At 35.8% G+C, this 72,089-nt stretch overlaps 2 protein-coding genes across 4 annotated transcripts; one reads left to right on the top strand and one right to left on the bottom strand.

Moving 5' to 3' along the window:
* Positions 1 to 15,653: 15,653 nt before the first annotated feature.
* Positions 15,654 to 58,423, bottom strand: LOC150076666 (Golgi apparatus membrane protein TVP23 homolog B-like). 3 transcript variants are annotated; one of them, XM_090386250.1, is made up of 6 exons: positions 58,372 to 58,423; positions 50,693 to 50,789; positions 34,514 to 34,748; positions 29,868 to 29,993; positions 17,035 to 17,160; positions 15,654 to 16,325 (listed from the first exon to the last, which is right to left on the bottom strand). In XM_090386250.1, the coding sequence occupies exons 2-6, from the start codon at positions 50,758 to 50,760 to the stop codon at positions 16,254 to 16,256; spliced, it is 627 nt and encodes a 208-aa protein (XP_090242376.1). In that variant the 5' UTR covers positions 50,761 to 50,789; positions 58,372 to 58,423; the 3' UTR covers positions 15,654 to 16,253. The 3 variants fall into 3 exon arrangements, with proteins under 3 accessions (XP_090242376.1, XP_090242374.1, XP_090242377.1); XM_090386248.1 differs by lacking the exon at positions 58,372 to 58,423 and adding an exon at positions 58,232 to 58,332 and having other exon boundaries at positions 50,693 to 50,822; XM_090386251.1 differs by lacking the exon at positions 58,372 to 58,423 and adding an exon at positions 58,232 to 58,266.
* A 125-nt stretch (positions 58,424 to 58,548) lies between these two features.
* On the top strand, positions 58,549 to 60,959 carry LOC150076665 (STE20-related kinase adapter protein alpha-like). The gene has a single exon (XM_090386988.1). It carries the CDS (start codon positions 58,877 to 58,879, stop codon positions 60,215 to 60,217), a length of 1,341 nt encoding a protein of 446 aa, XP_090243114.1. The 5' UTR covers positions 58,549 to 58,876; the 3' UTR covers positions 60,218 to 60,959.
* Positions 60,960 to 72,089: the final 11,130 nt, after the last annotated feature.

Genomic DNA, 72,089 nt, shown 5'->3' with positions numbered 1-72,089 from the left:
ACAAGACTTTCCCATGACAAACCCATGCTGTGTCTGAATTATTACTGCTGTCTTGTCTAGATGATCCTGCAATGCTTCTTTAACCAGTGACTCCATTATTTGCCCTGGAAGAGAAATCAAACTAACAGGTCTGTAATTACGCGTGTCACCCTTTGTTCCCCTTTGTGAATTGGAGATACGTTTGCACAACTCCAGTCCCTGGGGACTTCCCCCGAGTCCAAGGATGCTGTCATAATTATAGCTAAGGTTTTACTTCCTTTGCCACCTCCTCTAATATAACTGGATAGATCTCATCCACCCCAGGTGCCTTTCTTGTGTTCATCTTCAACAATTTCTCCTCCACTTTGTCTGTTCTTACAAAATCGCTTAGCTCCCTGCCAGAGTTTAATTCACCTTTGGCATTTCCCCTCCATGAATAACTCCTCATGTGTGAATGTAGATGCAATATACTCCTTTAGTTTGTTATCTACCTGAGCAGGATCATGAACAGATGGACCATCGATATCAAGTGCTCCAATCTGATTCTTCCCCTTCCTTCTAGAATTTACGTAAGTAAAGAACTCTTTGCTGTTTTTCTTTGCATCCATTTAAAATTTCTCGTAATCTTCCTTTTCCTGCATAAACTCCTTTGTGACTTGGTTTCAGACCTGCTTATATCTATCAACGCTTTCCGTGTCACCTGTTAATTTATATGTATCCCATGCATTTTTCTTCTCTGCTACATGTCTCATTAATCTCAGTAGTTTCCAAGATTAATTCTTTGAATGATTTCCATTTTGAATTTGCTGTTGGTAACATCATCAGTTGGTCCCATCGTTTAGAATTTACATACACTCTCAGACCACCATAGTCACCTTTACGAAAGCAGAAACCCTTCCCTTAACCCCCGGTGGTAGTTACCTCTTTGAGTAAATCCCACTTTAGCACCCTGTGCTCACTGCCACCTAGTGGCTCCTTTATCTGCAGATTCTTAATGCGTGAAAGGTCACTACTGGTAATCAGATCAAGAGTATTACTTCCTCTAGATTCCTCCTGAACATGCTGCTTTAGAAAACAATCATCCAATAAATCCACAAAAACCTTGCTAGTGTGTGAGTGACCAACCCACAAATTCCAGTCGATATCTAGGAAATTAAAATCTCCCATTATAAGATATTCTGATTTACTGGCCCACACTATTTCTCTGTACAGTTGTTTGTTGTACTCATCAGAGTCATTAGGCCTATAACGCACTCCGACTCTGAATTTTTCTTTCCATGTGCTTATGTCACAACAAACTGACTCGACACTGCACTGTTCAGCCATGTCGACTAGGTGTACCTCTTTGGATTTTGTTTCTTAACTAATAACATAACCCCTCCTCCTCCCTTCGTATCCTTCCTGTACACATTGTACTCCCCAAATTCCATTTCTGCATTCCTTATATTTTGTGACACAACGTCTCTGATATCCCAACAATATCTGCCTTTGGTGTTTTGACCAACATTTCAAATTCATCAAATTAATTTACTATACTCCTAGCATTGGTGTACATGCACCTGGTGTTACTCTCAGTTACCCTAACACAGCCCATGATTTACTTGTTCCGCAACGATTACCAGCAGTCTCTGAAATCCCCTGCATCTTGTTTTCTAGGCCGCTTCTCATTCCAATAGAAGCAGTGCAAGAATAATTTTCACCTCTGCTAGTGGCTACTGTTAATCTATTAGTCCGTGTATTCCACCAAGCCTGCAGTTTTCCAATCCACCTAACACTGCCTCGATAGCATCAGCAAATATTCTTGCACCGTTTCTGTTTAAGCATATCTCATCCCTGCAGAAGCAGTCTCTTCTGTTAACAAGCATAGACCAGTCTGAGAAAAATCTTCACCTTGAGCCTTGCACAATCTCTCTAGGGCCGAACTGATCAACACTCTCATCATATTCTCTCTCCTATCGTGCAGAGGGGAATCACCAAGAAATAGAATAACGATGATATCCAGTTCAGGACCCTGGGTGTGGCAATCCCATACTTACTAGATGTGACCCCCTGGGGTTACATTTTTTCTGGTAGTTGTAAAAAAGTGGCCTCAGGTTACGTGCGCTTAGTGTGAAGTTTCGTGTGCTGCATATTGTAATTTCTGAAGACATTTAACAACGTAGCACCTAGTCGCGAACGATGCAAGAAAACAAGTTCATACAAAATCAGTAAAAAAAAAAAAACACTTTTGTCATTTTCCTGTCCCATCTAATAGTTTTCCTAAACTACCAACACTCACAACGGCTACCGCTAGCTGACGGCAAACTTCCTCACATCCGGCTTGCAACTAACCCTTCTCAATTTGAATTTACACCCCTCACGTGCATTATTTGAGCAAGAGGTAGGATTCCATTAGCATTAAGCTTACTGAATCCATTTAAAAGCATATCCTTGAACACGCACTATCCTGCCATCTACCAGAAACATTTTGTTATTCGCTCTTGTGTTTGATAAGGCATAGTGCTCCAGACACTGAAAAAATTGTCAGAGGGTTTACAGAGACTAGTTTGAAGAAACAAATTTTAAAGTAGCACATGGGCATTAATAAAGAATGCCAAAAATTCGTGGCTGACTACTCGCGGCCTGGACAGCCGAGGCCCTTACCAGCAAATTGCAAAGGCTACAGATTCTTAATGAAGATGGGAAATCACTTAATCAGCTAGACAGCTTCAATTTGAAACAGTAGTTTCTGCGCCACGAATCTGTACTTGATGGATTCTACACCAGAAAAAATATATATAAAGTTGCCATCAGCGTATTTTTGAACACGCACTATCTGCCATCTACCAGAAACTTGACTGATTGTACGGTGGCACTGTCATTTCGCGAATTAAATGCGTACTTTATATTCCCATTGTATTGCGTCATACAAATTAACGTTTTATACCATTATATATTCTTGTCTATTCTCTCTATTCTGAAATCATGACTTCAACAAAATTTAGTCAATGTGTCAATATTGAATTAATATGTTAATTGTTCTTTGATTTTGATATTCCTATCTACTCTCTGGTGGCAAGTTGGAATATTAAAAGAATACCATCCTTATAACTTTAAAATGGGTGAATGTAAAACAAGATAATCAACGCAATATTGAATATTTCTTATTCAACATCGCATATTCAAATGCTCAATAATTTCGATTTCCAACACAATTTTAGAAATATTCTTGTGTAGATCCCTAAATTCGGGTGGCCTTGCACAATAACAGTTGATCTACACCATTACTCTGGGAGATCGAGTGGCACATCCCTTCTGTACGTGTATTGTTGTTGTTGGGTTTTAGGGATATAACTGATGTGCCTAAAACCGAAATTATTTTAAATTGCTCAGGCTATATTGTCAGTTTTTTTCAGGAGCATCAGCAATTAAGGCCATATTGCTCCATATACACTGTCTGTAAATTGAACGTTCTGTGATTGTTTTTGTTTGCTGGATAAAAAGCCCATTCCAGGTCGAAATAACAATGCTACCCTTGCCTGAGACAGACTAGCTCAGCCATGCTGGGAAAAATGCTCATAAAAATTCCTCGGGTCATCGACAAGACTTGAACTTGGGTCTTTTCCACCCAGTGTGAGGATAGCGATTCTACCAACTATGCTACCTATAAGGATGTGTCTATACAATTATAAGTTCATGGTATGCATGTTATATGGGCTGAAAATTCGGAATAACTGATGAGGAAAACCCTATTTTGTCCTCTTGAGATCGACTAACTACAGCCTTGATCGGAAGAACTTCAGAAATTCCTAGTTATAGATAGATATCGAACCCACACCTCTCCAAACGAATGACAAGTGGTCAAACCACTGTATTGTCAAGGAGGGGACGTTTCCCAAAACTAGGTAGGCCTATCTCCAACTTGTTAAACAGTAGATTATACACTAAGTGGGTAGAAATCATGGGACACCTACCTAGTAATGGATAGGCCCACCTTTCTCGCCAGGATAAGGGCAGTCACATGGTGAGGCATTGTCCAGTAGTTCACGAAAGTGTTCCACAGGTATTTCAATCAATGCTTGCTGGACTGCTGTCCACAGCTCGAATGGACATTCCCCAGCACACCAAAGATGCTCCTGAGTGTTCATTTCTGATGAACAGGGAGGCCATCCCATGGTGGTAAAATCTGCCGAATGCTCTTTGAACCATGTTCTAGTCACCACAGTTCTGTGAAGAGTTCATTGCCTTGTAAGTGCACGATGACCATAAAGGAAATGCGATAGTCTGCAAGGATGGACACGTACCCATGACTGTTCAGAGATGCATTTTGAGTCTAGACGTACCAGAGGCCTCATTGTGTATCAGTTGGAACATGCCCTAGACCAGTGGTGTCCAACCTATGGCCCGTGAATAATTTTTATAAGGCCACGTGGAAAGAGAAGTAAAACAGCATCGATCTCCACTGCATGTTCAGGCATGCAAGTGTCCAGTTCGACTTTATTAAACATGTACATGTGGTTCAGTGAAGTTATATGTACACTAAATACTGTTATGATATAGCTTGTTCATTGCATTGAATTAATTATTGATTTGTATTGTATTTAAAAAAATCATTCTTAAAAATGTTCCAAAAGGGAAAAATCGATTTGGAGTATCGTGTTTTTGATCCAGGGTGAACTGAATACTATTTCTTCATTGATTACCATGAAAAAGCAGTGTGTCTAGTGTGTCAGAAGACTGCGAGAGTTTTTAAAGAATATAACACTGATTCCAATCATAAATCTTATAATCAACGTAAAGGTGTGCTGCAAAAATAAAAGTGTTCAAAGTTACAAAACAAATTAAGAAAACAACAAAACATACTGAAAACGTATCGGTCAAGAAATTTATCTGCTGTACGTGCCAGTTATGAAGTTGCACATTTGATCGCTTTTGAAAGTAAACCGTTCAATGTTGGTGAATTTCTTAAGCATTGTTTGTTAAAAGTTGTGGAAGAAATTTTTCCGGAGAAACAAACAATGATACAAGACATTAGTTTGTCTCGACAAACAATTATGCGAAGAGTAGAAGATATTGGAAAGAATTTGTTCGAACAACTTTTGGAAAACATAAAACAAATGAAATATTTTAGTGGCACTGGATGACAGTACTGATGTAAATGACACAGCCCAATAACTCATCTTCATATGTTGAATTAATGATAATTTTGTACCAGTTGAAGATTTAGCTGATCTACATAGCATGCGTGAAAGTACACAGTACTCTAGGTGTGGCCTGACCATTGGCCTGTATAATGGGATAATCACCACCCTGTCCCTGCTAGCAAAATTCCTATACAACATTGACAAGACTCCATAACCTGCACTGCTCAGCAAACTTCATATTTGACTGCACAATTACCCCCAGGTCTTTTTCACTTTCCACTTCCCTGAGTGTAGTACCACACAGATGGTACGTTTCTCTTCGATTATTGCTACCCATATACAGTACTTTGCATTTGTCAATGTTAAACTTCAGTTTCCACTTCTCAGCCCATTTTCCCAACTTATCTAGATCCAGTTGGAGTAGCATACTGTCATTAACAACCCTGCCAGCCTTTGTATCATCTGCAAACTTGGACATTAAACCTGATATACCTTCATCAATATCATTGATAAATATACAAAACAACAATGGGCCCAACACTGAACCCTGGGGAACTCCACAAATAACATTTGTTCATGAAGAGCAGTGTCCATTGATTACCACTCTCTGTCATCTCCCACTCAATCATCCCTTTATCCATTGTAGCTACTTACCCTTAATGCCATACCTCTCCAATTTGTACAGCAGTCTTCGATGCAACAGTATCAAAAGCTTTCCTGAAATCCAAGTATATGATATCAAAATTATTTTTGGCATTCAGTTCCTTTGTGACCACATCATGGTATCCAATCAAATTGGTCAGACAAGACCTCCCTTGAATAAACCCATGCTGTGTCTTAACTATTATTGCAGTCATGTCTAGATGATACTGCAATGCTTCTTTAACCAGTGATTCCATTATTTTCCCCACAACACAAGTTAAACTAACAGGTCTGTAGTTATTTGTGTCACCTTTTGAACCCCATTTGTGAATTGGTGATACATTTGCACACTGGTGATACATTTGTCCATGGGTATTTGGTCACACCATGATTTCCTCTCCCTCATATGTGGAGACTCAGTTAATAGGATAAATAGGGTACCCCATTTGTAATCTTAATTCTGAGGCCACCTTCATTTTTAATCTATTACAGACACAACTGTGAAAAATCAATTTTTTATAGAAAAAAGAACATTTTAAATTATTTTTTTGAACGTAAACACCTCTTCAGTGATTTAAACGTTTTTTTTTATCTCTGTCATTTAGGAGTTTTGAATATTATCTCCCTTATTATCTTTCACAGACAGCGAGCAAACTGTCAACTGAAAAACCTGTGTGATTCAAAAATTGTATGCTAGCCACTCTTCTATGGCATAATACAAAGCCAATGAGCATAATGAGTGAATGCATTACCATAAAGCATAAAGAGTGCAATTTTCAGTAATTCGACATGAGACTCCAATTATAAATTTGTTTTTCAGGACTTGCCCATAATTACTGAGAATAGACTAAAAATTGGTCCTGCAATTTTACTGTTTGCACAATAATTAACAAACATTTCTAGAATTTCTATGGTAAAATCAAGGAAACACTTTTGTTGGAAGGTATTGAGAGTTTAGGCTATGTGGACTGAGTAGATAAAGAGGCCAAAATCACTGAAATCATTCAAGGTCTTAAAAAAACCCATGTGCTCAGCTCTAAGTTAATTGGTTTCCTTTTGTCCTTCCCTGCTTTTGAGGTTACATTAATGAACTTGCCTTTGACTCAGTAATTATTTGAAGGACACTTAGAAGGTAAGTCTCAATAATGAAGCCATAACTCAAGATTTTTAAAAATAGGTGTAGTTTGGTTGGTGCAGCGTAAGTTAACTTTAACAAAGATGAAAAATTAAGTCAAGTTGGGAAATTGAGATTAGAAGTTGGCAGGCCCAGAATTCAGGAGGCCTGCAGAAATTAAAGTTCTAAAGGGGGGGGGTATTCATATTTGGGCCATTTTCAGGAGGGGTGAGGGGTAAATTGGTATATACCAAAAAGATCGCATAAAGTGTAATAACAAATAATTTTGTGTTGTTCCAGCATAAGTGGACATATTTAAGCATTAGTAATGTCTACATATCATAGTGTGAAATCTGCCACATCAAAGAAGCCAAAGATAGACAATTTTATGTACTTCTGTTGCAATGCATCTACTAGTTCTGATGTGATAAAAACTAAAGGATTTCATTCTTCATTTACTGTGTTGGCTGAACTATTTCTAATTCATAACAGTCCTGCTGTTCAGGGTAAAAAGTAGTGTTTGGTGGGTACACCTATCTTTTCTTGACTATAATTTGCTGGCACTGCTTGCCAAGCAGCATGAGTGATTGATCCAACCCATGCCACAAGAATGAATCCCCCATCACCATAATTTCATCCTAAAAACTTGCACTAATATGGCATTAACAGTGCTTGGTGCTTACTCTTATTTGTTATTTTGTATCTAAGACAATTTCAAGCATGTTAACATAAGAAGCCTACCCTAATCTCCATCTTTCATCTAGTGGTTTTGAAAGTGGGTAGTTTGAATAATTTGGCAGGAATGGACAAATTAACTGTTTTGATTTGTGATGTATAAGCTATGCTACCTTGCATCATGTTACCAATACTAATACTGTATTATGTGTACCTGCAGTTAATAGTTCTTATTTTATGATTGTTTGAATTATATGTAGTTGCACTGGGTGACACCACCAACTGCTATTTTGCATATACATTAAGGGACAAAAACAACAAATGTGGTTTGCCCACAGTAATGGGAAAATGCTAGCAATTGTCATTCTAGAAAAAAAAAAAACACTTTTTGACCACATAATATACACTATGACAGAAAAATAAAATATTAATGTATTTTGAATACACCTCTTTATTATTTTACAAATTATATATATATATATCACGAAGAAGATATATATGTATATAATTTTTCTTTTAACAGATTCATACTGAATGCTAATTATAATTACTGGCATGTTACCAAAATTTAATGCAGTACATATAAAAACCTCTTTTCAGAAAACTTATGATCTCATTACTTACAAAAGTTGAAACCGTTCACACAATCCATTGTTCTTAGTATCACTAACCATTATATCACAATTACATTTATAATAATAATAATAAATAAAAGGAAAAATGAAGTAACAATGAAATATGTTTCACAGACTAGGGCCACCGGTGGTGAGAAAGAACCAAATCATGATGAACATAAGTTACAAGATAAAAGTAATAGGGGAACAGAAAAAGAGAGAAGAGATAAAGAAAGGGAATAAAATAATGAGAGAGTAGAGAAAGAGTAAAGAAACGAGAGGGGCTCACATGCACGCACGCACGCACGTGCACACACACACAAATACAAATAAAATAGGTAAGAATATTGTCATATAACGCATAATCCTGGTGTCTTTTTCAACAGTCACCCACTAACAATTATATTTGTATATACATAAAATACATTGTAATTATTTGACATTAAAAAAAATATGTTGTCTTTTTTTCCATCTATCAGCCCTTTATTCAAGCCTGCATGTATCCCATCCCAGCTCAGATCATCTATCACTTTAGTGTGCAAAAATAAAAATTATGACTGCTGTGTCAAATTTTACACACTTAGGCTAATATAAAGTATTTTTTTGAACAGTGAATGAATACAATTTCTATATATAATATTGTTTATAATATGGATGCTGCCTGACTAACTATTTAAATTAATGATCATAAACCCATTAATTCTAGGTATTTTTGTTATTACACAAGGCCATGTTGAATCATAGCTCTTGATATGGTTCAGATTTTCTATAACTTTGTTAATGATTGCTCAAGCAATTAATAACTGAAAATCAACAAGTGAAATACAACAAAGCCTTGATCAGTATGAATTTGAACAGTATGAAATTCGATTTAGTATGAATTATAAAATGATACCAGACCTTATTTAATATGAGTCAAAATTCTGCTAGTATGAGTTTTATTCCAAATGGCACTAAAAATTACACGTGGGTTATAAATGACTCACATTGTGTTGCACCACCAAACACTCACTCACTCAGTCTGCCTCTGCCTATTCTTGTGTGAAGACATGCTGCAGCTTGTTATCTGACTCATGCCATAGTGCACCACACTACCACCACCTTTGCCACCCCCCAACCAAACACTCACTGGTCAGTCTGCATATAGATATTGTCATGTGAAGACATGCTGCAGCTTGTTATCCTATATATGTGTACAGTACTGTATCAATATATTTTATATTTTGATAAACTCCCCCTAGCAAATATGGACAAACAGAAGAATACTTGCAGTGCAAATAATGCAAGTGCAAAAAAGAGGAGGCTTGTTATTAAATTAGAACAAAAATTTGTAGTAATAAAATGATATGCACATGGCAAAAGCAATTCTAAAATAGGCCAAGATGTTGGAATGCATGAATCTACAATACGTAATATTATAAAATACAGAGATGAAATAAAAGAAAAAGACAAAGTTGCATCAGCTTTTTGTGGCTTGTAAACCTACTACTAGGAATAGAAGCATTACAATGACAGAAATGGAGTGTCTCTTATCTGTGTGGGTGGAAGACTGCAACCAAAAACATATTCCTCTTAGCAAAGCAGCAATTCAAACAAGAATCTTTATGGGAGTGAAAGAGTTCATGTGGAAACTGAAGAAAACTTTTATTGCAAGCAATGGTTGGTTTGACCATTTTATAAATCGAATTCAATTGCATAATGTTAAAATTACTGGTGAGTCTACCAGTGCAGATAAAGAAGCTACAGCTAAATATCCCAATATTTTGAAGAAAATAGTGGAGGAAGGTGGATATGCAGACCAATAAATTTTTAATGTTGATGAAAGTGGATATTTTGGAAAAGAATGCCTTCCAGGACTTATTTTAAAAAAAGAAAAGAGTCAACCTGACAAAGTCACTTTTATTGGGAGGCGATGCAGAAGATTTCAAATTGAAACCAATGCTCGTTTATCATTCATCAAATCCTTGCACTCTTAAAGGCTACAATCAGAGATCGCTTCCAGATTTTTGGTGTTCAAATAAGAAAGCATGGGTGACCAAAGCTCTTTTTGAAGACTGGTTTTCAACATATTTTTTCCCAGCTGTTGAAAATTATTGCAAGAATAACAATGTTGCATTTGAAGCATTATTGATTTTAGATAATGCCCCTGGACATCCGGCTACAATTGGTACATTATGTGAGAATGTAATGTCATTTTTTTTACCAGCAAACTCAACATCTTGATTGCAGCCCAAGGACCAAGAAATAATTATAACATTTAAAACCTACTAGCTAAGAAGAGTTTTTGCACAAGGAACTGCTCAAACAACAGGCAACAATATAATTTCTTTAACTGACTTCTGGAAAAAATATAGCATCAAAGATGCAACTGAAAATATTTCCCATGCTTGGGAAGAATTAACTGCAAGCAATATGTGTGCAGTGTGGAAACACATTTTGCAGCATTGCACAAATAATTTTGATGGCTTTCCTCTCAAGTGCAAGCTGTTGTTGAAGAAATAACAGACATTGGAAAATTGGAAATTGGCTTGGTTTAGATGAACTAGACACTACATATGTCCGTGGCTTGAATCACATTCAGAAGAAATGACTGATGGAGACCTTAATTTAGATCAACAGTGTGTGTGTTTGAAGAAGCTGACAATGCGCAAATGAAGATGTTCACCATGAAAGAATACGAAAAAATATTTCAAACTTGGGCAGCTTTAAAATAACAAGGTATGGATGTTGAACCCAATGTAAACTGAAGCATTCAAGTCCACTGAGATATAGATAAAGTTTTCAACAACTACAAGTGCATGTATGAAGACTTAAAGAAAGAAAAGACAGTTCAGTTTAGCCTGCTAAAATATTTTAATAAAATGTAATAATGTTTTCTTTGCTTAGTTTATAATAAACTTGAATCAGAAATACATTTATATTATCCTTTGATAATATATACATTAATAAACAGATAAAAATCTTGTGCTTAATTTTATTGGCATATTTTTATTTGGGTGGGACCAATTATCATACTTTGTGTTATAATAGCTTCAAGTAGTACTAATTTGTTTAATATGATGGCTTTGCAGGATTCATTATTAGTACTAATCGAGACTTTGCTGTAAACATTATTTATCTATTTTCAAAGAAGGGTTTTATTTTAATATTACTATAGAATCTTGCCTGAAACTTGTCACAGGTAAAAATTGTTTGCTAAGGAAGTTAAATCCTTAATGACTACACAAATATTCAAATAACATGTCAGAAAATATCTAGCAAAGTCACCACAAGCATATTTTTCACAAACAATTAAATTACATGTATCTTTCTGCTATTGAAAACAGCAGATATTTTTTTTGCTGTTTTCAACAGAATGATTAAAATATGCATTCTACTGAGCATGCTAAGTTAAACTATACTATTTGAAAATAGAAAAATACAAATTTGCTCCACATAAGAAGAAATCTACTTTAAAATTGCAGAAAATTATGTTGCGCAAAACTGGCATGGAGAATTAGTCAAGTAATATGCCCACATCTACAGTTATGAGAACAGAGAATTTTCTTCTTTTATTAACCAACAGCCTTTCACAAGGGGCACATATGAAATATCCTTTGACATTAGGAAATTGTGCTTGTGCTGTAAGTTGCTGATTCTAGGTCAGCATGTTGAAATTAAGTTAAATAGAATCACTACACACAGTGGAACTGGTTCAGTTAATCTTGAAATAGACTGTGCATATATGGGATGTTCTCATCAGAATATGACATAAAAAGAAGTTGCTGTTACAACTGACTCAAAGTTTAGATTCAGAAATGGAGATGTTAATGAGTAACAGTTAAGCAACAGGTATTAGGGGCACAGAATCCCCTTCTACAAAATCAGATGGCTGAAACAGCAAGTGATATTGGTACTCATAAACAGTGTATGGTATGGAAACTCAGTAACACAGAAGCATTAAATGTAAAATAGTTAATGGCAGATCTGAAACCTTATGAAATTAATGGTTGTTGGTGACCCAGTATTAGTGGAACCAGTGCAGGTCAGACAGTACTGCACTCCAGAGGAACACATGTGGAACAACTCTACTCCACAAGTGGTTGTCACCATCCTGCAGAGCTGCAACAATAACATAAATAGATATCCAAGACTTAGGAATAGCCTTTTGAGAAGACAGCACCTGTGACACTTCATACGAGGCATATGAAGTGCACACAAGTGCTGTCTTCTCAAAACCTGCAAAGACATTAGTACATTAAAATACAAAGTACTTCTTTTTCAATAAATGAGGGGACAGCAGTTAAACAGGACTATGACAAGATTACTACTCACAAACATATGGACACAGATGCCATTCTTCATATGACCATTTCGGTGCTTTTTCTTGTCACTTCATCAGTGAAGAGATAGGTGACATTGAAAGCTCAAAGTAGTAAAGACTGTATTAATCAACTCCTTTTTATACGTGGTAAACTAAATCATTTTATTCCAAGTAAAATGGAAAAACTCTAGTGAAATTACAAAGATGCAGAATGAAAGAGACCTCAGTTGAAAACGTATAATATTCATACTAAAGAAATTAAGCCAATTTTCCTAAAAAATTATAAACCAAAAATCATCAAATCAAACCTAATAACATACAAATAAAATAACAATAATCCAAAATCATCTAAAATGAAAGACCAAAGAAATATCAAAATAGAAATACTGAAAGATAGAAAAATAAAAAAATATATAATAAAAATAGAAAAAAAAAGAAATAAAATACCAAAAACTGCTTTCATATGAAGCACATACAAAAGCTGTCATCTTGAAACTTGCCTAGAAATTAATACATTAAAATACTAAGTGTGAGACCTGCTGATAAACGAAGGGCCATAGTTAAAACAAACTATGAAAAAATTACTACTGACCAGCACATGGATACAAATGCCGCTCTTCAAACAACCATGACATTGCTTTCTTTTTTTTTTTTTTTTTATCACTTCAGTGAAGAGTTAGGCAATACTGAAAGATCTCTAAAGTAAATACTGTGTGTAAATAAGTAAACACTAACTCCTTTTTTAATTGGTGGCCACAAACATTTTATTCCAGGTAAAAATTAAAACTAGATTGACATTAACAAAGGGGGGGGGGACGGAATTGTTTGTTTTCTGTTTTGGCTAATTTTGGATTATTGTTATTTTATCTGTATTTTAGGTTTAATTTCAAGTATTTATGTGGTTTTTAATTTTTTTTAGAAATATAACTTCATTTCTTTGGTACTAGTATCTACCAGTACCAAAGAAATAGTACACAATATCATGAGAATTATTCATTACTGTCATAAACAAAATCCTGAAAAAGTCGATAGTTGGTCATGAGTTTTCCATTTTAATTGGAATAAAATGGTGTGATTCTCTTTTACTTGACTTCATCTGAACAACTCAGAGTAGCTAAGAGCACATCCAAAGCAATCAAGGCTCTGTGCATTTCATTTAAAGTAGCTAACTTCAACATCCAAATCTGTCTTATTTATTTTCCACCAACTACAATGAGGAAGACAGGATTGAACTGTCTGCTTGGATAATTCACAATTTATGCCCAGCGGGCCCAGAAATTATAACATACTGCAACCAAGTCATCATAAAGACAAAGTCTCGATGAAACTCTGGAAATTCTTGGGCTTTCTCAGGAGTGTACCCCACCAACATGAAGAGCAAACTCTCGATCTCTTATGCAGCAACATTCCTAGTCTCATCATCCTCCTCCAGAACTTCACGCTAACTTCTGATCTTGCAACCACTAAATTTCTTACTGATATTTAAAAAATCCTTCCATATTTGAATGTTGAAGAGTCTTCTCACCTAAAAGTTTATGAAGCCTGATATAATCATTCAGATTTAAGAGCAGGGAATTGGCAGAAAATGAAGGATCAATCCATTGAGGCAGTAACTCTCACTGCCTCAAATTTTTTAAAATTTGAGGCAGCTTTATTATGTTCATAATTCTTTATTATGAACTTTTTTTCAACGATTCAAAGCTAGCATAGATTATGACTTATACTGTAACTATGTTTGTAAAGTCATAACTACAGTAAACTACTATATGCAGATTACCACAATATGAGACTCGTGGTGGTCCTGGGTTAACATGGTATGTTACCTTAAGACCTGGCTTGCAAGATCAGGTACACTGCCACAAAAAATTCACTGCATGTTGCAAACTGTTGCAATGATTTACCTGCAACCAAACAGTTGAAATTAAGTTAAATGCCTCTAGCCATAAATGGAAATTGATATTATTTCAAAATATAATGTATTTTTTTCTGTGCATGTGTAGATCCTATAATCTGTACACAGGAAGAAAAAATTCATCATCATCATTATAATTGAATCAGAATATCATTGTTTCAAATTATTGTTATTAAAGCTTATTATGTTATTAAAGTACATAACTCCCCCCCCTCCCCAAATATCTACACATTTTCTGCAAATCACATGGATAACTTCGTTTGCAATTCTTATGATAATCTATCATATCATAGTTTAGAGCAGCTATATCTAGAAAGGTAATGGCTTAGACTAATTAGTATGTGGAAAGAGTTAACAGAAAAGAAATATAGGAATTAGAAAGATTAATAACATAGGTATCACATTCCATATCAAACAGGATGCAACCAATTTAAGTTGCTGTTCAGCTATCTTGGATGGTATATAAACATCATTCAGTAAATGTAGAATTATATCCCAAATTTCATATAAAAATAAGGAAAATGTTAAAGAAACTCTGTACTAATATTAACATAAAACACAACATGTAAATGGAATATTATTATAACTGTACTATTTCCAATATAACAGTATATACATGTGGACATAGTTCTATGCCAAAAATGATATTTTTATAAAGAAAAAAAAAATGATAGCATTCAGTAATTTGATTTTTTTAAATATATATTAAGCTTTAAATGAAAGTTGTATCCACTTCATATATATCTTCTTTAATATGTGCTCAATAGAATTTAATGAAATTAGGAGAGAAGTATCATTTAGATATCTGTATAATTTAAGAATACACATATTCTAATAAAACATAACTACAACAGTTACTGCCTTTTATTAGTCAACATTTTCATGTTTCTTTGTTGCCGTATTTAATGTAACTTGAAAAAAGCAGCTATTCACTGTACTTTCAAACAGGCAATACCAAGTAATTATGAATGTCACAAATTTTCTATTTAACCAGTAAGGTTCAATTAATTTCAAACATCACTTAATGATACTTTAAGAAATGCTATTAATATTATTATTCCATCAAATTAAGGATTATGATATTTTATGTGGGCTATGCATTAAACTGATTTGGCATAATAACATGCTACCTAACAGAATCAATGGAGCAGTTTCTATGACTAGATATAATAATTTTGCACACAGTTTGAATGATTATTTATTTTTTATATACCAAGTAAAGTCACAATCAGACCAGCCAATTATGACTATTTTTATAAACTTATTATAAAACACACACAACAGAGGTACTCTTTGTGGATTTCACTTCTGATAACCAGTTACAAACAAATTTAAAGAGAAAGGATACCAAACAATAATGCAATTACTCAAAAGATATAAAATCAAAAATAAGCATACCCAGTAAGCCTGAGGTGCAGTGCAATTCCAGGTAATCTCCTTTTAAGGTTATGATGATCTCCTTTTACAAGTTTCTTAATTAAGAAAATGGCATTAGTTCTCTTCAGTATTCTATCATGCCCCTCTCTCTCTCTCTCTCAAGAATAATTTGAAGTGGACTCAATACATTTTGGAATTATAGTACCAATCATAGTAAATGTAATAATGTATTTCTGAAGTAAATGGCTTTTGTGTAATTTACCCTGTCCATGAATAATAAAAAAAATTATCCACATCATGTAGATGCCAGTTAGAGCTAGCTATAATTGGCATTATAAGCCAATATTGTATTAACTCAATACCTGCAACCATTATGCTATTCAGATTATCAGTGCATGTGAGCTGACTGGAGAAACTACATTTGTGGAATACTTCTCTGATAGTGAAATTAACAAAATGATGATCACATTCCAAATGCTGAGTGTTCATATATGTGCACATGTATATATTACAGTTACACTGTGTAAAATGGCTGATTCTGTCTTGTTTGCAATTCCTGAGATCCTCTCCATAAAGAACCTAGGACCTGTGAAATTTAAAAAATAAAAGGAATGTTTAAAACTGAATATTTTTATTATTTCAAAGATTTTAGATATTGTTAAATTCCAACAATTTTAAACAATTGTTTATTACACAATTATATTCTGTAAATAAATATATTACACAACTGTATTCTGTAAATAAATCTAGTACACAACTGTATTCTGTAAATAAATCTAGTACACAATTGTATTCTGTAAATAAATCTAGTACACAATTGTATTCTGTAAATAAATCTAGTACACAATTGTATTCTGTAAATAAATCTATTTATGGAATACAATTTAATATGCTAATTAGGTCAATACAATGGCAAAATTTTTTCAAAATTTATCCATTCCCAGCAGCTCAAAATTCCCCTACAAGTACTTAGTTTGAAAAGTTTCCCCATCTTTATCAGCAAGACAATCAGAAAACAAAGATAATAACAAAGGAAGAAACAACACCAAAACATAATAATCAAATAAAGGAAACCATAAAAACTTTGAATGAGGAAATGAGATATGAATTGCATTCAAATTTTTAACAGTGACAGTCAATAAATTATTATAACAAAAGCCCAAAAATGATTAGGTCACATGATATAATGAAAATTGTTTAAATCCTTAATTTTTTTAAAGCCTGAAAGATGAAAAGCCAAAGAAAATTAACTTATGAAAAACATAAAATTAGAAACTGAAAGCATAATTACTTACATTTTTCCACATTTGTTGTCCCAAAAGTTTGTATGTAACCTCTTTGCTATTTACATTCCCTATTTTACAGCGTACATATCCATACAAATTGGCTGCATTTAGAATAAGACCTACACATGCAATAATCTAAAAAAAAAAAATTAAAAGGAAATTAATAAAACTGGCAATTTTTTTATATTTCACAGCTAAATATAATCACACTATCAAACTCTCCTCTGCCATGTAGTATGAGAAATGTCCATTGCAGTTAATGTGAGCATAATGGTGAGAAAGAACATTGCTTACGTTTAGATAATGTGGTTGTCAGAGATTTTTCAATAAACTGAATTTGCCTAGTCAGCAAAATACTATACTTCCCAGAAAAATAACATAACATTAGGTAGGTTTTTTTTAAGCCCATTAGAATATATGCATAATGCACCTATTTTTTTCACCATGTTTAGCCATCTGTCTAGACATGGTGAAACCAGGAGTCGAGTTACTACTTGACTCCTGGTAGTTGGATTTTTATGAAATTTTATATTTGAGTTTTTTAAAAAGATTTGTCATGTAATTCTAAATTTCATTAAAATTGGACCAATAGAAATCTGATAATTATTATTTCCTTTTTTGTTCCATCCTCACATAGTAACTTGACTCCCATTTGACAGATTTTCACGAAATTTTATATTTTGGCCTTGATTTGCAGAGCCATCCCATATCTCAATAAAATCAACCAATAGAAATGTGACAATTATTTCCGACATTATTTCTTTGTCCTCCTTTCAGTATGTAATAACTTGACTCCCAAGTGATTTTTGAAATTTTATATTTAGACCTTTTAAAATTATTTGTCGAGCTAGCCCAAATTTCATTAAAATTGGACATTGGACTACTAGAAATCTAACAATTATGATTTCTTTATCCATATTTCTGCATGCTGAATTCCCAGTGAATGGATTTACATGAAATTTTATATTTTGCTCTTTAGAATACTTTGTTGACCCCTCCAAAATTTCATTAAAACTGAACCAATAGAAATCCAGCAATTATTTTATTTTATTTTTTCATATATATATATATATCACATAGACTATCCATATACTATATGCTGCAGCTGAAACAGCAACAAATATCATGTTTGTTACCATGCACTGGCAGGAGGAATGAATGGGCAATATGGTAGTAAGCAGAAATTCTTTTTGCCACCATTTTTTTTTTTTTGTAATAAATCTTGAATTACTAATGCTAATTACCTGCTAATGCAGCTAAAATGTAATACATAATTTAACACATTCACTGCTGCTTATATTTAAGAGGGTCCTTTATGTGTGCCCACAAAGCACTTTATGTGCACATAAAGAGGCACCAGAACATATAGGCACTGCTTTTTTGTAAATGAAAGAATTTCATCTGTGAAAAATCATCACTCCAAGGGACTGTCATCTGTTGTTTGTGCATTCTATCATCAAGGGATGCATATGAATGAGATTCAGAATCCACATCACTTAAATAGAATTTTATTTCAGTATCAGATAACATATTATAAAGAGATGATTTGACGTCATCAGCTTCAATATATTGTCCATCCCTATTCCTTTTCAGTCTTGGTGTTGCAGGTTGTGGATGCATTATAACAACAACCCTGTAGGGTAAAATTTTAAAGAACACTTTTTACACAAAAATTTATCAACGCACACAGGATGATTTGTTCACAAACGAAAGAATTAAAATTTAGCAAACACAATCTTCAAAATATTTTGCTTTTCTTCTTTTGTAAAATGCTAAACCAGATAAAATAACTTCAACATAAGCAAAGAACAAATGAAACTATGAACCAAGTAACTACTTTTATAGCTCTCTCTAGACATTTCAATTGATGCTAAGCAAAATCCCAGCCACAATGCAAATAGCACATGATTCAATGGTGTGCTGCTATTGAACAGTTTCATCAAGGCACAAAAATTGTGGTTTGTTTTGACACAAGTTTTCATTCCAGCAGCAAAATGTATTGATGTGTATTACATTTTCGACACATTAGCAGTAAATAGTAACAATTCAAGCAATGCACATTTTACTGAAATGCATAAATTAAGTAACTTGTTTTCTTTAATTTAACTTTCATAGCATAAATGGACATACGGGATGGATTCTTACTGCATCTTTGAGAAGTTTATAATGTGGCCACAAATAAAGATTTATCTTTCTCAATAATTTAATTGCATAATAAAAATAAATTTCACTTCAGGTGGTATAATAAGTTATTTAAAAAAAATTACTGAAACAAAATCCCACCCTATATTTAGAAGTGTTTCTAATACTGCCACAAATTTTCAACAAAATTCCTTTTCTCAACCAAATACATATGGATGAAAGATTCTTAAATCTTAAAAGTAAGAAGAAAATTAATTTAATTACATAAATGATAGAGTGAATGTAATTAAGCTCCAAAAACAAAAATCAAACTCTTGTATTTCTAATATTGTTATTCACAAAGGATATGCTAACATAAAAGTTCCTAGAACTGAAACCAAAAAACTTCTTTTTAAATAAAGATATAATTTATTACTAAACATTGGGAACAAAATTTATAATTTAAGGATAAATCAACAAAATTTTAAAATAATGCCATATATCAAGACCTGATCTTACAAGTCTTTGTAAGTAATATCTAACCATTTCTGTTCTAGGCACATAACGCAAGTTATGTGCCTATCTACAGAAACTATGCGAAAAGGAATTCTCAAACAACCAGCCAACCAACTAATCTCCCCTCTCAAAATAATTCTAAAATTTCTTTAATTATTAAAGGCAGTTATCTGTGCCTGTCCAGCCTGACGGTCTTTATCAGAAATCTCTTAATCTATAATCTTCTATTTTATGCCTTTGATTCAAAAACTCTTTCACATTATGTCACAATCACTGATTTCACAAGTCTAAAAATCACTGGTTACCATCTGACTTAGGTAAGTAAGGTAATCTGGCTCAGTAACTTTATTGTTCATAATTTCAGCTCATCTCTATTTGCCAGTTATACTTGCCAAACTAGGAGTGCTAGCATTTTTGTTATTACACAAGGAATTTGTTTGCCTACTAGAACAGTATAAAATATCAACCATTGACATAACATTCTGCATTTCTCCCTTACCAATAACTCTTTGAAGAGTGCAATTAATATTAGATATACTATCCTATATAACTCAGATTACAAACCAATGATGATCTCTTCTCCCATGTTTTCTCTTTCTCGTGGCCATTCTCATTGGTGTTATTTAGCAACGTCAAATTGGATGACCCGTCAGATTTCTAAATGCCCCTTATCCTTGTTAAATTGTACTAAAAAGGGTTTAGGGCTCAAAGTCTCAGACTACGGGAAATTTACTAGATGAACAAGTTAGAGCAAAGCATCATTTTAGTTCATAGTAAATCACCAAAGTGAATTGGCATAGTTTTTGTTAAATCTCATATTGTGAATGCCATCACGAGTTGCCTGTTATTGCAATACCTTGAATAAGCAATGATTTCCCAGTAGAGAAGATTAATGTTACTTATTCTTGGCAGAGACCATCATCCAGACGGCATCGTTTTGAAGCTTGTTGGCCTCTCATCGGTAGGTGGATTGGTTATTTGGTTTAATTTTTATAGCACATTGGCAGCTAGGCCATAATGTGCCAACTCAACATCAATAGGCACACATTGTGCAGATGTGTGCACAGAAAGGCCAGTGAGGTCAAGAGGGGATTAAGCTTTTAGTTAAGAAGCACATGAAACTTAATGCAGTGCATCTATTGGACATGAGCGACCAGTGCAACATTCAGTCAATTTGGAGTAACATTACCACTTGAGAAACAAAAATGATGTTAGGAGTGTGTTATAGACATAATGACTGTGATGAGTATAATAAACAAATATAGAGAAATATCAAGTGAGCCAGTAAATCAGAATGTCTTATAATGACTTTAAATTTCCAGATACTGACTGGACCTTGTGGGTCACTCATATTGTAGCAAAGGCTTTTCTGCAGTTACTGAATGCCTGTTTCCTATAACAGCATGTTAGAAAGGCAACGGGAGAAAGCTTGATCTGATCTAATTGATATTGACCTGACTACACTGGTTTACAGTGTATCTGGGGTTTGAGTAAAAGTATGTGGCAGCTATTTATGCATGTTTACTGATTACTAAACCGAAGTCCATTTGTTTCTATCATGTAAAGATTTTTTCACAATTCATTAACAAAATATTACCTGGGTATTATAAGCAAATGTGTACATAACTATAGTTTCAGCAATGGTTTACAAGTTTTATACCTCTATATTCGTAATCAGTATCAAATATTTGCCTCAAATACAGCAGATTGTGCACGTTTAACCGATAATTACACACACTGCAAGGTAGCCGACCTTGACCCAGGAAGGTAGACAGCCCACACCCCGTTCTACCGGCCTATCTGTGATTCCCAGAATTTTATTTTCCGAGTGGAGTCTGGGAGACTCCTGTGTGTAGTTACGGCTTAAACTTGTCTGAGCATGCACTCACTTGTTTGTACAGTCCACTCAACCACAGAGCCTAAGTGGCACATCCCTTATGCAGTCACAGTACTCCTGTATAAACCGTCATGAGCTCTCATTGTATGTGTTAGTTTTCTTTTAGCACAGCAACTAGAAAGTGTATAAACAGTCCCGACATATTTTGTTACATGTGTGGTTGTTTTGTTCCTGTAAAGCAGAAGCGAAATATTGCTGATTTTTTAAAAAAAATCATATTATGTATATTGACATGAAACTAGGCGATCAGGATAAATTGTAGGCACTGCATAAAGTATGCCATACATGTGTCAAACATCTTAGAAAATGGAGTCAAGGAAAAAAAGGTGTGTTTGCCATTTGTTATTCCTATGGTGTGACCCGAGCCAGTAAGCCATGCCGAATGTTACTTTTGTGTATGTGATGTTAAAGGTTACAATTCAAAAAATAAAAAGGACACCAAATATCCAGATCTACAGTCAGCCATAAGACCAGTTCTGCATGGACCTGATCTGCCTGTAAAACCTCCACCAGAAACTTTGGAGTCCACATCTTCTTCCATCAAGCAGCAGAAGCTAAAGAGGTTAATGAAGAGGAATGTTATCAACCAGAGAATATTTTAACGCCACAGCAATTCACGCAAGTCGAACTGAATGATTTAGTAAGGGACTTAGGTCTTCCAAAGTATGCTGCTGAAATTCTGGGATCCAGAATTCAAGCGAAGAACTTACTTGCTCTAGGTACATCATTTTCCTGGTACAGAAATCGTGAAAGGGAGTTTATACAATATTTTTCACAGTGATATCGCTGGTTTAATAAGTGCCTTAGGAGCTCCATCATATGTTCTAGTGAATGGAGACTATTTATAGACTCTTCTAAGACTAGTTTAAAAGGTGTTCTCTTGTATAATGGAGTATACATCTGTGCCAGTTGCTCATTCAGTCTACTTAAAAGATACTTATGACAATCTAAAGTTGCTTCTGGAGAAAATTAAATATCAAGATCACGAATGGTAACTATGTGGAGACTTAAAAGTGTTATGTATGTTTTTGGGGCAACAGGGTGGGTACACTAAAATGCCATGCTTTATTTGTGAATGGGATTGCAGAGCTAAATTGCTGCATTGGACAAAGAAGCAATGGCCTCGGAGGCACAATCTTACACCGGGGTCAAAAAATATTGTGCATGAAAGTCTGATGAAGCCAGATAAAATACTTTTACCTCCACTGCACATCAAGTTAGGCATAATGAAGCAATTTGTTAAAATATTGAATAAGGATGGCAACTGCTTTAAGAATGCAGTAAATTTCCCGGTTTATCTGACACAAAACTTAAAAAGGGCATCTTCATTGGTCCCCAAATTAGAAAATTGGTTTTAGATGGTCAGTTTGAAACTACTATGACTGGCGTTGAAAGGAAAGCCTGGATTGCTTTTAAAAGTGTAATGGAAAACTTTCTAGGAAATCATAAATCACAGGATTATGAGAAAATTGTTCAAAATATGCTCAAAAAGCTTTGCAATTTAGGTTGCAATATGCGCATCAAAATGCACTTTTTGCATGCCCATCTTGATTTTTTTCCAGAAAATCTTGCACAGATGAGCGAAGAACAAGGGGAGAGATTCCATCAGGACATTAAATGAAATGGAGAAGAGGTACCAGGGAAGGTGGAATACAAGCATGATGGCCGACTACTGCTGGTGTTTAAAAAAGAGAGAAACCTGGCACTGTACATAAAAGAAAAATGATTAAACGTTCTTTTCAAACAAAGAGACAAAGGTCTGATTAATGAAAGTTTCAGAATTTTGATTAATACTTGTTAGTATTTACATATTTTTTGATATAATATCGGTGTTTAGATACACCATAGATAACTCTTAATAAACTACAAAGTAGTTGTTGTAGGCATCATTTGCTGTTTCTCATATTGTGCTCTGCCTTCACGACGAGTTGCCATGATATTGCACTACTTCGAATAAGTAACTCTTCACTAATAGAGAAGACTATTGTTACTTATTCTCAGTTGAGTACCACCACCCAGACAGCACTGTTTCACGGCTATTGGCCGATCATCAGTGGGTGGGCAGGTACCCTGGTAATGCAGACATGACGACCCAGTTGTGAAGTTAATCACACAATATGAGAGATGCCAAGAGGTTTAGATGTCAATATTTAAAATAAATAAATGCACAAGGCATAATACTTTAAGAGTTTGGTATCTATATAATATCGGTGTTTAGATACACCATAGATAACTCTTAATAAACTACAAAGTAGTTGTTGTAGGCATCATTTGCTGTTTCTCATATTGTGCTCTGCCTTCACGACGAGTTGCCATGATATTGCACTACTTCGAATAAGTAACTCTTCACTAATAGAGAAGACTATTGTTTCTATGGTGTATCTAAACACCGATATTATATAGATACCAAACTCTTAAAGTATTATGCCTTGTGCATTTATTTATTTTAAATATTTTTTGATATATGAAAATGTAATCCTATCAATTTGTCATTACTAAATACAATAAAGTTATATACTTTTGTAAAAAACAATACTTTTTTATTTCTTAAATTGTGATGTATCTGGATGTGATAGAAAAAAATCTAAGTCATATTTGAAATCACAGCAACATATTTCAGTAGTAGGACCTATTGAAATTCAAACCCCAGTGAACAAACTTAAATTTGTAAACTAGTGTTATCAGTAGTGACCCTTCATGTATTAAGAAACTGCAAATAAAAGACTCACTAGGTGTCAGTAATAATAATATACTGATGTGGAATTACTTAAACAAGTAACTACTGTCAAAGGCAAGGGAAAGTGTTTTAGATTTTGTAAAGGTGCTACAGCAGTCTCAGAATTTCCTGTGCAGTGACACCAACTGATGAAGTTACAAAAAGAGAAATTCTAAATGGAAGCTTTCAGGGTAGAAATCATAGAAGCTTCATGTTTTTCATACCAACTAAGAGATGATGCAACAAGTGATACTGTTCAAGACTTAGACCTAAATAGATGTCACATAGGAACTAGTCTGGAATAAAGTCATAAAGGAGGTTAGGCAAGCTAGAGCAGATTATGAGAAGTCTCTGGAAGAATACAAAGAAAAACAGCAAAGTCTGCAATTCTGCCCAGACATGACAGGAGGGAGTATATGATGAGAGCCTTGTCAATCAATTTGGCCATGGAGACATCATGCAAGGCTCATGGGGTAGATTTTTTCTCGGTGCTAGTTAATGGAGAGAGCGCTTCTACAGGAATGTGATACACTTAAATAGAAAGGGTGCAAGAATGTTTGCTGCTGCTATCAAGACAGTGATAGATGGGTCGGAAAACTGCTAGCTTGGGTGGATTCACAGAAAAAAAGATTAACAGTAGCCACAGGCAGAAGTGAAAGTGATCCTTGCACTGCTTCTATTAGAATGAGATAACGACATGGAAGGTGGGGTGCTGGGGATTTCAGGGACTGGTGGGAGTCATTATGGAACAAATAAATACATGGGCTGTGTTAGGGGTAACTAAGAGTAAGAACAGGTGCATGTACACCAATGCTAGGAGTATAGTAAATAAATTTGATGAATTTAAAGTGCTGGTCAAGACATTAGGCGGATATTGTTGGGATATCAGAGACATGGTGTCACACAGATATAAGCAGAGCAGAATTGGAATTTGGGGAGTACATCCAGTTGACAGATATTGACAGTGCAATGTTGAGTCAGTTTGGGTAACATAAGCACTGGGAAAGCAAAAATGAGAGTAGTTATAGACCTAATAACTCTAATGAGTACAACGAATAATTGCACAGAGAAAGAGAGGGGGGACAGTAAATCAGAATGTCTTATAATGGGGGATTTTAACTTCCCAGATATTGACTGGAACTTGTGGGTTGGCAAATGTCTAATAAGACTTTTGTGGATTTATTGGATGATTGTTTTCTGCAGCTGCATGTTCGAGAAGCAACCAGAGAGAGCAATACTCTTGATCTGGTTTTCAAAAGTGATTTTTCTTGCATTAAGAATTTTCAAATAAAGGAGCCACTAAGTGGAGGTTATCACAGTGTACTGATGTGCAATTTACTTAAAGATATAACTATCATCAGAGGTAAAGGGAAGGGTTTTTGTTTTCGTAAAGGTGCCTACAGTGGTCTCAGATGGTTTTTGAATTCTATACGGTGGGACCAACTGATGATGCTACCAACAGCAAATTCTAAATGGGAAGCATTCAAGGAATCAATCTTGGAGCACTAGGCTTTTCATACCGATTAAGAAATACTGTTCAAGGTTTAGGCCTAAATGGATGTCAGATGAATTAATGAGACTTATGGCAGAGAATAAAATTGCATGGGAGGTTGTTGTTGTTATTTGTTTTTTTAGGAGCATTAGCAACTAAGGCCATATTGCTCCGTGCATGGGAGGTATATAAATTATCAGGTGACACAAAAGTCTATGGTAGATATAAGCTAATCTTAATCAAATCACAAAGGAGGTTAGGCAAGCAAAGGCAGATTATGAGAAACATTTGACAAAGGATGCTAAGAAAAACAGCAAAGATTTCTTTACTGATGTAAACTCTAGAAGGAAGGGGATGAATCAGATTGGTCCACTTTATATCGATGGTTCAACTTTTGATGATCCTGCTCAGATAGCTGACAAATTGAATGAGTATTTTGCATCTATATTCACATATGAGGAATTCTGTAGGGAACTGGAGGACAGAAGCTTATTAAACTCTAACATGGAGCATAATGATTTTGTAATAATTGGAAGGGAGCAAAGTGGAAGGGAGAAATTGTTGAAGTTAAACATAAGAAAAGTGCCCAGGGTGGATGGGATCTAATCAGTTATATTGAAGTAGGTGGCAAAGGAAGTAAGCAAACCTTAGCCATAATTATGAGAGCATCCTTAGACACAGGGAAGTCCCTACAGACTGGAGAAGTGCAAATGTATCCGCAATTCACAAAGGAGGATCAGAGGGTGACATGAGTAATTAATTACTGACAGTTGGACAGACAACTTGAGTAGCCGAGATCCACTAATTTTTGTAAAATTGGACAAATGCTAATAATTTATTGTAATTTTTCCTTGTAGAGAATCTGCGATCTCATTATGGATTTAAAATAAACTTTGGATTTTTTTTTAAAAAGGGATAGTGTAGGCAATTTTTGGAATGTTTACAGGAATATTATGTATTTTATTTTAAGGCAGAACACTCTTACCTGGGGTTTTCTTCAGGGATGTCTGCATCCGGATGAGGTGTAATTCAGAAGGTGTTTAAATTGCAATGATATGGAAAGGGGGCAAAGGAAAAAGCAAGGTTTTGTCCTTAATCCTTGCATGGGGAGTAATTGTAGGCATAAAGGGAGATGATATCCTGAAGCCTGATGGGGGCTTTTCATTAACACCATCTTCAAAGGATGGTGAATACGTGTCGAGGCCGTCTTTCATAGTCCAGGCAGGTTCCATTGCCGTATTTAAAAAGTGTGGTTGGGAGGGGGGGGGTGAGTAGTCGAAAGGAGGTGAAGTAGGGTAGAGGGAAAATTTTTCTGCCTCACTGTATTACACTTATAGTCTGGGAATTTGGAAAATTGTAATTTTTTTTTGGAAAAAAAAAGGGGGGGGAAGGGAAAGAAAAGGTTTCACCACTTTTGACTACTCCACACCTCCCCATGCCGACCGGGCTAGCCGGGTGGGTAAAGTGCCTGCCTGGCAACCCAAAGGTCGTGGGTTCGATTCCCGTCTCAGGCTTGGATCAAAGTACTGCAAAAACCTTGGGAGGTGCATTATGGCCACAGAAGCCTATGCGCCAACAACTACCAAAAAAAAAAAAAACCTCCCAACCACCACCACCACACTTTTGAAATACAGCAATGTTCAACACGTATTCACCCTCCTTTGAAGATGGTGTTAACAAAAAGCCCCCATCAGGCTTCAGGACATCATCTCCCTTTATGCCTACAATTACTCCCCATGCAAGGATTTAGAACAAAACTTTTTCCTTCATCCTCCTTCCATATAATTGCAATTTCAACACCTTTCGAATTACACTTCATCTGGATGCAGCCGTTCCTGAAGAAAACCCCAGGTGTTCTGCCTAAAAATAAAATATATAATATTCCTAAAATTTAATATTCCTTTAAATATTCCAAAAATAGCCTACACTATCCGTTTTTAAAAAAATCCACAAAGTTTATTTTAAATCCATAATGAGATCACAGATCCTCTACGAGAAAAAATTAAAATAAATTATTAGCATTTGTTTGATTTTATGAAAATTAGCGGGTCTCGACTACTCAAGTCGTCCGTCCAACTGTCTAATAAAGTTTCAAGACTTTAGGACCTCAACATATTTTTTTACTCTATGAGTAATTACTGACCTGTTAGTTTAACTTCTGTTCCGTGTAAAATAATAGTGTCACTGATTAAAGAAGCATTGCAGGATCATATAGACAACGCTGCAGCAATAATTCAAACACAGCATGGGTTGTTAAGGGAAAGCCTTGTCTGAAAAATTTGACTGGATACTATGATGTGGTTACAAAGTAACTGGATGCAAAAAATAATTTTGATATCATATACTTGGATTTCAGGAAAGCTTTTTATGCTGTTGCACATGGAAGACTACTGTACAAATTGGAGCAGTATGGTAGTAGTAGTGGTATTAAAGGCAAGTTGCTACAATGGATAAAAGGGGGTCGAGTGGGAGAAGACAGAGTGGTAATCAACGAACAGTGTTCTTCATGGACTAATGTTATTAGTAAAGTCCCCCAATGTTTGATGTTGGGTCTACTGTTGTTTTGTATATTTATCAATGATATTGATGAAGGTATATCAGGCTTAACGTCCAAGTTCACAGAGGTTGGCAGGGTTGTTAATGACACTAATCGCAGTGTACTACTGAAAGAGGATCTAGAAAAGTTGGGCAGATGGGCTGTGAAGTGGCAACTGAAGTTTAACATTGACAAATAAAGTACTGCATATGGATAGAAGTAACCCCAGAGAAACGTAACAACTGTGTGATACAAAATGAAAAAGACCTGGGACCAATTGTGCAGTCGGGATATGAAGTTTTCTGAGCAGCGCAGACAGCCTGCCATAGCAGGTCATAGGATATTGTCATTGATATACAGGAATTTTGCTAATAGGGAAAAGGAGGTGATTATCCCTTTGTATAAGGCAATGGTCAGGCCACGCCTTGAGTACTGCATACAGGTCTAGAGGAAGGATATAGAGTTGCTTGAGCAAGTACAGAGAAAAGCAACAAGATTGGTGAGGGGATCGAAGGAGTCCTCTTACCAAGAAAGGCTTAGTTCTGCAAAATGCAGCATCTGGAGACTAGGCACCTGCGAGGTGATCTGATTGAGGTGTATAAGGCCTTGAATGGCTTGAGCAGGCTCAGTTCTGATGGGATTCTTACTCTTGCCCAAATTATGAACTTGAGGGGGCATAAATTCAAATTTAGGAAAGACAGTAGAAGAAAGATGTGCTTAAATTTGCCTTTAGCCAGCAGGTGGTTGACTGCTGGAAAAAACTTCATTTTTCTTGTGGATGTTGATAGCTTAAATAAATTCAAGGAGGAACTTGACAAACGAGGGAATGGACATGTGAAATGTTTTTTTTTTGGCTGATGCTACATAAGCTTGCTTTCTTGCATCATACACCTCTACTAGTACTACTACTTCTATGCTTATATGAACAACAGTGATGCCACCAAAACCTCTAAAGCATCTAGATTTCATTCAATAGAGAACAGTCAGGTTAATTAGTGAACAGGTCTTACAAAATCTCTCAACTCCCTCTGTCTCAGAGAACTTCAATTTCTTATGTGTCTTTTCTATAGATACTTGCAATTTCCGTGGGCACTGTTCTTCCGAACTGGCATCCGTAATTCCCCGACTCTCTTGTAAACCAGTCCAAACAAGTGCTGAACCAGTCAGTTACTCACCAACTTCAACCTTTAGATATCAACTTTTCTTATATTTCATTTATCCCTTCAACTTCTGTTTTCTGGAACACCTTTCCTTCAAATGGATTTCCTGAAAATTACAATCCATAGAAATTTAAGTCTAATATCAACAAGTATTCATATTTTTAAATTTCATCCCATGCAAGGACTATGTACTGTAGATTCTAATGCCTCTTGCATTTGGAGTTTTCATAAAAAAAATAACAAATAATAATACTAAATAACCAAATATTCTAAGATATTAAAAAATTAAGATTTCACATTTTTAAATGTTATTTTAAAGAAATATGATATAAATAATAGAAGCATCGTGGAACAACATAGTAAATTATATATATAAAAAAAAAGAAAAGAGAAACTCTACTTACAAACCACCTGAAGTTTAATCTGAAGACTGTGAAAAATAGCAGAAATACCCAAACTATAGGACAAAAGACAAGAGCAATCCAAAACATGTGTGATTCTGAACTATTTATCAATCGAATATCATCCTCCTAAAAAGAAATGAAAAAATTTAAAAAAATAATATAAATATGCTTTTCTCCATGGAGAATATAACTTACTGTATAAGTACACATTTAAAAATAGACATGACTTTTTCTTAATTTTGAGTCACTGGATATGATTTTTCTTAAAGGTTTCCTGCTTATTTAATACTAGTTTAATTTTGGGTTATGTTCTTAAAAGCCAGCAAGAATAAAGAAATTGTATAACATAAGAGGCTTAAATTCTGTAAATTGAAATTCGCAATTTACAGAAAAGAAATGTCACTGAAGTGTTTGAGGCTTTAAATGGGTTGAATAAACTAAATGCTGATGGCATCCTACTTTTTTCTTGGAACACAATATATATTTACATTGGAAAAGAATAGCTGCACATTAGATGTGTGAAAATTTGCTTTCTGCCACAGAGCAACTAATTTTTGTATTAAATTTTCCTGTGACGTTGTGAGAGTATTTTAAATAAATTTAAGGGAGATTGGACAAATTATTAAAGGAGATGGACAAATGAAGGATATATATCCTTCACGCTATATAAGCTTGCTTCCTTGCATCCTTTTGCCCCTACTAATACGAAAAGATAAACTGCAATACATTATAGATATTGTGTGTGTGTGTGTGTGTGTGTGTGTGTGTGTGTGTGTGTGTGTGTGTGTGTGTGTGTGTGTGTGTGTGGCACATTGTAAGAAAATGTGAATTACATACTGTATAACCTGCTTACAGTGACTACCATCCATTCCACATAAAAGTGGTCTTTTCTGCAGAATGGTGACAGGCGACACTTCTCCAAATACAGAATCTTGCTAATACAGACCATAACATTTAATTGCATATAAAGATTATTTGCATAAAAAAGTAAAAATCACAAACTGTTTCTTATGTTTCTATTACAAATTTGTTCAGTTTATTGCATAACGCTTACTCACGTATGCTTTATTGTATACTCAAGATTGACTTGCCAAATGATGACTTGCCTTAGATGCCAGTGTGCCATAAAATGACTTGCCTTAGATGCCAATGTGCCATAAAACAACAACAGCAGCAGCATACACCCAAGCGGGTCGAACTTTCCATTTTCTAACACATTTTGTAACGGTTAATTAAATGGTTGTTTTTTCAAAAAATATATTTATCTTTACTTTTCACTTACACAGCAATTACATTCATCACAACATTCCTGCTATGTTTTCCAGTCTATGCACATGTTTACTTTTATGACCATACCGGCTAATTGTTTTCCTACAAATCGATGCTTTTAATTCTTCTATGATTTTAATTCTACATCAACCAATAGTTTTTCAGTTTGCTTGCTGATTCTTGGAGATGTTTTCCACACACAGACATAAATACAACATAATACATACAATGTTATCCATGTTACCAAATTACTTATGCTGTAACAAGGTCGTCCCTTGTGTTGTAAAGCAGCTGCATGTAACCTACATTGAGTTTCACTTTCTTGAATCAAGAACACTGAATGCAGCATAAAAGATTTTATTTTTACCCAGTGATGTCACAAAAATGGAAGGACTTAATTCTTATAAAACAAGTTGCTGTTATCCAGACTTGGCTAGTAAACTGCCGCAAAATGAAGGGCAATAGTATGGAATATCACAATTGCAAATGTCGCATCAAAACAAATCAGAAGCAATTATGGACCAATTTATAGAAATGCTAATCCAAGCAAGAAAAGACAAAGAGAAGCAACCAGAGAAGATGTTGACAAAGCCCTATTTTGTTGGTACACCCAACAAAATAGCACTCCAATTTCCTGGCCACTCCTCCTCGAAAAAACAGAAGCTTTAGCTAAGCAACTGGAGGTGCAAGGAACATTTAATTAATAATGGATTCATCAATGGTGTCAGTGCCGAATGATTCAATTAAAACAAAAAACACACGTGGAGAAAAGCAAAGTCACAACAAGGAGGCAACAGAGCACTGGTTACGCAATGTTTGGCTTGACACTACAAAGCAGAGGACATCTATAATTGTGATGAAATGGGGAGGTCTATTACCATGCCCGGAGTGGTCATGTTTGAAAATGAGCAAAGAAAGAATAATAGCTGTAAAGAGAAAGCTGCTCATCATTGGTAAATCAGCCACCACAGTATGCCTGCATGGAGTGCAGTTAAGTACCAATGAAATACACATCCAACTGCACAGTGCCTGGATGACCACTTCTATATTTAAAGCATGGATCATATAATTTGACAAAGACACGACTAGGTGAAAGTGTAAAGTGCTAGATAACTGCATATCCCACAAAACTGATGTCAAGATCCAAGCAATGGAAATTGTTTTTATGTGCTAATTCTTGGAACAAGGAAAATGAAGCAGAAAAGGAGGAAGAAGTTGTTGCTGATTCATCAAACGGCTGCAATGGAAGTTATTCATCAAACGGCTGCAATAGGAATTGGATCTATTCTAGAGGACTGAAACTAGGAGATTCTTTGACCATTTTAGAAAATGGCACAAGAGAAGAATATTCAAAATGACTAAACAAAAAACTTAGATTTCTTTAAAAGTACATAAAAGAGACCATCAGCTACTTTGCATACTGAAAACATTCTGATTTCAATGTTGTACAAGTTTGTTATAGTGAAATTGGATGTAAATTTAAAAACTTATTGCATCTCATTTAGCCACTTTGTAGACAATATTTTATCATTCACACTACTAGTTGTTTTGATGGATTTACTTACAGTTACCGTAAAATATTTTTGTGTTTTTTCTTTAATAAATGAAAATATACAAAAAATTTCTTTATTTATGCTATAAATTTATTAATATATCATTGCATAAACAAATCACTATGTATGTGCATACTCATACTAACAGCAATGGAATACACCAACTGTATATGACCAAAACTTTATTAAAATAAATTTAAATAAAATAAAAATAAAACAGGATAAAAAAAATTATGTAGAAATAAAATACACTGACAACTGTAGAGTTAAAAGTGATAAAATTATAGATTTAAAATACTGATGAGTTAAACAATGATTAGAATTGATTATTTAACTCAAAATCAACAAAGAAACAGTGAGTACAATTTTAACTGAAAATTTAGGCATGAGAAAAGTGTGGGCCAAGATGGTGCTCAAAATTTGAATGAAGTTCAAAGAATGGGAAGACTCCAAATTTGTGAAGATGTTTTGAAAAAAATTGACGATCCAGACTTTATGAGTACTGTAATTACTTGCGATGAATGTTGGCTGTTCAAGTAGAACCCAGAAACTAAAAGACAGTCAATACAGTAGAAGACAAAACAGTCCCAAACAAAAAAAATGAAATATGAAATCAAATACGAAAACCATGCTTCTTGTTTTCTTTGACATTAAAGGAATTATTATGGCTGAAATCATCCCACCGAATCAGACTGTCAATCAAATATACTACATTGAAGATCTTCTGACAAAGCTTTGTGAAAATATTCAAAGGAAGAGACGCTGAATTGTGGAAGGATGGTTGGATGCTCCAGCACACAATAGCTCTCTTTTCACCAGTTTTTGGCCAAAAAACATCTCTATGCACCCTACTAACCAGACCTGGCCCCTTATGACTTTCTTTTTTTTTTTCTCTTGCCTAAACTGAGAAGTGTACTTAAGGGAATCTATTTACAGTCTGTTGAAGGCATTCAGAAAAAAAATTATTGAAATGTTAAAAGGGCTTACAGAAGACTACTTCCAGAAATGTTTCTGTGCTTGGAAGAAACATATGGAACAGAAGAAACATAAGGCTTGCATGCACTTATAACTTGTAAGGTATGAAATAATTCATTATATTTATTTTATTGCAACAGTCTCATTATTTAATATTTGAGATATTTTGATATATCAACTTTCCTTCTCTTTGGCATTCCTTTTCTTCAATAAACAATAACACAATCTGGCTTATATATGGATTCAATTAACTTAGGCTTTTGTCCATTAATTAACCTTGTATGCATAACTACTAATAAGCTTGTTTCTTTTAAAGATTATACAGATGCAACATAATTATCAGATGACGGTGATAATTCCATTAGCAGCAAGTAACCAGCCAATAATATTTAAACATCACTCAGACACCATCTTGTTTCAATGATAGGAATTTCTTAAAATAAGGTAAGAAGCATAATTCAGTGCAATTGAAAATATGTATTCATTGCCTGGAAAACTGTCACTAAAATCATCGGTATTATAGTAAAAGTGCTAATCAATGTTAATTTGATTCTAAGTGGGATAAATGTATTTTGCTCCAGGAACTTATATTATCCCAGATAATGAATCCTCATAGTTAATATTTTTTCTTTTTGTTTATATATCGCTACTGTTATTTGTTGCTAACTGAAATATTAAACTTATCATTTACAATATTATCTGAGGATAAAAGGTTGTAAAGACTTTGTTATTGATGATGTAGCTGTTCCTAAAAGTTACAAAAACATTTAGGCAAAAAATTAATATTTTTACATAAGTTAAGGTTAAATTAATGTAAAAAAACAAGAATGTGCCATTCTCTACACTTACTTTATGTGATTCAAATACCCAATGACTTGTTCCATCATCATCTATATAATTCCACCAACGTAGTCCAACCAACAGTCTGCCAGTAATATTCTTAACAGTCCAAAAATCCAATGACAGCAGCAAGATGATAGAAACAAAGCAAGAGATGAAGCTATTGCTGAACCATCCACAAAATAGGTACACCAAAATTGCTGTCACTCGAAATGCCAAATGGAAAAATACAGCCAATGGGTGTCTAAAATTATACACAATAATTCGATTTATCATAATATATGTACTATTAAAATTTTGGAATATGGCAATTACCTAATGAAAACATTAACACAGAGTTAATCACTGGAAATGACAATCAAGAAACATTCTTCCATTTTGCTTTATTATAAAATAACAAAATAAGATAAAAAATAAAATTCTTTTGTTGACAAATTTCACTTATCAACATTTGTATCAAAGGAGCTTAGTTATAATACTAACCAATTAAACTATTGTAAAGTGCAACTCTCACTATCTCTCTATGTATGAGTAGTCACAGTTTGAGTGACACACACACAATAATGATTGGATAATTCAAAACAGAAGGGGCATCAAAATTATTTCAAATATTCATTTTATTTATTTTTCAATTAAGGATATGAAATGAGCATGGGATTTTTAATTGGCTATAATTTCATGAAGGTGATCTTTACTGAAACATCAGCACAAAAAAAAAAAAAAAAACACTACCCATCTCATCTTTCCATCCCCTTCTAATAATATATCTGAGTTAAATATATAAATTTAATATCCTTAAATTTATTCAAATTACTCACTACCCAAAACACCAGATGGTAGTGTTCCAAAAATCAATTATTCTCTGGCTGAAAGCAAATTTTTGCACATTTATCCTGCAGTCATTCTTTTCCAATTTGTCCCCCTGTGTGTGTGCTGCCTGAGAAAGAATTAGAACATCATCAATCATTATGTTTAATCAAACCGTTTAATGCCTTAAACACTTCCATCACCTCCTTGTCTCTGCTAGCAGAGCTCCTGCACATCACCGACAGAATCCTAATGAGCTGTAGCCCATCTGCACCGTTCAGAGAACATGTTGAAATGTACAATTACCCCCTGAGTCTCTTTTTTCTTTCCACTATCTATAGTGTGATACCACCTAATTCGCATGTTATTCTAAGATTAATGCTGCCCATATTCAGTACCTTGCATTTACCAATATTAACCTCAACTGCAACTTCTCAGCTCATTTACTTAATTTTTCTAGATCTCACTACAGTAGTATGCTTTGATCGCTATCACTAACCACCTGGTCCTGTCAACCTTGTATCATCATGAAAACTTACACAATAAGCTTGATATGTGTGACCAGCACACTCTTTTCCAGTCCAGTGTCTAACCAGCACATTGTTGACAACACTGGATTCGCCACTGACAATGAACATCGGTGAGGAAAGAGTGTCTCTTGGGTCATCTGCTGTGGACCTCCATGCATCTAAGAATTGATTGTGCAGTGTATCATCATTTGGGATATTGTACTTACATTCCCCATATTGTATTTTGATGGCAACTGTCACACAGTGAGCTGCCATACACAATGCACTGCACCTTTCACTCACCACAAACATCTACCTTGCATAATCCTTTACAGTTCTGTCAGCAGGAGGTGGTTTGACCTGTTTGACACCATTCTTTGTACACTTTAACCACAGTGGACCATGAGCAAATGAAAAAACATGTCATTTCTAATATGGAAACACTCAACACACAAACTGCAACAATCATGCCCTTTTGAAAATCAGTGATATCTTTAATATGTCCTGTAACTGCTACTCTATTGCTTTGACTTGCATGACCAAATGCAAATTACCACTACTCTATTATATGAAGCTGTTTGGCTTTTATACTGTAAGCTATGCAACACAGTCCATTATGGATGGGGTGGCCATAATTCAGTGATCACAATCATATGCACCAACACTGATACAAAGTGTTCTACTACATGAATAACTAGTGTAGCAGAGAAGCATATATCAATGTGTCCATTACTTGAGTTTCAGATTCCACGGTGACTGCCTCAGTGTTTACAGAACAGCATTTGTTAAAGTGATATTGTGGAAAACATTGCAAATCTCTTTACTTTTGTCAAGTTAACTAATATGGTTTTAATTTATGGTAAAGTGGGTAAGAATTTTGTAGCAACTGTTCATAGGTATACATGACTCGATAAATATCAAATTTAAAACATTTTTTACCGTGGGGAGATCAGAGAAACAGATAATACAACAGGAGAAATGTCCAAGGCCACAGTAGCCAACAGGTTAGGTGAAAGGGTGCATGTGTGAATTATGTGACAGGGGTTCAAGTCAAATCTGATCTGCAAAATATGGTGCTTTTTCTTGTATTCTCTCTATTCTGTGAACTCCTCTGACCATGTGGTCGTCTCAACTCGGGATCGAGAGTATCCACGTGCTAATCACAAGAATTTTCTGCTCCAAAAAATAATACGTTTTTGAAGAATTCTGCCATTTTATTGACCTAATTGTCATATTAAATCATACTCCATAAGTAGCTTTATAGTCCTAGTCATGCTTGTTATTTTATTTTTAATTTAGCTAGAGATTTTATGCATTATTATTTAATACAGGCATACCTCGATTAACAAATAGGATGCGTTCCACGAAATTACTTCGTTAAGCGAAACTTCGTTTTCAGAGGTAAAAATACTATGGCCAGAATAGGGATACGTTCCTACGTAAAGAAAATGAAAAGCTTTTTTTCGAACAAAGAAAAGTTTTATTAAATAAACAGTCAACTTACATACAAAGTGAAATCACATTTTAAAATATGAGGTTAAAGTTGATTGTTTATGCTTTTTTTCTCTTTCATTTAACAATGGCCTATACGGAGTTATTGCATTTAACACTGATCGCTTAACTATAACACTTCTTCCTAAATCAGGATCATTTTCACTAAAAAAATTTAAAACGTTTTCAATGTCATTTAAGCACCTTTTTAAATCTTTGGTTGTTAACACTTTTTCGTAAGGAACTTCTTTAACTTCGCCTTCATTATCTTTGTCTTCGTTGCTAACAAGGTTTTCTAAATCTTCCACTGAAAAACCATCATCTTCTGCATTCAATAAATTTCTAACATCCTCTTCATCGACATTTTCGAAACCTATTGATTGAGCCATCTGGATAACTTCATTTCTAATTTCTTGGATGTTATTTTCTTCTTCTAGTACAACTTCTGGCCATATTTTGCGCCAAACTCCATTTAAGCATTTCTTAGTGACTTCTTTCCAAGAACTATCAATGTTTTCAATTGCGTTTTTAATGGTGTAGTTTTTCCAAAAAGTTTTAACTGTCATTTCCTCTTTATCCTCTAGTTCAGGTAAATTGCTTAAAATTCGACGCAGATAAGAAGCTTTAAATGATGCTATTACTCCCTGATCCAATGGTTGAATCAGGAAAGTTGTGTTTGCTGGAAGAAACACAACTTTGACAGGAATGCATGTGTCCAACGTGTTAAGATCAGTAGGATGTCCCGGAGCATTGTCTAACAACAAAAGAGCTTTTTCTTCAAAGTTGTTTTTTTTGACAATACCGTTTTACTCCAGGACAAAAGTGGTTAACAAACCAATCAGTAAATAACTCCTTGGTAACCCACGCTTTTCTATTTGCTTTCCATATTACAGGTAAATTCATTTTTATGTTACCTTTTAACACCCTCGGATTTTCTGAATGGTAAACTAATAACAATTTTAATTTATAATCGCCAGAGGCATTTGATCCAAAGAGTAACGTTAAACGGTCTTTGGCTGCTTTGAACCCAGCAGCTGATTTTTCTTCAATAGAAATGAAGCTTTTTGTTGGTAGCCGTTTCCAGAACAAACCGCTTTCGTCAACATTGAACACCAAATTTGGTGGAAAATTTTCACGTTCAATTATTTCCTTTAGTTTTTCTGGAAACTTATTTGCAGCTTCCCCTGTTAATTTTACACTGGCCCGTTTTTTTTAAATTTCTCGAACCAACCACGAGAAGCCTTAAAGGTTTCCGTAATTTCTTCAGTTTGTTTAGATTTCAGGTGATTAAACAAAAATAATGCTTTTTCTTGAATCACAATTTGACTTAAAGGCATATGACGTTGCGACATATCATCTATCCACAAACTTAACATTTTCTCCATTTTTTTCTAAAATTGGATTCCTTAAGCGAGTTAATTTTGCCGCTGTAACATCTGTACAATTCTGAGCAGACTGTTTTATTTTTTCTGATTGACTTAGTATGGTTGTTAAAGTTGATTGCGCTAATCCTAAAGAAGGTGCCACATCGGATTTTCTTTCACCGCTTTCAACACGTACGATATTTAGTTTAGTTTCCAAAGAAATTGCTTTTCTTTTCTTTGATTCTGACATTTTAATTAACTAAAACAAAAATATTTCTATTAAAATTTACAAAATCTACGTTATGTAATGCTACAAAGAACCTACGTCAATTATTGCAATGCGCCACACTGAAACAACGTCAATCATGTAAACAACAACTAAATTATGCGATTGACGCGAAAAACTGTTATAACAGACACGCCCGCAGCTCGGGAGCACTCAGGAATACGTAACGAGTCGCCGTCAGTCACCAATCGAATGATTGTCAGGCGTTGGTCTTAAATTGGAATATTTTTTTATGTTAAATGGGGCTTGAAATTGCCGACTTCGTTATATCGAGGCTTCCTTTTGTATTGTTCGAATCTGCTGCCATTGTTATAGTTATAGAGTGAGTGGTAGGAGAATACAAATTTTCTGTGTGGTAAATAAGTAGCTCTAAAGTTCAAATCACTTAGGTTGGCATTAGTTGGATCATTTTGTTATATGTTATAATTAACTTATAATTTTCAAGTGTAATGGTATAGCCTGATACATATAATGCAAACCTGGTAAAGTCGTGGAATTATTGCTATGTAACTGGTATATCAATAAGACCATTTACATTTTAATTATATATATATTTTTTAGTGTATTTTTAATTATATTGAATTTGAGCAAAAATCATGCCTCAGACCAGAGCAGCAAAGGGTTCAAACTAGTGGAAGTGCCATGCTCTGGGGAAAACTTAGGGGGTAGTAGTAGTCCTCTGAACCAGAGCCTTATGAGATGTGTGGCTTGATGTTTGCAGAGCTATCAGGAATGAGACATGATATTGAATGAATACCAACGTAAGGAGTGTGAGGGGCCATAACAACTCAGCATTGTTATTATTATTAGCAGCCATATAGTGCAAGGAAGCATGAGGCTTATGCTGCACCAGCCAAAAAAAATTTATGAGTTACCCAGAGAGAGAGAGTGAGAGAAGTAGAAAGGAATCACCAAGAAAGAGAAGAATGATGATATCCAGCTCAGGACCCTGGGTGTGCCAAGCCCATACTCACCAGATGTGAGCCCCCGGGGCCAAAAGAATATCTTGGAGGTGCCGGGCATTTTTATGGGCCTTTATGACAGCTTAAAAAACAGGGTGGGTGCCCTTGAAAGAATTTAGGACTCATCAAGCACTCAACTGAACTGCCCACATCGATTCCAGAGCTTGCACTTGATCATCAGGCAACACAGTGGCAACCCCCCAAAGCATAATGCGCTGGTCCCACAAGAGCTAGTTGTTGTCGGTGGCTCTGTTGTCATGAAAATGTGAAATATATTGTGCAAAAAGGATAGGTGGAATAGGACCAGAATACAATCTGCCCAGGGCAAAAGTTGATGACATTGTAGAGCAGCTATTATATTTTAAGGGCACAAAATATGATACTGTTGTACATATTGGCACTAATGATATTACGAATAGGAGAACTACAGATTTACTTTACAAGTACAGGGCAATGTTGAAAAGAAGTAGAGTTGAGGTTTAATTTGAAAGTGTCTGCAATTCTGTTCAGACACGATAGGATGGATTATATGATGAGTCTTGCCAATCAGTTAGGCTCTGGAGAGACTGTGCAAGGCCCATGGAGTGGAATTCTTCTCTGCATGGTCTGTGCTTATTAATAGGAGAGACTGCTTCTATAGGGATGGAATACACTTAAATAGAAAGGGTGCAAGAACATTTGCTGATGCAATCAAGGCAGTGTTAGGTGGATCTGAAAACTGCTAGCCTGGGGGGGGGGATACACAGACTAATAGATTAACAATAGCTGCAAGAAGAGATGTAAATGATGCTTGCAATGCTTCTATCGGAATGAGCAGCAGCCTTAAAAGCAAGGTGATAGGGATTTCAAGAACTGTTGGGAATCATCACAAAACAAGTAACACTGGTGGTGTTAGGGCAACTAAGAATAAGATCAGGTGCATAAATAAATCTGATGAATTTGAAGTGATGGTCAAGAATCAAATGCTTTTTTTTTTTTTTTTTTTTGGAGCATTAGCAACTAAGGCCATATTTCTCCAGGAATATGCGGTGGTCATTCCCTGACCTTTCCGCATCCTCCGTATTTGGTGGTGATGGGCTCGAACCCCGGTCTAATCAAGAAGCGTGTGCGACGCACTGCTGCTCCTTCCCACCTGGCTACAGGGGCACCTCGAATCAAATGCAGACATTGTTGGGATTTCAGAGACAGTGTCATAGATATGAGGGATGCAGAATTTGAATATGGGAAGTATAATGTATACAGAAAGGGCATAGTGTAGTTTGACTAGAGGCACTGTGGGGTCCCCCCAACTCTGCAATTGGTGCTTTGAGACATACAATACTCTTTAAAGGCCAGATAATAGTGTCAGTGAGTGTGTGCTACAGATAAGAAGTGGAAAGGACTTTAAGCAAAAAAAAAATCTAATGCAGTGCATTCAGTTGACATGGGTGGCCAGTGCAATGGTAAGTCAGTTTGGTGTGACTTACACACTGGGAAATAAAAAATGAGAGTGGGAGTGTGTTATAGGTCAAACGACTCTGATGAGTACCATGAACAGCTGTACAGAGAAATAGTATGGGCCAATAAATCAGAATGACTTATAATGGGGATTTTAATTTTTTAGACATTGACTAGACTTGTGCATTAATCACTCACAGACTATCAAAGCTTTTGTGGATTTATTCAATGACTGTTTTTCTATTGGCAACATGTTAGAGAAGCAATAAGATTAGAACTGTTGCTTTTGCTTGAATGGTCTCTACTCAGGGGCACTCTCTTCTGAATCTGATTTTCCATCCATATTATTAACAGCTGTTCCATCTTCGATATAGCACCTGAATGCTGTTTTGTGATCACTGTTGATCTTAAGTGCATTCATCCTTTGACATGTTCTTTTATACGTGCACTGTCCTTTAAAATAGTATTCTCTGTTGAAGCAGTGAGACCTAATTTCTTTGCAATGGATGACAAACTTTGTCCTGCTTCGTACTTCTTAATCATTTTTCATCTTCATTTCTAAATCAATTTTGTTTTGTTTCCTGGCACTATCACCACTTGCACTTTCTGTTGGTCACTTTCCCTTCATCATTATAATACGTAAATAGGAATGACGAAAAGTTTCTGAAAATTTGTTTTTAGACACATTTCACCATAATAGCGTAAAAACCCACACAATTGCAGTTATCGGTATTATTGCAAATGCAATAAGATCGAGTTTACTACCCATTTATAATTACATGCACTAACAGAGAAGCCCAATAAACCAGAAAGTGCAAATTGTTTTATGGTCGTGACATCCAGAAACGCTTTAGAAAAATATCACAAAGGTGTTCAGAATTGATTCTTATAACGGAATATATGATAAAGAATGAAAGTGTAGTACATTTTCCATATAAAATGACTGACCTTTTAGAGAGATAAATAGTTTAGTAATATAGCAAAATTTTCAACTTCCAAGGACTTGAAACAAATTACAAAAAAAAAAAAAAACAATGTGTTATTGGGTTCACATTATATTTTCACAATACCTTCATTTATTCCTACAGGATGCAAAATATGTTTCCACGATTTTTTTAAGTTTGCACCGGCTGGCAAAAACTTACGTAAAGTCAAATTTCCACAAGTCGAGTATTACTGTAAGGAGTTCCTGTAATTATCAAAAAAAATTTATACAAGGAAGTGAGTTTAGTTATGATATCAGCACTTCCTCCTCTCCTTCAACCTGTGTACTCCAGGCTAAATTGCATATGAATGGCATACTAGATCACCACATTGCTACCTTTTTGTAGGTGTCATTACCTCTACGCATACTTCTCTATGCAAAAGCCTGCCAAAATAAAGTGTTCTGCAGTCTATTTGATTATTAGTCTATGCCAGTATATTAATAACCGAAAAAAAATTAAGTTAAATATTATAATAATACAAAAGTGGTGTATGCTACAAATATGCAAAATTTATTTATTTTATTTTTTTAATTATTAATTATGATTTTTCACAGAACACAGTTTGGGAAACGCTACTCTAGGGTAGCCCTCAATAACACTGGGTACAACCTCGGGAGCCTTACTTGCCTTTATGCTCGGAGCTTTTCTAATAAACAGTCATCTGAAATTTCAAAATCACTAATTTCATATGACTTAGCACGAAGGGTCCTTTGTCAGTAAAGAACGATGCAAAGTACCTATTCAATTCGTCAGCAACACCAGCTAGATTATCTAAGGCTTTCTCACACCCAGTACACAAGGTGTCTGATTTGATTTGCTTTCTTCTTCATTGTATTTGATTTGATCTGATTTGCTTTCTTCTTCGTATACATGAAAAATTCCTTGTTCCCATTCTTTGCTCTCTTAGCTAGTGCTTCTCGTACTCAGCCTTTGTCTCTCTAACCTTATTCATGGTACTATTACAGATTAACTTGTAGCTGTTGTATGCTTCAGCATATTCGTCACTAACTTTCCAATGCTATCTTTTTCTGCTTTATTAGACTGGCCAGCTCCATATTCATCCATCTCATCACCCACTTTTTGCTATATTTTCTTAATGGTATATATGTGTTCATGGTTTCTGTGATTACTGCTTTAAAGGCATTCTACGATTCTAATATATTTGCCCTCTCCTGCCATCCACCCAATTAGTAGATACTATATAGCTCCTTAAACTGTCACAGTCCTCTCTTCTGAAATTAAAACCCGTGCCTTTATCTTTAACTACTGCACCATCTCTCTTCATCTTCCAACTAACAAATGTGTGATCACTACCTGCCAATGGCTCCAGTACTTTAAGCCTGTGATATCATCCGATTGGTGAGTATGATGAGGTCAGGAATATTCTCACTGCTAGTATTTTCTCTAACACACTGGTACAAATAATAATCAAGTTTATTTAAAAAAAAAATTTCTCCATGGTGAGTTTCCCTCCTACTTATTCTAATCAATTAGGGACAAACTGAAGTTACCCATAATAAGACATTCATTTTTTTGCTAGTCCATTCCATCTGCATGTAGACGCTCACATCATACTCTTCACAATCTTCTGGTCTGAGATCTAGAGGCAGACCAAGAGAAAAGTAAATCAATGGTAAAAAGGAAATATTAAAAGAAATAAAGATCTAACAGCAAATATTATAGGATGGGGGAAAACAGTGAATAGTCCATAATGACTGATGTGTACTACCTTAGTGATGATGTGAGCTTGTATACCCACTGGATATATACAGATTTGAATGACAATGATGGATGTGGATCCTTCCTAAAGTCCACAGAGTGAACCAGTTTTAGTAGGTTCTTCTAGATGACTAATTCTTGTCAGATTTTATAATCTTTGCTATCATTTGTCCTTAACGATAACCTTCACTTTAGAGCCTGAGTGAAATGAATTCCCAGGGAAGGGGGAGAATAGCTTGTCCCTATGGCTTCTGGGTAGGCTGAATGAGGTGCCTGCTTCTGCATGCTTCCATGAACAACTATCATGTGTAATTTTTTTGACCCCAGTCATGTAAGATCATCTATTTTTTAAGGTAAAATATAGATATTTTGACCACTTAAGAAGGTGGTAAAGAAGTTGTTGCAACAAAAAGCTTTGTAAAAATTTCTAGAATAAGGATACTCCTTTAAGTGTACTTGCTTAAGCATCTCTAATTTTGGAAATAAGTAGCTACATTCATGACTAGAAATTAATCTAAACTTTAAAATGTGTCACCCAATGTATTGGGCTGTTCTTCCAGCTCAAAATTAATTAACAAGCATTTAACTACCACATACAAGGGAAAAAACTTACATTTTACAGATGCTAACTACTATCTATCTATCTAAGTGGCAATCTGAACAGAAAAAAATGAAGTTCCCTAAAGTCTTGAAACTTAAATGACTACATGGCTATTTGTTATTGGCTGGGTCTTTTATTGAATAAAATTGAAGGCTGTGGAGGACCTGATTAGTTATGGAGTACTGTTTGCTGAAGGCTGTGCAGATGTCATGTGGACTCCTTGCTTGGAGACTTGTCATTGTAAAACTAGATTTGCCTTTTTTTTCCCCATTTCAATCATTAGAGCAGAATGCTTAGTTGAAAGTACTGGCTTTTTGGAAGCTAACAGGTTGAACAGGTCCTTCGTTGGTTGATCCTCCCCCCCAAACTGACAAGGAGGAGTGGGTTTATGTGAATATGCATTTTACCTTGTTCTTGCATTCTGCTGTTGTTATACACTACCTAACTAGAAGATATTATAAAGGAATGACCTGCATAGAATCCTTAAAGGTTCGATTTAAACAATTAACAGAAAAAACTATTAATAGTCGCCATTAACAGAAACAGGGGAAGAACTGTGGTGCTATATTTCTATTAACATTTTTAGATTGAATTTAAATTTTGTAAATCAAATTTGTGATCAAAAATTCATGTTACTAAGATCAGTTTGTAAATCAAAAGAATACAGTTGTATATGATTTGTATACAGTCAAACTTGGTTATAACGAGCACGGAAATAATGAGATCACGACTGTAATGAGCAAAAAGCCATAATGATTTTAATTTACACATAATCCCATACAATTGCTCACTGTTATAACGAGCATACTACACAGATATACTGAACAAATTTTGGTAACTATGCAAACATTCTTAATTGCTAGGGTAGTCGAAAAAACCCAATTCTTGGAATAGACAAAAATGAAAAGGGCGACTTAGCTTTTCTGACCACCCACATCGCATTGGATTAGCAGCCAGTTTATGACCTTGTCCTTTCGGGGATAGGGGCTATACAATAGTGGATTTGCATTCCGCTTGTCGCATTAACATATTTACAGATTGTCTTGTATTCATTGATCCATAAATTTATTTCAGGACTTCTAAAAATTTTGTATGCATTTCAGGATTTCTAAGAACCTTGTATGCAGATCAACTTTAATGTAATTTTAAATAAAATCAGTTAGAAATGAACCCTTCCTCAAAAAAATGTCTACTGACAAAAGAAAGTGTTTCGACTCGCGAAAAAGTCAAAATTATTCGTGAGTTAGAACACAGTGCAAAAAATACTGCAGTGTGTAAAAAGTTTCTTTGTCCTCTTCAACTATAATGACATTGTGAAAGAATAAACATGTTTACATATCGGCACCAGAAAAGAACATAACCGAAAAAAAAAAAAAAAAAAAAAGTTTCGAAAGTGCAAACGCCGATGAAGCATTGCTTCAATGGTTCACCACACAAAGAAGTGCTGGATTTTCAATAGACAGTCTGATCTTGAAAGCTCAAGCGAAAAAATTTGATAAACAATTTGGATGTGACAATTTTGTGTGTAACTGTTGGTCCTTGAGGTTGTCACAGACATTCTCTTAGATATGCCAGACTAGCTGTACATGCTACCTGGGAGTTTAAAACGCTGATGGAACTGATACTCAGGTGACACTCAAGTCAAGTGGACCGAATTTCAGCAAAGTCAGATGATCTGTGTTAGTCAAATCCTCTGCTTGCACCTTCACATTGGTGGGACTGTTAATAATCCTGGGTATAACCTCCATGCACAAGCACAACGATGGGTGACTACCCAGGTGTGAACCAATATAAGCAAGGGTCGAGGTGTGGTGCCCACACCACATGGAGGAATGCAACCCCTCTTTGTGACCAGGCAGTACTAGGCGGTAGATGACTTTCATCAACCAGTCCAATACCACCACTTTGCTTATTGGAGGTCAGATCCAATCTTCCTTACATTTTGAGGGTACAGTTCTAAAACGGTGTTCGCAGGCCGGCCACTAGTTAGTACACCAGACTGAATCTATTGGTAATTCTCTAGGAGGCTTCCGGATCAGCTAGTGTATTATCTAGCTACCTCTACTCTGCCAGATAGTGGTTGGAGGGAGTATGAGTAGTGTGTATGCAGGGGAGCATTGTCGAGGCCACGTTATGTCAAGGATCTGGGTTTATTCTTACCACATGTATGCCATATCCAAAAATTTCATTACTTCATACAATATATCCCACCCACTTTTTCTTACTGTTGAATACACCATAAATTGTCAAACTAATAGAGTAAGCTTATCTGTGAAAAGATCTAAACCTTCCAAACACTTCCTAATTCATTTCACAAATATACATAGTCTGAATTCTAATCTCAATGATGTTCATTTTCACTTGCAGTCTGCCAAACCCATTCTACTTTTTCTTACAGAATCTCGGTTATCAGCTGATTCAACTACTGCTCACCTCAGTTGCGAAAATTATTTGCTGTATAATTCCTTGTCGCCTCAAAGGTGGTACTCGTGAAAATGTCCGTTACGATATTCCCTGTCAGAGACTTGGTAATTCGAAATCTCTTTTCGATCTTCTCTAGCTTAAAATCTCTCTACCTCATTGTATCAAATTCATCTATTGTCCCCACCGTTCTCCCAACTCCATTAATCACTTGGAGCTCTTTGACTTCCTCTCTTTGCAACTTGACTTTCTCCAGTCCAACTTACCCAACAGTGAGGTAATTTTCCTTGGTGATTTTAATGTTCACAACTCCAGCTGACTTCCGTTTTCTAGTCACACCGACCCAGCTGGTCGAGATGCTCAGGCTTTTGCAATTACTAACGACCTTGCACAAATTGTTCATTTACCTAGAAGAATACCGGACAATCATGACCATAAAAGATCAAATCGTGTTAGCTGTATGCTAACATGATTTGATCTTTTTCTCAAAAACAACCCTTCCAAGTGTACAGTCGAAGTGAGAGGTCCTTTAGGCACCACAGACAACAACTTGGTGATTGTCTCTTCTCCAATAGAGCCTTTATCTCATGGTTATTCCCAGCCTTGTATTGTTTGGCATTACAAGAATGCAAAATGGGATGACCTGCAAGATTTCTTTTCTTCTTTTCCTTGGTTGGATTATTGTTTCAAAACTTCTGATGTCAACATTTGCTCAGATCGTGTCAGTGAAATTATTCTTGCAGGAATGGAATCCTTTATCCCACACTCCACTTTAAAATTTCGCCCTTTATCTAAACCTTGGTTTTGCAATAAATGTGCTAAGGCTGTTCAAGAGAAGAACGTTGCATATTGTAATTGGCGTGTTTCCAATTCTTCAGTTTCATTTTCTGCATACACCAAAGCTCGCAACAATTGAAAAGCAGTTATTAATCAGTCCAAACTAGAGTTTGAACAGGCTAAGAGTAGAAAACTTGCTTCTTGCCCTAATGGTAGCCGAGCATTCTGATCTCTTGCTAAAGCTATTGGCTGCAACTTTTGCCCATCTCTGCTCCCACCTCTGTCCAAACCAGATTGTTCTGTTGTCACTTCAGCGAAGGATAAAGCTGACCTGCTAGCATCCCATTTTTCTTCCAATTCATGTATTAATGATCTTGGTAAAACACCTCCCACCATTCCCAAACACACTGCATTCAATGCCTCCTGTGGTCTTCTGTCAAAAGGATGTCAGAAGGATTTTGATGAATCTTGATGCTAAGAAAGCTCCAGTTCCCGATGGTATTTCTCCACTTGTTCTCAAAACCTGTGCTCCTGAACTTACTCCTGTTCTTTGGCACCTTTTTCCAAAAGTGTTTTTCCTTCTGCTTGGAAATTTGCTCATATCCAGCCAGTTCCTGAAAAGGGTAATAAATCCCTCCCATCCAATTATCATCTCATTGCAATTACTTCTACTCTTTCTAAATTAATGGAGAAATCAATTAACCGCCAACTCTTAATCTACCCAGAAACCTTCCATCTGATCAACGATCGCCAGTATGGATTCTGTCGGTGTCAATCCACTGGTGATATTCTGGCTTATGTTACCCATTTATGGACAAATTCAATGGAAAAGTTCGGTGAAACACAAGCAGTTGCTCTTGACATCTCAAAGGCTTTCAATCGTGTTTGGCATAAAGGTCTTCTAAACAAGCTTCCATCTTATGGTTTGCCAACTGTTTTTTGTAATTAGTTATCCAGTTTTCTCTCTGATCACTCACTGAGGGTGATGGTAGATGGCTCTGTCTTCTAACTTCTCCACTAATGCCGGTGTGCCCCAAGGTTCAGTTCTTTCCTCCACTCTTTTCCTCTTGTATATTAATGCCCCTTCTTCCATTAACTGGAAATCCTATCCATAGTTTTCTGATAATAGCACATTGCATTCCACTTTCCATTTTGAGAAACCTTGCCCTGCTCAATCAGCTTCAACTTCTCGAAAATCTGCTACCAATTCCTTAAATGCCAATCTCCAGGTAATTCTCCAGTGGGGCAAAGACAACTTAGTTGATTTCAATCCTTCTAAAACTCAGTCTTGTCTTATATCTCGCAAAAAGGATTCTTCTGCTCCTATGCTTATCTTGGTGATGCTCCGATTTCTAGGCAAAATGATATATCTCTTTTGGGGATTACCCCGACGTCTAATCTCCCTTGGCACAAGCACATTACAAATATTGCTTCCTCTGCATCTAAAAAACTTAGTTTTCTCTTTCGCTCTCTGCGTTACTTTTCTTCCAAACAGCTGTTCACTCTTTATAAATCATGAAATATTGTTCCCACATCTGGGGTGGTGCCCCCAAAACCTCTCTCTCAGGCTTCTTGATTTCCATTCAGAAGAGGGCAGTTAGGTTAATTAATTAATGATTCATCTCATTAGAGATGAATCATTAATTAAAACAGTACATCTATGAGACACCGGGTGGAGAGACAGCGAGTCTTTCCGCTCGCTGTCTCAGAGATGTACTGTTTCTGCTGCATGCCTCTTCTACAGGTATTTCCATGGGCACTGTTCTTCTGAATTGGCTTCTATAGTTCCTGCTCTCTCTTTCAAAACAGTCCGAACATGTACCACCACCAGCCAACATCCATTTACTGTCCAACTTCAAACTCACAGAACCAACTTTTCATTTTCTGAAACAACCTTCCTTCATACGTATTTCCTGAAAATTACAGTCTACAGAAGTTCAAGTCCAATATCAACAAATATCTTCTTTCATCTTCTCAACCTCCAACCCAAGCACGGTACTAAGTACTATAGATTTTAATACCTCTTGTGTTTGGGGTTTACATAAAAAAAAAAAAAAAAAAAAAACACTTGGCTGGATTGATTTAAAAACTGAATATTATTTCAAATAATATGTAGGTATATACTAATATTTCTTTTGTTTTTTTTAATCTTTTTTATCAAGTTATTGAGAATTAAAAAAAAAAAAAAATAGGAGGTAGACTTAACTCATCACTTATATAGTGATTAACGGTTATAGTGAGGAAATTTTGTCAGTCCCTTGATGCTCGTTATAACAAAGTTCAACTGTAGTTACATATTATGAATTTCTTTTATGCCCTTAAATTTGCTAATTGATATGTTTTACTCTGTTCCCTCATAAGCAGTCTCTGTCACTTGTTTTTCTACATGTAAGTCTAGCTGGCCTGTGTACTATAACGAATGGTCTAACAAACATCTATGTTCCATGACAATTAAAGAGTGTTTATTTATTACCTTTAATGGGTATTTTTGCTAATGTCCCTATTAGCTTTGACACTTATCCACATAACAGTACCACACTAACTGAGTGGTACTGTTATATGTATGCAGGTGGATGGGGGGGGTCGAGTTGAATAAATTTTAATGAAATCTGGTATTGAAAACAAGTAAAATTCCATTTTGTACTACACTAAACAATTTGGAATACTATTTTATGAAATTTCCTTGTTTAAAACATGCAGGTTACTTTTGCAGTCCTTTCACACATTCTGAATTTCTTTCCTAATCACTTTAATTAACAATTTGCTCCGTTAACACCTATAATTTTCTATCATTAAATAAAGGAATAAACACTGAAAAGTTCTCATACCTGAAATACTGCTTCTTCAATTCAGAGTCATCAGTGAAATGGAGGGCCACCTCATCTTCTCTAGCCATTTTTAATGAACCATATTAGTAGGTTACATCTGGTAACAGTAATGGTATATAGAATTAAAGCACTAAATACGAAAAGAAACATTTTAAAATATTAAATTGCATTACACAGGATGGCCAGCTTATTAAAATCTGGTAAATTAATTTGAATGTGGACCTTACATTTCATATAGTTATAGTAATAATAATAGTCATATAGTGCAAGGAAGCCACAGGCTTTTGCTGCACTGGCTAAAAAAAAAAAAAAAAAAACACCATCAAAAAAAAAAACAGAGTAGATAAAAAAATACAAATTATTTGCTTCACTCCTCACATTTTTTTTTTTTTTTTTTTTTATGAAAACCCCAAACACGAAAGGTATCAAAACCTATAGTACTTAGTACCGTGCATGGGTTGAAGGAGAAGTATGGGAGGAGAGGGATGCCGGAAACTTTGCTCTAGAGACTAAACATGGGTTTCACCACTTCAAGCCTCCAATAAGCAAAGTGGTGGTATTTCACCGGTTGATGAAAGTCATCTACCACCTAAGTTAACTATCCAGTTGATCTGTGAATTTATTCAAACTGTCAGCCTCTCAACTATCTGTGAAGGCAATCTGTTCCAGCAATCAACAACTCGCTGACTAAAAGAAAATCTAAACCTCTCCCTCTAATTTTAATTTATTCTCCTGAGTTTTGGAATTCTTTATAACAGTAAAAATTCTGCCTTCATTCATTTTACTAACACGTCTCAGGGCTATATAAACCTCAATCAGGTCATCTCTGAGGTGCCTGGTGCCAAGCTCTGTAGCTCACAAATACAGTCTTTCCTTATATGGTTGCCCTTTTGCTGATCTCACCATGAAAGTTGCTCATCTTTGGACCATTTCAAGAGGCTCAATGTCTTTTTTCATATGAGGTCTCCCTCTATACTTGAATGTGGGCTTGAAATTGCCATATACAGTGGGACAATGACCTTCATATCTCTACAGGATAATTCAATAATCATCAATAAGACACCATGGGCTTTCCTGGCTGCCTGTTTATACTGCTCATAAAATTTCATATCCACCTGTTAACTCCCAGATCCCTTTCTTCCTCCAATGTTTTTAATTCTTGCAGCCTGTGGTTAACATTGAAGAAATGTGAGTAATATTCAAGTTGAGCCTTAGGAATGACACTGTTTTGAAAGAAATAAGGCAAAACAGGATTTTTAAAAGTGCTGTACTCAAGTTAATTAAATTTCCTCCCCCCCCCTTCTCTAGCAGAGAATTAACAGGAATTAGTGTTAAAGAGGCTTGGGAGTGAATATACACAAATAGCTACAAGAATTTGTTACTATTTTGTATATTCAAGAATTTTCAAAAAGTGGAAGGCAGATTATAAGATTATTATTATTAGCCATATGGTGCAATGAAGCCTCAGGCTTATGTTGCACCAGCCAAAAAAAAAAAAAAATTCCTGTATTACCTTAAGGGGGGGGGAGAAGAGAGAGAGTAGAAGGAAATCACGAAGAAAGCAAGAAGAGAAGAATGATGATATCCAGCTCAGGACCTTTGGTTTGCCAATCCCACTCTCACCAGATGTGAGCCATTGGAACAAAAGTTTTGTTTAGAAGATCTTTATGCCAAGCATGATGGAAAGTTCTGAAATGTCAACAGTAACTGAGTTTCTCCAGTTGGGTCAGTGAAACAGGTAACATTATTTCACAATACAGATCACTGACTTAGAACCACAGTGTCAGCCAGGAGCAACTATTATGTCACTAACAGACTATCAGATTTTTAAAGAGGGTAAATGTGTAAACAAAGGATATTAAGCACACATAAACTGACAATTTGTTAGAAACCATAGGACCACGCTTAAAAACATCAAACTGCATATGTGTCTGCACTGCTCAAGCATGACAGGAGGGCTGAAAGCCATGTGGATTAAATAAAGACTTGAGGAACTATGTAAGGCTTTTGGGGGAAACTTTTATCAGTGTCGCTGAGTAGCATTAGCAGTAGCAAATGATGCGAGAAAGAATGCTTATATAGCATCAGCAAAAAAGAAAAAAAAAAAAAAAAACGTTTCCTCCCTTTAATTTTTTCATTATCTCTCCAATAATTTGTATAGTTCTTTGAATTTATTTAAACTATTAGCTTCACAACAACAGATGCAATTTTGTTCCAGCAATCAACTACCCACTGGCTGAAGGTAAACTTTTGTGCATCTATTCTGCAACCATACTTCCTCAGTTTGAATTTATGTCGACTCATGTACATAGTCTGAGCAAGAGGAAAAATCCCATTAGCACTGAGGTTAGCTCAATCCATTCAAAGCCTTAAACACTTCGATCAAATTACCTCACAGGTGCCTGGTCACCAAATGCTACAATTTGCAGAACTGAATTTTTCTTGGTAAGAACACTCCTTTGTTCCATTCACCAAGCTTGTTGCTAGCAAAAAATCTGTATATCATTGAAAAAACCTCATGAGCTATCCAGGTGATGTCTGCACTGCTCAGAGAACTTCATCTCCAACTGCACAATTACACCCAGTCGCAGTGCAAAGAAAAAAGAAAAAAAACAATCAAAATTCTTTGTCTTGATAGTATTTAAAGGTGCCTTCCCATTGGTACATTTGAAATTATAATTATAAATGAAACAAACAAAAAGTATACACTACAGGAGAGCACTAACAAAATTAAATTTTGTTAATCCAAATTTAGCGTCAGTATTGCTAAATTTTGGTATATATAATGCTGTATTAGCTTGCATCATTTGCAAACTTATACAGCATTAGCAAAAAAATAAAAACCATCTCACATCACCTGTTTGACCAGGCTAATAATGTCTAGTTCTTTCTTAAATTTATTGAAGTTAATAACTATGACAGTACCACATGGAGGTTTGTTATCATTGAGAACAATCAACTGCCCTCTAGCTGAAAGCAACCTTCTACTCATCTGTTCTGCCACAATGCTTCCTCAATTTAAATTTGTTCTCCCTTAGAGCTATAATAAGGATGCCATCAACATTTAGCCTACTCATTCCATTCAAAGCCTTAAATACTCAATTGGATCTCCTTACAGGGCCCAGATTCCAGATGGTACAATTTGAAGAACTGAAGTCTTTCTTGGTAAGAGAACCCTTTTTTCCCTTACTAGTCTCATTGATTAGTGAAAGAAACAAAATTTGCACACATTCGGCAGATCCACATCAGTCTTAAAATAAAGCTTCCAAGGCCTGTATGCAATACTCAAGTTCCAGCCTTACCATTGCCTTATACAATGGAATGATTATTCCTGCTGACAAAATTCAACAAGCAGTCTGCTAGGACAGCTCATTAACTTATTGAAATCATGTGCATTTCAATAAGTCAGAGTTCCAGTGTCTATAACCAAGTCCTCCTCCCGTTCCAAATTTCCCTCAGTTGTGTCACACATCTATTTTAAAAATTACACACTGTTCTACACCGGTGACATTTGACCATACAACCAAATATCACCATAGGATCTATGTAGCTTTTTTTTCTTTTAATTTAGTACTTTTCAGTGTTAAACTTCCTGTCCTTTTTGCCATTTGACAGCCACTTTACATGTGAGGCAATACCTCAAATTCATCAATTAAATTTGAGGAAATTGAAGTATTGCTCAAAACATCAAAGGCAGATATTGTTGGGATATCAGAGACGTGGTATCACACAGATATAAGGTATGCAGAACTGGAATTTGAGGAGTACAATGTATACAGGAAGGATAGACAAGATAGGAAGGGAGGAGGGGTTATACTATTAGTTAAGAAACACATAAAATCCAAGGAAGTGAAGCCAGTTGACATTGCTGGACAGTGCTCGAGTCAGTTTGGTGTGACATAAGCATTGGGAGATCAAAATTGAGAATAGGAGTGTGCTATAGGCCTAATGACTCTGATGAGTATAATAAGAAACTGTACAGGGAAATAGAGCGGGCCAGTAAATCAGAGAGTCTTATAATGGGGGATTTTAATTTCCCAGATATTGAATGGAATTTGTGGGTCGGTCACTCACACACTAGCAAGGCTTTTGTGGATTTATTGGATGATTGTTTTCTACATCAGCATGTTCGGGAGGCAACTAGAGGGAGTAGTACTCTTGATCTGATTATCAGTAGCGATTCTTCATGCATTAAGAATCTGCAGATAAAGGAACTACTAGGTGGCAGTGATCACAGTGTGCTGAAATGGTATTTACTCAAAGAGGTAACTGCCATCAGGGGTAAAGGGAAGGGTTTTTGCTTTCGTAAAGGCGACTATGGTGGTCTGAGACAGTATTAAAATTCCATACGGTGAGACCAACTGATGATGTTACCAATAGGAAATTCAAATTGGGAAGCATTCAAAAAATTTATCTTGGAAGCTACTAGACTTTACATACCAACTAAGAAATACTGTTCCAGGTTTAAGCCTAAATGGATGTCAGATGAACTAATGAGACAAATGGCAGAGAAGAGAAATGCATGGGATACATATAAATTAATGGGTGACATGGAAGCCTATGATAGATACAAGCTGGTCTGTAACCAAGTCACAAAGGAGATTAGGCAGGCAAAAGCAGATTATGAGAAATCTTTGGCAAAGGATGAAAAGAAAAACAGTAAAGAGTTCTTTACCTATATAAACTCTAGAAGGAAAGGGATGAATCAGATTGGTCCACTGGATATTGATGGCTCAACTGTTGATGATCCTGCTCAGGTGGCTAACAAACTAAATGAGTATTTTGCATCTACATTCACACATGAGTAGTTATTCAGGGAGGGGAATGCCAGAGATGAATTAAACTCTGGCAGTGAGCTAGATGATTTTGTAATAACTGAGAGTAAAGTGGAAGAGAAATTGTTGAAGATAAACATAAAAAAGGCCCCGGGGTGGATGGGATCTGTCCAGTTATATTAAAGGAGGCAGCCAAGGAAGTAAGCAAACCCTTAGCCATAATTACGAGAGCTTCTTTGGACTCAGGGTAGGTACCCATGGACTGTAGATGTGCAAATGTGACCCCAATTCACAAAGGAGGATGAAAGGGTGACACAAGTAATTATAGACCTATTCGTTTAACTTCTGTTCCAGGAAAATTAATGGAGGCACTGGTTAAAGAAGCACTGCAGGATCATCTAGACAAGACTTCAGTTATAGCTCAGACACACTTTGGCGCATTATAGCCTCAGTTGCTGATGCGCCAATAAACTCCAAACCAAACCCAAATATAGCTCAGACACAGCATGGTTTTGTTAAGGGAAAGTCTTGCCTGACCAATTTGATTGGATACTATGATGTGGTAACAAAGGAACTGTTTGCAGGGAATAACTTTGATATCATATATTTGGATCTTAGAAAGGCTTTTGATACTGTTCACATGGAATACTGCTGAACAAATTGGAGCAGTGTGGCATTAGAGGCAAACTGCTGCTATGAATAAAGGGATGGTTGAGTGGGAGAAAATAGAGTGGTAATCAATGGACAATACTCGTTGTGGACTAATGTTATTAGTGGAGTCCCTCAGGGTTCAGTGCTGTATCCATTGTTGTTTTCTGTATTTATAAATGATATTGATGATGGTATATCAAGCTTAATGTCCAAGTTTGCAGAGGATACGAAGGTTGGCAGGGTTGTTAAGGACACTAATGACAGTACGTTGCTGCAACAGGATCTAGAAAAGTTGAGCATATGGGCTGAGGTGGCAAATGCAAAGTACTACATATGAGAAGCAGTAACCCCAAAGTAACGTATTAACTCTTTGGTACTACACTGACAGTGGTAGGGAACGAAAAGGACCTGGGGGTAATTGTGCAGGCAGATATGAAGTTTTCTGAGCAGTGCAGACAGTCTGCAAGAGTAGCTCGTGGTGTCTTGTCAATGATATACAGGAATTTTTCTAGCAGGGATGAGGTGATTATCCCCTTATATAAGGCAATGGTCAGGCCACACCTTGAGTACTGTACATAGGTCTGGAGGCCTCATTTTAAGGATATAGAGCTGTTGGAATGAATACAAAGGAGGGCAACAAGATTAGTGAATGAAACAAAGGGTTGGTCTTACAAAAAGGCTTAAGTTTTGCAAATTACAGTGTCTGGAGACTAGGCACCTGTAAGGTGATCCGAGATCTTGCTCAGAATAATCACCTGAGAGAGGATATATTCAAATTGAGGAAAGACAGATGTAGGATAGATGTGTGGAAGTTTGCCTTTAGCCAGTAGGTAGTTGTTGGTGGAACAGATTTCCATCCTTTGTTGTAGAAGTTATAGCCTAAATAAATTTAAGGCTGATCTGGACAGGTATTTGGAATGAAAGGAGGTGTGAAATGGGAGCATTTTTTTTTTTTTTTTTTTTGGTTGATGCTGCATAAGCTTGCTTTCTTGCATCATATGCCTCTACTAATGCACATAAAAAAAAATTGCCTTTAACAATCATCATAAAAATTGGGAACTCTGGTGAGAGGTCACATGGCATAACAGTTCCTATAGTTTATTGTGTATTATTTTTATACAAATGTGTTGGGGCTATTTTAATCCTCAGATTCTAAAGCAACTCTAGTCAAAGGTCTTCATATTTTGGAATCGAACTGAAAATATAGAATAGAGTTTACCCTTTGGCAGTTACTCAGTTTTTTTTTTCAGCATTCAAATTTACATATTCGCTTTAAAGGCATAATACACACTATGAACTTTAAAAATAACAATAAAACTCCTCAAAAGAACAAACCTATGCCAGTAATGTAGAATTTTTTTTTTTTTTTTTAATTTCAGAAATACGGTCCATTAAAAATAAGTTTTAAAAATAAAGAATCAACTGTATCTGCACCTGATTAAAAACGCCTTTTTTGAAGCTACTTGAAGATTATAATTTTTATTTTATTATTATTTTATTTTAGGTAAGCAATATCTTATTACGAAACAAATCAATAATTTAGAGAACCAGTCTCTAAACTGAGCTGCAACAAAAATGCTGCTAAACTAGGTGAAGGGAGAGGGTAATGTGGAAAATACGATAAAATGCTGTGCCAGACAAAATTTTAAGACTTAAGTTCTGACAAAAAATATTTTGCATTTGAAGTAAAAACATATTGCAAATGAAGTTGACGTTTTGAATCCGCTTTAACATTCTGTTGTGAAGAACACCAGTTTACAACCTGTATCAGAAGAGTTCAGGTGTCTCAATCTTCTGAACAGTATCCCCAAACGGATTCGAAAGTTTACATTAACTACAATTTTATTTTTGTACGTGCCTGTGCAAAGTAAATCCTCTTTTCTGAGCAGCGAACAATAATAATTTGCAAATATACGAAGAGTCTGAGTTTTTAAGTTTTGATATTTAATTATTAATCTCCAAGTAATCGCTTTCACATAATATAAAAATATTTTATTCTCACTAATAATATAGGAGATATAAAAGATATAAATTCTCCAATTTTTAAGTTACGTTGCCACGTTTCAAACACACATCTCATCGGTGAAGTTAAATCTCAGCACGTTGCACTCACCTGTTATTTGTATCCGCCACACTTACATAATATGTACGTAAAAAAATAATAAATAAATAAATGTATTGTTTTTTTGAACACACGTATTCGTGTATTCTATTAGTCTCTGCGTATCACTGAAATGACTTTTAAAAACTTACTTCTGACGTGAATGAAATGTGAAATTTTGCTTTTTGAAAGCCGGATTTTTCTACTTTTTGCCGGTGGTGTCGCCTACATCTGAAAATTATGTCAATATGGCGACTGTTGGATTCTGGGTATTTGCGTTAAGAACTAAGTAAATGAATTTATTCGGGAGAAGTTTAAAGCATTTTCAAGTTCGTAACTTTAGTATTGCTTTCCTACCTCTTCCTTTTTGTGTTTTTTATTCGAAATATACAGCGCTACTGATCGTTGCGATGTCTGTTTTCATGAGTATATATGGATGCCATTTGTTAAACCTGTAAACCTAATTTCTGATTCTATATATTTTTGGATGCAGTATAATTCACAAATTGTGCATTACATCGGTTTTAGAAGTTTATGCATAGGCTTGCGTATCAACTAATTGTGAGGCATTTTCATAATATTGTGCTTATTGGAAATATTTGATTGCAAATTTATTTGTGTAAAATATATACCGACCGTATGCGGAGTTCATCCTGAATGGGATCAGAGTGTTTTCGTTCAAACTATCCTTCCCTGGTTGTGGTTCCTAAGCATTCGTCATCCTACTCAGGACAGCTAACGTTAAAAGCCACTTCCCAACGAGGAAGTTCAATGTCATGTTTGCCTGATTGTGGCTGTTCAAGGAGCGTTCAAGAGACGGATTCTGTTGGAGAACAAGTTGCCCATGACGAATCATCTTATCAACCCCTTTCTGAAGCCTCTTATGTGTCTGAGGCAATACCACTGCTTCCCAAAGATTCCGCCATGATCAAATATGAAGCAGATTCTAGTCAATATGAACTAATATCTGTTATTGGGAAAGGGATGAAAGAATCTGCAAGAATATCACTTGCTAGGCATATACCATCGGGGCATCATGTAGCTATTAGAAGAACAAATCTAGACAGTTGCTCTGAGGATATTACATATATTCAGCAGGAAATTCTAGTGATACGGCAATTAAGACATGAAAATTTGTTGCCATACTTCTGTTCTTTTGTGTGTGACAATGAAGTTTGGGCCATAATGCCATTAATGACATATGGCTCCTCAAAAGATGTTATGACCTCACATTTTCCAGAAGGTTTTCCAGAGCCAGCTATTGCCCTCATACTAAAAGATGTTCTTGGTGCTTTAGACTACTTACATAGAAGAGGTTTCATTCACAGAAGTATGAAAGCAAGCCATATCTTAATTTCTGGTTCAGGAAGAGCCATGCTTTCTGGACTTCGGTATTCTTGTAATGTAATTCATAATGGTCGTTGGCAGCCTGTTATACATACATTTCCTCACGACTCTGTAGCTAATCTTAATTGGTTGAGTCCTGAACTTTTAGAACAGAATCTTATGGGCTATAATTCAAAATCAGATATTTATAGTCTTGGTATTACAGCATGTGAACTTGCAAATGGTATTGTTCCATTTGCTGACATGCCTCCAACACAGATGTTGTTAGAAAAATTGCAGGGCTATCACCCTCGACCACTAGATGCACATTCATTTTTTTATGATGCAGATAACACTAATTCTTCAAACCAGTCACCAAATCAAGAAGTACAGATAATGGACACTTACTGCACACGTATTTTTAGTGAATCTTTTCATATATTCACTGAATTGTGCCTGAAAAGGGATCCACTTTTGAGGCCAAGTGCATCCCAATTGATAAATCATAGTTTTATTAAGCAGTGCAAAAAAACAAGTGTTACATTGCTAGATTTATTAGCAGCTGTTACACCATTATCAGAAATGCCTTCACTTATTAAAGATGAAAGAGAGACTGAAGTCACTTCAACTCAGCTAGAAGATCTGGGATTGGATGATCCATGGAATTTCTAGTCTCTCTTCTTTTTTTTTTGTATTATATTGTATTGTTTAAATGGAATTTATAGCCAAACACTGTTTACTATAGCCAAATATTTGTTTATATCTCATTTCAGCATGCATTTCTTTTACTATTGTCCACATATGATAGCATTTATGTTTAAGAAGTTGCATAATTTATTATTGGAAGTTTAGCATAATTTTCAAACATCAACCCAAAAGTAAAGTTGTGCCATTATTGTAAAAAAGTAAAACAGCATATAGAGCCTGTATTTACATGTAGACTGGTATTCATTCTAATAATTCCATTTAATTCCTGTAGAGTTAGTTGTTGATTTTTGTTGTAATTGCTTCATTTTGCTTGTAGAAGGCTATTTGACAAATAATTGTTTCTTTTTGTTTTTCTTCTTTTGTGCCACATAAAATCAACATTTAGCCATGTGATTATGTGTTGATTATATCCTTCCTGGATGTTGATTTGTACAGATCTGTAAAGCAATTGTCATAAATTTTAGTAATCTATTTTATATACTGTGCTTATAACCAGAAATTTTTTTTTGTTGTTTTGTTAAATTGTGACGTTGAATACTCTTATATCAGATAAGCTAACTAAAAGTGTTAAAAATTACTGTAGATATGAAACGTTGCTATTTTCTTTAATGGCAAACAAATTAAATAATTGGCAAACTAAGCAAGACATAATTGTTACCAAATTGTTTTTTGATGCAATTAATAGAATTAACCTAGTCATGTTACCCAACCCATCCAGCCAACATTTTTGTAACCACAAAAAATGAAAATTCACATCACTTTTCAGCTGTTTTATCTCTACCTTTGATGTAATTAGATGAAAATAAATTACATTTTACAATATCTATTAATACTGCTGTGTTTCTTTTATAACAAGGTATGGATGTTATTATATGTGAGACTGCGAGAAATAAAATGTGAAGTGCATTAATGTGTAAGGCTGATCAAGGGGATGTTCTATTCCATGTGATAATAGAAGTTTTGGTTAGTCTTTACAATCTGTACTCCTTCCAATTGATTATTTTGAATAGCAATGATTGACACGCCAAAGCTCGCTATGGTTAGTCTTAGGGTATTTATCCCCACCTTGCCACTGTTTTAAAATTGGGAACTCAATTTCTGATTTTAAAACAGGTAGGGATGAACACCCTAAGCCTAACCGTAGCGGGGTAGGCATGTCAATCACTGCTACTCGCAACAATCAGTTGGAAGGGATACCAGATTGTAAAGACTAACTAAGTGTTTTTTTTTTTTTTTTTTCCAGAAATAAACACTTGGCTGTTTGCTAAGATTAAGTAAAATTTATTTATGTTTGGCATAGGTTTGCCAATAGAAGACCCCTGCCAGCTGATAAGAAGCAAATAAGCTTCAAAACAACAACCATCTTGGCAGTGTCACTGATTTTTAATTGCACAGTGGATTCACCTATTGAGTGATGTTTTATGCAATTTAAAAAGATACTGGTGAACCCTGGGTAATGGTATTTGTCTAAGGGGTACATACAACCAAGCTTAATCAACCTTTGGTGAGAACAAACATTCCCCATGATTGGACTAATGCCATAATATGCTTAACAACTGTTTATATTTATTTAAGATATGGATCACTCCTATGAACATAAGAATTCAAAATTTCATGTCAAATTATAGAGTTCAAAGTTTTAATTGAAATGTTTTGCAGATTTTTCAATTAAAATTTACTACACAGAAATAAATGGCATTGAGCTTGGATAATATTCTAAGTTATTTTAGATATTGGCTGAAAGCTTTAACATTATTGCTAAAAGGCATGAGAACAGACTATAATAATAAGATTCTCAGTGTGCATTCACTGAGACTAACTAATCATATTCATATACAATTCTGGTTCCTATCTTGGTATTTAATATGAATATTAAACTTTGGATTGCACATTGGGCCAAAAATATAATGAAATTAATAAAAATTCAAGTAACTACAAGGAATGTCTTATTAGATATACCAAGGGCAGGTATATCTAATAAGACTTTCCTGCTGTTGACTGGCTCAATTTCCATGCTGCTATTCTACAGCATTCTAACTGGTGGGACAATTTTCCCAATAACAGTAAGTATTATGAATGATGCTAGAAGTCAGAGCTATTGTGGAGGCAGAAGGAAGGAGATCCCCTCTGATAAACTTAAAAAAACATGCGAGTTGGGAGAATATTTGGTGCATTACTAGTTGAAATTCATGGAAGAAACACGAATGGCCTGGAGACAAAACTAAAGTCCGAAGTATCAAGGGACCCATGGGGATAAGTATTTAGTGGCCTCCAGGTGATGCCCCTTTTTTTATTTATTTATTTTTTTGTTAGTTGTTGGCGCATTGGCTTCTGTGACCATAATGCACCTCCCAAAGTTTTTTGCATTTTACTCTGATCCAAGCCCGAGGCGGGATTCTAACCTGCAACCTTTGGGTTGCCAGGCAGGCACTTTACCCACCTGGCTAGCCCAGCGTGATGCCCCTCTTACCTCTCGATTTGGACCTCAGAGCAGAATAGTCAAGTGTATACTCTTGGTTCAAGAGGGTTATAAGAACCAGGCTGATTCTACTAGGAGAAACAAGCTAGAATTAAATTTGAAAGTGTCTGCAGTCCTGCATAGGCATAAAATAAACACTTGGCTGTTTATTTTGTACATGTAGAGAGCCTTTAAGGCTCATGAGGTAGAAGTTTTCAATTTTTGCACAGTTTAAAATGACTTTTTACAGGAAGGAGTGCAAAAATATTTGCTGATGCTATTGGGACATTGTAGATCAGAAAACTGGTAGCTTGGGGAGATATACAGACTAATACATTTAACTAGAGCCTCAGGGAGGGATGAAAGTGATTCTTGCACTTCTGTTGGAGCATATAGCAGCGTGAGAAGCAAGTTGCCAGGAATTTCAGCCTTGCTATGGGTCATCGTGCAACAACTAAATGGTTGGGATGTGTTAGGGTAACTAGGATTAAGAGCAGGTGAATGTACACTAATGCTAGGAGCACGGTAAATAAATTTGATGAATTTGAATTTCTTATGAAGTCATCAAATACAGACATTGTAGGGATATCAGAGACATCTGCAGACTTTGTTAACAAGTATAGGGCAATTATCCCCAGGGGCTAACATCTGGTGAGTATGGGCTTGGCACACCCAGCGTCCTGAGCTGGATATCATCATTCTTCTCTTTCTTGGCAAATCCTTTCTACTTCTCTCTCTCTCAGGGTAATAGGAAAAAATTTTTTTTGGCCAGTGCAGCATAAGCCTCAGGCTTCCTTGCACCATATGGCTAATAATAATAATAATAATCTTGAAAAAAAGTCGCAAGTTAGGATTTAATTTGAAAGTGCTTACAATTCTACCCAGACACAAAAGGAGGGAGTATATGATGAGAGCCTTGTCAATCAGTTCGGCCTTGCAGAGACTATACAAGGCTCATGGAGTGGAATTTTTCTCATTGTGGTCTGTGCTTGTTAACAGACCACGATAGACCAGCTTCTATAGGAATGGAATACACCTAAATAGAGAGGGTGCAAGAATATTTGCTGATGCTATCGAGGCAGTGTTAGCTGGGGGGGGGGGGAGAGAAGGAGTATGCTCTTAGTTCAGGAGCATATAAAATCTAAGGCAGTGCATCCAGTTGATATGGGTAGCCAGTGCAATACTGAGTCAGTTTGGTGTGACATAAGTACTGGAAAAAAAAAAAAAAGTAGAGTAGTGTGTTATAGGCCTAATGACTCTGATGAGTATAATGAACAATTGTGCAGAGGAATAGTGGGCCAGTAAATCAGAATATCTTAATATGGAGGATTTTAACTTTCCAGATATTGACTGAGACTTGTGGGTTGGTCACTCAGAGACTAGCAAGACTTTTGTGGATTTATTGGATGACTGTTTTCTATAATAGCATGTTAGACAATAAGAGGGAGTAATAAGAATCTGCAGGCTTTGCTAGGTGTTTAATCTTGTTTATATGATCATGTGTGGTAGAAAGGATGTTCTGTCTTCCAATAAACACCCAGATATTTATATGTTATCCCTTATCTGATTTTCTCATTGTTTTACTTAATGGTTGGGGGCCGGAGAGTATTCATCCTCCATTAGATGAGTATCTGTCTGGTGTTTTGGGTGGACACCATAAGATTGTTAGCTTGTTCGTGTTGCAGCATATAGCAAGTTCCTGTAGGATTTTATTTGATTTTTGTTTGAGAAAGGACAGGAAGGAGGTGGTGTGGTTATGCCCTTAGTTAAGAAACATAAATCTAAGTCAGTGCATCTAATTGATATAGGTGGCCAGTGCAATGTTAATCTCAACATTACACTGGAAAAGCAAAACAAAAATGACTGTGATGAGTCCAACAAACAACTATGAAGAGTAGGCCAATAAATCAGAATGTCTTATAATGGGAGATTTTAACTTTCCTGATATTCACTGAAACTTGTGGGTTGGTCTCATACACACTAGCAAGAATTTTGAATTTATTGGATTTTTTTAAAATTTATTGGATGACTGTTTTCTACAGCAGCATGTTAAACAGATAATACTCTTGATCTCATTATCAGCAGTGAACATTCATGCACTAAAAATCTGCAGATAAAAGAACCAATAGGTGATAGTGATCAATGTATTGACATGGGATTTATTTAAGGATGCAACTACCATCAGGGATAAAGGGAAAGGGGTTTGCTTTCATAAAAGTGACTACTGTGGTCTAAATTTTTTTACAGTGGGATCAACTGATGATGTTACCATCAGCAAATTCTAAATGGGAAGCATTCAAGGAAATAATGATATCAGCTACTAGGCTTTTTATACCAACTAAGAAATACCGTTCAAGGCTTACGCCTAAATGGATGTCAGATGAACTAATGGGAAGAAAAATGTATGGGATGCATATAGATCAGTAGGTGACACAGAAGCCTATAGTAGATATAAACTAGTCTCTAATAAAGTCACAAAGGGGCTTAGGCAAGCTAAGACAGATTACAAGAAATCAACATCAAGAAAAGTAGCAAAGATTTCTTTATTTATATTAACATTAAAAGAAGGGGTTGAATTACATTGGCTTGCTTGATGCAGATGGTTTAAATGTTGATAATCTTGCTCAGGTTAGACAAACTGAATAGGTATTTTGCATCTACATTCACACATGAAGAGTTTTTTAGGGATGGTAATGTCAGCCATTTATCAAAATCTAATAAGGGAGGCAGCAAAGGAGGTAAGCAAACCACTAGTCTGTAATCAAGTCACAAAGGAGGTTAGGCAAGCTAAGGTAGATTGCAAAATATTTTGGGTAAAGAAAACTAGCAAAGACCTCTACTTTGAAAATCGAAAGGAGATAAATCACATTGGTAAACTAGATATGAATGGAGGAGCTCCTGATGATCCTGCTCAGGTTGCTGACACATTGAATGGGTATTTTGCAACTACATTCACACATGAGAATTTTTTAAGGAATGAAGATGCCTAATAGAACTGGGTCAAGTACTGGTGGGAAGCTGAATGGTTTTGTGATAAATGAGAGAAAAGTGGAGGAGAAATTATTGAAGCTAAACGTAAAAAATGCACCTGTGGTGGATGGGATCTAAAGAATTATATTACGGGAGGCAGCAAAGGAAGTAAGCAAACCTTTAGCCTTAATTATGAGACCATCCTTGGATTCGGAAGGTACCTGTGGACTGGAGATGTGCAAATGTATTTCTAGTTCATAAAGAGGAACAAGGTTGGCATCAGCAAATGATGCAACAAAGAATGCTTATACAGCATAAGCCAAAAAAAAAAAAAAAACTCATTTCACCTATTGATTTCTTCCAATAGATTGTCTAGATCTTCAATTTATGCTTCTACAACAATGGACGAAGCTTGTTGGTATGGGCAATTAACCACCCATACCATTGTCTGAAGGCAAACTTCCACACATCTATTTTGCAACCATCCTTCAATTTGAATTTATACCTCCAATGTGCACAGTCTGAGCAAGAGAAAGAATCCCATCAGCAATGAGTTTGCTGAAGCCATTCAAAGCTTTAAACACCTCAGTCATATCACCTTGCAAGTGTCTAGTCTCCAGATGCTGCAATTTGTAGAATTGAAGCCTTTCTTGATAAGAGCATCCCTTCATTTCCCTCACCAATCTTGTTGCACTTCTCTGTATCTGTTCCAGCAACTCCACATTCTTCCTAAAATGAGGCCTCCAAACCTGTATACAGTACTCATGATGTGGCCTGACCATTGTCTTATACAAGGGGTTAATTTCCTCCTTGTCCTTGCTAGCAAAATTCATGTATATCATTATCAAAACCTTATTAACTGTCCTAGCAGCCTGTCTGCATTGCTCAGAGAACTTCATATCAGACTGCACAATTACCCTCATGCCCATTCTATTCCTCTGCACAATACCACACAGTTTATGTAGTGTCACTCAGATGTAAGGGATGCAGAATTTGCATATAGGAAGTACAATGTGTACAGAAAGGCCAAGCAGGATAGGAGGATGGAAAGGGTTATGTTCTTAGTTAAGAAGCACAAAATATATCAGTGTATTCAGTTGACATGGGTGGCTGGTGCTAGAAATGTATTATAGGCCTAATGACTCTGATGAGTACAACAGACAAGTCTACATAGAAATAGAATGGGCCAGTATATTGATGTCTTACAATAGTGGATTTTAACTGTCCAGATATTGACTGGAATTTGTGGGTTGGTCACACACATTAACAAGACTTTTGTGGATTTATTGCAAGATGGTTTTCTACAGCAGCATGTTAGAGATGCAACAAGAGAGAGAAATACTCTTGATCTCATTATCAGCAGTGAGAATTTGTGCATTAAAATATGCAGATAAAAGAACCAATAGGTGATAGTGATCACAGTGTATTGATTTGGGATTTATTTTATAATGTATATACCATCAAGAGTAATGGAAAGGGTTTTACTTTCATAAAGGTGACTACAGTTGTCTGAGATAGTTTGGGATTACTACTACCACAGAGGCCTCCGTAGCCGAGTGGTCAGGAACGCGAGTACAGTAGCACGCGCTCTTTGAGTAGACCAGGGTTCAAGCCCCTGACTGGTGAATACGGTCGATCTGCCAACCCGCACTGGACCAGCGTGGCAGATTATGGTCTATTTCCTTCAGCATGAATTGTTGAGGAGGCTTCCATCCTGCAGTGGGTTGATAATGGCTGCACTTTACTTTTACCACTGACATTGCATTTTTCAATGCTATGTCAATTTTAATCTTCAATTGACATTTCTCAGCCAATTTGCCCAATTTTTCTATATCATATTGCAGCAGCAGCAGTATACCTTCATTACTGTCATTAATCACCCTGCCAACCTTTGTATCACCTGCAAACTTAGACATTAAGTCTGTCATATCCTCATCAATATCATTAATAAATACAGAACAACAATGGTCCCAGCACCACTGAACCCTATGGGATTCCACTAATAGCATCAGTCCACGAAGAATAACAATGAGTCTACGATGAATAACTCCTCCTGTGTTAATGTAGATTCACAATACTCATTCAGTTTATCATGCTCAGGTATCTGATAAACTGGATGAATATTTTGCATCTACATTCACACATGAGGAGTTATTCAAGGAGGGTAATGCCAGAAGTTTATTAAACTATAACAGGGAGCTAAGTGATTTCATGATAATGAGAGCAAAGTGCAGAAGATATTGTTAAAGTTAAACATAGGGAGGGCATCTAGGGTGGATGGGATCTATCCAGTTATATTAGAGGAGGCAGCAAAGGAAGTAGGCAAACCCTTAATCATAATTATGAAAGCTTCCCTGAACTCAGGGGAGGTCCCCATGGACTGTAGATGTGTCCCCAATTCACAAAGGGGGATCAAAGGGTGACATGGATAATTACAGACCTGTTAGTCTAACTTCTGTTCCAGGAGTCACTGGTTAAGGAAGTGATGCAGGATTATCAAGACAAGACTGCAGTTATAGTTCAGACACAGCATGGATTTGTTAAGGAGAAGTCTTGTCTGACAAATTTGATTGAATACTGTGATGTGGTCACAAAGGAATTGGATGCAAAGAATAATTTTTTGATATCATATACTTGGATTTCAGGAAAGTTTTTGATATTGTGGCATATGGAAGAATACTATACAAAATTGGAGCAGTATGGCATTAAGGGCAAGTTGCTACAATGGATAAAAGGATGATTGAGTAAGAGAAGACAGAGTAGTTATCAATGGACACTGCTCTTCATGGACTAATGTTATTGGAGTTCCCCAGGGTTCGGTGTTGGGCCCATTGTTGTTTATGGTATTTATCAATGATATTGATAAAGGTATATCAGGGTTAATGTCTAAGTTTGCAGACAATAATGAAGGTTGGCAGCGTTGTTAATGACAGTAATGATAGTATACTACTGCACCAGGATCTGGAAAAGTTGAGCAGATGGGCTGAGAGGTGGCAACTAAAGTTTAACATTGACAAATGTAAAGTACTGCATATGGGTAACAGTAATCCCAGAGTAACATATCAACTGGGTGGTACTGGACCTGGGGTAATTGTGCAGTCAGATATGAAGTTTTCTGAGCAGTGTAAGCATGTTACAGATGCAACAAGAGATAGTAAAAAGGCCACAAGAATAGATCATGGTGTTTTGTCAATGATATACAGGAATTTTGCTAGCAGAGACAAGGGGTGATTGTCTTCATTTATAAGGCAATGGTCAGGCCACCCCATGAGTACGGTATACAGGTCTGGAGGCCTCATTTTAGGAAAGATGTAGAGCTGCTGGAACGAGTACAGAGAAGGGCAATGAGACTGGCGAGTGGAACAAAGGGTTGGAGTTACAGAGAAAGGCTTAAGTTCTACAAATTGCAGCTTCTGGAGACTAGGCACCTGTGAAGTAATCTAATTGAGGTGTATAAGGTCTTGAATGAGCAAGCTCAATGCTAATGGGATTCTTCCTCTTGCTCAGATTACTCACCTGAGGGGGCATAAATTCAAATTGAGGAAAGCAAATTGTAGAATAGATGTGCAGAAATTTGTCTTTAGCCAGCAGGTGGTTGATAGTTGGAATAAATTCCATCTGTTTTAGTGGAGGTCAGCAACTTAAATAAGTTCAAGGTAGAACTAGACAAACATTTGGAGTGAATGGATAGGTTTTTTTTTTTTTTTTTTTTTTGGCTGATGCTATATAAGCTCACTTTCTTGTATCATATGCCCTACTAATGCTAATGAGCATTTTCCATTGATAACTGCTTGTGTCATTTCCCACTCAACCATCCCTTTATTGACAGCAGCAACTTTCCCTTAATACCACACTTTGCCAACTTATACACCAGTCTTTTGTATGCAAAACATTCCTGAAATCTAAGTATATGATATAAAAATTATTTTTTGCATTCAGTTCCTTTGTCACTGCATCATAGTATTCAATTAAATTCGTCAGACAAGTTCTTCCCTTAACAAACTTATGCTGTGACTGAAGTATAATTGCTCCTGTCTAGATAGTCCTGCATTACTTCTTTAACCAGTGATTCCATATTTTCCCCTGGAACAGGACTGTAATCACTTATGTTATCCTTAGATCCACTTTGTGAATTGGGGATACATTTGCACATCTCCAGCCCCCAGGGACCTCTCCTGAATCCAGAGATGCTCTCATAATTATGGCTGAGGGTTTGCTTACCTCTTTTTCTGTCTCCCTTAATATAACGATATAGATGATTCCATTCTTCTGGAACTTCTTGTATCCCCTTCTCTAAAGAATTCCTCATGTGTGAATGTAGATGCAAAATACCAGTTCAGCATGTCAACAACCTGAGCAGGATCAACAGTTAAACCATTAACATAAACTGGACTAATGGGACTCAACATCCCTTCCTCTACTGTTAACATAAGTAAAGAAGTCTTTGCTGCTTTTCTTGGCATTCTTTGTCAGAGATTTCTCATAATCTGCCTTGGCTTGTGTAAACTCCTTTGTGACTTAGCATTAGTTGAGGCATATGATGCAAGAAAGCAAGCTTATACAGCATCAGCCAAAAAAATAAATAAAAATAACTTTCCCATTTCACTCATCCAGTCACTCCAAATGTTTGTCTAGTTCAGCCTTAAATTTATTTAAGCTAACCTCCACAACAACAGAAGTCTGTTCCAGCAATCAACTACCCGCTGGCTAAAGGCAAACTTCTGCTCATCTATTCTACAACTTCAATTTGAATCTATGCCCCCTCAGGTTCTTAGTCTGAGCAAGTGGAAGTATCCCATCAGACTTGATTGCAGACTAGTGTATATCTACCACAGGCTCCTGTATCACTATCACTTGATAATTTATATGTGTCCCATGCATTATTCTTCTCTGACACGTCTCAGTAGTTCCTCTAACATCCATTTAGGTGAACAGTATTTCTTAGTTGGTATGAAAAGCCTAGTATGATTATTTCCTGAATGCTTCACTTTTAGAATTTGTTATTAGTAACATCATTAGTTTGTCCCACTGTAAAGAATATAAAAACTACCTGAGACCGCTATAGTTACCTTTATGAAAGAGAAAACCCTGCTCTTTACCCTTGATGGTAGCTACACCTTTAAGTAAATCCCCCATCAATGCACTGTGATCACTGCCACCTAGTTGTTCTTTTATCAGCCAATTCATGCATGCAGAATCACTGTTGATAATCAGATAAAAGAGTATTGCTGTCTTTGTTGTCTCTCTAACATACTACTGTAGAAAAGAGGTATCCAGTAAATTGCTAGTGTGTGTGTGAGTGACCAACCCACAAGTTCAAGTCAATTGGAAGGTTAAAATCGCCCATTAATAAGACATTCCGATTTACTAACCCACCCTATTTCTCTGTACAGTTCTTTGCTATACTCGTCACAGTCATACAGCCTATAACACACTCCTATTCTCATTTTTGTATTCCCACTGCTTATGTCACACAAAACTGACTGAACATCATCATGTCTACAAGTGCATCTTGTCTGTACAGTCTAATTCGCTACTATTATTATTATTATTATTAGTAGTAGTAGTAGTACTAATAGTGGCATATGACTCAAGAAAGCAAGCTTATAAAGCATCTGCCAAAAAAAAACTAACAAAGGAACGGAATGCAGAAATTTATTTTGACATCATATGTACTTAGATTTCAGAAAAGTTTGATGAATTGGAGCAGTGTAGAATTAAGGCCAAGTTACTTCTATAGATAAAAGGATGGTTGAATGATCAACGGTATGGTCTATACTGTTCATCACTAGGAGATAAGGCACCTCTGTAGCCAGGTGGGCAGGAGCAGCAGTGCGTAGCACACGCTCCTTGATTAGACTGGGGTCCGAGCCTGTGACCACTAAATATGGAGGATGACAGAAAGGTCAGGGAATGACCACCGCATATCCCCGGAGCAATATGGCCTTAGTTGCTAATGCTCCTGAAAACCAAATAAAAAAAAAAACAAACTAGGAGATAAAGGGATGGTTGAATGATCACCAGCATAGATTCCATCAGTGTCAATCCACTGGTGATATACTGCCTTACATTACTCATCTATGGACAAATTCAACAGAAAAGTTTGGTGAAACTCTCGTAGTTACTCTTGACATTTCAAAGGCTTTTGATCATGTTTCACATAAAGATCTTCTAAATAATCTTTCATCTTATAGTCTGCCAATGGTATTTTGTAATTAGGTATCCAGTTTTCTCTCTGACCAGAGAGAGAACTGGAAAGAAACTAGACTTCTCACTGTCTTCTAACTTCTCCACTAATGCGGGCATTCTCCAAGGTTTAGTTCTTTCTCCCTTTTTTTCCTGTTGCATATTAATCACATTCTTCCATTAACTGTAAATCCTATACACAGTTTTGCTGATGACAGCACA

The sequence above is a fragment of the Mastigoproctus giganteus genome, chromosome 12 (genome assembly GCF_048544385.1).
Source record: "Mastigoproctus giganteus isolate SK-2022 chromosome 12, ASM4854438v1, whole genome shotgun sequence".
Classification (NCBI taxonomy): domain Eukaryota; kingdom Metazoa; phylum Arthropoda; class Arachnida; order Uropygi; family Thelyphonidae; genus Mastigoproctus; species Mastigoproctus giganteus.
Note: the sequence above shows the minus strand (reverse complement) of the source record. Positions and strands in the feature narration are given on the sequence as shown.

What these genes read in the sequence shown, in the direction of transcription:
- LOC150076665 (XM_090386988.1), top strand. Translation starts at nt 58,877, where the DNA reads ATGGGATCAGAGTGTTTTCGTTCAAACTATCCTTCCCTGGTTGTGGTT.
- LOC150076666 (XM_090386250.1), bottom strand. Translation starts at nt 50,760, where the DNA reads ATGGCTAGAGAAGATGAGGTGGCCCTCCATTTCACTGATGACTCTGAA. An exon ending in GGGTATTTGAATCACATAAA is followed by an intron (nt 29,994 to 34,513) that starts GTAAGTGTAGAG and finishes ATTTCTTTTTAG; the next exon opens with GAGGATGATATTCGATTGAT. An exon ending in GATTAAACTTCAGGTGGTTT is followed by an intron (nt 17,161 to 29,867) that starts GTAAGTAGAGTT and finishes TTTTTTTTTTAG; the next exon opens with ATTATTGCATGTGTAGGTCT.